We start from the raw sequence: 72,089 nt of genomic DNA on the forward strand, positions 1-72,089 counted from the left end.
AGACTTTATAGTCTAACCTAAACGAAGTTGACTCTAGTATTTAATCAAGTGACTCTAGATGAGTTTTGATACTAAAATATGACAACCAAACTTGACATACCAACGCTTGGTAATTTCAACCGAGTTATGCTCTAATACTGATTTTTAACATTAATTAGGTCTCCCCCTAACTAATTTTAGGATACTAGTATCATATGAAGCTCCCAAATCCCATAGAATTTGCAGCCCCAATAATAGGATTCTTAAAATAACTTTGTGTCTCACATATCCAATTTATTTAGCATGACTCAATTGGACAGTAGTTTCTTTCGAACTTAAATCCTCCCACTCCATAGAATAACGGTGTCATCTAGTAATGTCGCCTTGACATCACCGACGACCTTGAATGTCCATCATACCAGAGCTATGTTAAGAGGAGCTTTGGTAAGCTGCAATGAGTGCTTCAAATATCAAGAGGTGATGTTAAGTAGATATGCCCACTTTACCGTGTTTTTCAATTATTCGGTTTTTACGCATACCACATATTAAAGTAATAAAATAATCAAATTAGTACAGCAATGGTGACTAGAAAATATAACTATAGCGGTAAAAACGTATGAATTAAGTGCCCATCAAATACTCCCAAACCTTTATTTTGCTAGTCCCGAGAAAAACTAACTAAATGATGGCTAAAAATAAAATAAAAATCCTAACTCACTGGCGCAGGCATCATGATCGCACTTAACATGTGCAACAAGTCTATAAGCCCCTAGATGCCCCTAGTGGCTGAGTTATAGTTTAGGGAGGGCTTATCGGAGGTGTACCCGCAAAACCTTTACCCCCGAACTCTAACTAGTCACAAGTATCCAAAGAGTTGTGAGGAAAAAAAGTTTCTCCTTCTATTACCAAGAAATTAGAAGTGCAAGAGAAGTCTACCAGCATCTCTTCTCAACAGCAGGAAAGATCTGTCCAAAAGCAGGAGAGAGAGAGATACCCACTAAACAACGAGAGAGATGTACACTCCACAATGGTATTAACAGCGCAAGAGAGAGAGAGTATGTTTGATGTGTTGAACTAGTGCTAGAAAGGTGTCTTGTGCTAGATGGAAAGCAGACTAACAGATAAACCAAAATGTATTTCTCCTAAACTCTCATACTGCTCAATAGTAACAACTCCGTTTTCGGATTCAACTCTTGATGTAAATCTTTGAAACTTGTAGAACTTCAATAATTTTTCTGAATTCCTTTCCCGGGATCTTCTTAATGAATTTCTTATTCTCCATGGCTTTAACTAAAGAAACAATTACACGATTTTTTTTTTTTTGATTGATTTTTTTTTTTACAAGAATGAAAAACTAAAACAAAATATGAAATTTTACTTGCCCACGGAGAAGGACTTTAGCACTTGATTCTTCAAAAATTTGTATCGTCTTGGTACTAAATTCTTCAAAAATTCTCATCTTCTGGTTTTTGTTGCTTGTAAATCTTGAACATCTTCAACTTCTTTATTAATTTATGTTCCTCCGCTTATTGATGATGATGAATTTCTATTGATAATGAGGTCAGCTTTATTTTTCTAGCATTTCCTTGTCACATAATTATCTCTCCAGCATGGATGTCACGTATCACGATTACTCTCTCGAAGGTTAATTGTCTCTCATGAATGTCAAATTCTCAATTGTCTCTCCAGAATTCTCTATTGCATCTCTAGACTTTCAAATCCTCTAGCAACTCTAATTTTCATATTTTGGGTGAGAAACAGTGTGTGAACTTCAGCTAAAAGAATATTATATGACTCTAAATGTTGGAGATTTTATTTGCATCAATTTTCAGAAACTCTAAAATCCCCCAAAACCTATATTTTTCTAGTCTCGAGCAAAACTAACTAAATTATGCCTAAAAATAAAATACAAATCCCAACTCACTGTCGCAGGCATTGCGATTACACTTAGCATGTGCAACAATCCTTTGAACTCTTATGTGGTCCTAGTAGATAAGTTATAGTCTCGGAAGGGTTTACCAAAGGTGTACCCACAAAAGCTTTACTCCAAACTCTAACTAGTCCCAGGAATCCAAAGAGCTATGAGGACGTAAAGTTTCCCCTCCTATTGCCAAGAAATTAGAAGTGCAAGAGAAAAACGTCGACTAACATATCTGCTCAACAACAGGTTAGAGATATCGAGAGAGAAAGATACTCGCTAAACAACGAGAGAGATGTCCACTCCATAATGATATTAACATCGGGAGAGAGAGTATGTGTGATGTGTTGAACCACTGCCAGAAAGGTCTTGTGCCAGATGGAAAGCGGACTAACAGAGCAACCAAATTGTATTTCTCCTCACTCTCTCATAGTGCTCAATAAGAATAAATATTCAAAACTTGCAGAACTTCAATAATTTTTCTTACGGCCAATCACACAGGCAGTCAAGGACTAGCACCCATCGTAATCCATCATAGACATGAGTTATAAGTTACATCCTTCATAACACATAATAATTAACAGAAAATACACAATGTAATTATTCCCTAACAAAAGTCACATCATTAGGTAACACCAACAACAAGTGAGATGATTTCTCTAATATTATCTAGATATCACATATAAAGGATGATTTACATAGTAGAAGCTTATTCAAGCTAGTACAGATGCAAAACCTAAACATTGCGATACACTAATTCCTAAAAACATTGTGATAAAACTACCCAAAGATATTGTGGAACAAGATTTCAAGATTTAAATACATATGCAATGTTATATACATGTAAATAACATGTCGACCGTCTATATACGTTCACATAAGAAAACAACTACCTCTACCCCCACTGCAACATCCCACTACCAACCCCACTGCTTCAAACACAGACTACTACAGTAACAATAATACATGCCACCACCATTACTGCTGCAAACAAAAACAACCAGAATTAGTAGGAAATAATCGATGTGCTAGGATGAGTACTAACACTAGAATTAATACCTTGTTGTTTCTGTTGTCTCCTTTATGATACAACATGTGTTCTTGATAATATACAGGTCAATCCTAGAGCAATTGCAACCCCAGCAACATAAAAATATAATTATTATCGTCCTCTACATAACAACCCTAAAAATTAATCTTAATAAAAAAATCTTAACAATCCCCAAATCGTAACATCTATTTAGTTCACCACCATGATGAGTGCCAAATAGTGCATATTTCTACACCTTTTTATTGGCATTTAACTCATCTTTTGTGCTTTAAAATCATATATTATCCCAAAGAATAAATACTTTTACTAATTAACTCTATGTTTTTAGGTACTAAATAAAGCTTGAATGAATTGATAAGCCAAAAGAGTAGAAGAATGGTGGCTAGCGACTACGGAAGAGAGACAACACAAAGCTCCCGCGAGAAAGCCGTGAAGCGCGAAGGAATATCGCGTGAAGAACAGCCGCAATCCGCTTGCATACCTTTCGCAATCCGTTTGCACTCGCTCTGCAAGCCGCTTGCAAAACCTAAACCGAGTCGTGGGCTTGGCAGATCCAAAAACCCAAACCCAAGATCCAAACCCAAACCCTCAAGTCAGTTGCATCTTCCTTTCATCCAACAGCTCCTTCGGTACATCAAGTTTTGATACAACTGGCTCACACTCTAGTCTCATATCTATTTTCCCTATTGAGCAGAATCTTCATTTCTCATTACTCCTCTTGCAGAACCGGCATCACCTTCATCTCTTCCATTAAACTCCATCTTCTCTGTACCATCTCTCTGAGCACAACTTTACCATCATTAACGCCACAATTAACTCCTAATTCTATTTCTCTCCCAACCTTGTCTCCTTATGAAGAACAGTAAACCTAGAATCTAGGTTTGAGAGAGATAGAATTAGGGTTGTCTTGATCAACAGCTGGAAGAGTAGGTTTGCAGAGATGAATTGAAGAGGGAAAACGCGTTGTGGTGAGTGGATTTTCATTAATTACCGAATTGAAAAAGAATCGAGGAGTTTTTGTGTATAAATAGAGTCTTCTTCTCTGTAAAAAATTATCCGAATTTAGTTGGATCAATTGCTAGTTTTCAGAATATAAATTGTGTTTTAATCATCTTCAGTATGTTCTAATTTCATTTGATAGGGTTTAGATGAAACCCTTAATCATATGTTAAGTTAATTCATGTTCCTGTTATTATTCTTGTTGTGCTTAATGGATATATGAATGATTTATTAGCTGGTTGATCGAATTAGCCTGTGATTAGTTGTACTGTAAGAAGACAGTTAATACTAGGGGTGAGTTAGTGATATTGGTTGATAAGTCACCCATTTGAGACCTCTCTGGAAGAAGATCAATGCTTAATGGATATAGGAATGATTAGTTAGCTAATTGACCAAATGAGCATGTGATCAGTTGTACTGTAAGAAGACAGCTTATACTAGGGGTAAGTTAGTGAGATTAACTAATAAATCATCCATTATAGTCTTTCCTGAAAGGAACAAGAACATAACTTGAGTAAGTATTACCTTAGCATAGGATTAGGAGGTGGATTCAACCACCCTAGTGCCTCTCATATAATTTTTTACAATATGTTCTTCCATCTTACCTTACATTTGGACTTAATATTTCAGTTACTACCAAACAAATTTGTCGTATCGACACACAAAACAACCCCTTTTGGTTACTTATTAGTTTGAAATCAGTTGTAGTGAGACTTTGGAATCCATTCTACACCCACCATGTCCCTGAGGATCGACCTGTATTTGCACTATACACAATAAGGCACTGTGCACTTGCAGTCATCGTAGGTACTATTTATAGACCTATCAAGTTTTTGGCGCCGCTGTCGGGGATTCGGTAGCGGTGTAGCTGAGTTTTCTTCTTTACTTTACTGATTTTTAGTTTACTGTTTGTATATATATGTGTTAGATTTTCTTTTGTTTTTCTGCAATTATAGCTGTAACTTGTTTTATAGCATATTAGCTGGAGTAGTTAGTATAGTTTTCTTTTAACTTGCACTCCGTTTATTTATTCCAGCATCAATGTCTTAGAAAAATCATCTTAGTACTGCATTTTGTTTAGCATATTAAATCTTCTGCTGTGTTCTTCAGTTTAATAGTTCACTATCATCTGTTGCTACATCATAACTTAGTTAATCCATTTGCATATATACCTTGCATCACTTCTAACTGTAGTTTTTAAACTTCAACCATTTGCATTCAAATCTGCATCTCAGTATAAGTATTAGTTGTAGGTTTGATTTTTCAGTCACCACATCATCATATAACTTACATCCTATCATGTAGCTTAGTTTGTGCATTTGTGTCTGTATTTATAGTTTAAAAAGCATCTATCACCCTGTATATTCATATTGCATCTGTAAGATAAGTAGACAACATCCATTTATTTATAATTTGCAACCATGTGTTAGTTTTAGATTTATAACTGCATCTTTGCATTGTCTTTTCAGTTTCTTCGCATTCTTGCGTCTCATTTGTGTTTGTAACTGTATTACGTGTTCAATGCCCATTCACATAACCCTGTAGTAGTGTAATCATCATATCCCTGTAAATACTAGTTCAATAACTTGTATTGTAATTCGCCTTTATTTTAAAAAAAAAATTGTTGTAATTGTCTTCGTCCTGTTCAGTGCATTCTAGTTTATGAGCCATCTGCACTATGCTTCTGTCATTGTTCTGTGTTTTCATACACATTTTTGAGTACTGACATCCACCTTGAGTATCCAGGTGCTCGTAAAACTGTTGCGCGAGTCAAAGAAAAGGATAAAAATGAGCAGAATCCAGATTTTATTGTGGCTAAAACCGGTTGGTGTCATTCTCGAACCTCATTATACTTATATTTGTGTGAATGATAAATCATGATAGTCTGATACATTATCTGCCTTACTGAGCATCAATTTCACTTACAATTTAAGATATCCATGAGCATGATTCTGTTAAGACTGAACAACATATCTACTTGTTGAATTTGTTATTTCACTAAGCGCTTCTTAATATCGGCAGAACCTGTATCTGTGTGTTTTCATCCCTGAAACTGAATGGAATTCATATAAGATTAACATCCCTGATTTACGCTTTGTTGTTAGTCTGAGCAGTAATACATATCAGTTATGTGTGCATAATCCTGAAACCTAGCTGCAGGTTTATATGAGCTGTGCTTCCCTGTTTTGAGAATAGTTAATTGTATGAGTATTTTAACATGTTTGATGTGTTCTAGGCTATGATTGTGTCTTTTAGAGACCAAGCAAAATCAGTCAAGAGGATATTATTGAGATACTGAAAAAGCGGGGGTATTGCAACCACACCCAATATTTCGCTTAGCAATCTATATGGACAAACTCCAATATACTTTCTAGAGAATCAACTAGACAGTCAGACTCAATCTAGATAAAAATTATATCAAAGAGTTTATATCTCAATCTCTCGATTTGATATATACTCAAGCAAATAGAAATCTGTGAGTCTTTATCAAATACTATAGAGATAACTTGGATGGTACCAAAGACCAATATCCAAGTGTCAATCAATTTAAATCAACAACCAAAAAGGTCAGATATTCTAATTGATTGAACAACGCACAACCTGTGATATTTCAGTTATATAACAAAATATAATACGGAAAAGAAATAACACAGACACCAGAATTTTGTTAACGAGGAAACCGCAAAAGCAGAAAAACCCCGGGACCTAGTCCAGATTGAACACACACTGTATTAAGCCGCTACAGACACTATCCTACTCCAAATTAACTTCGGTCTGGACTGTAGTTGAACCCCAATCAATCTCACACTAAACCAAGGTACAATTATGCCCATACGTCTCTGATCCCAGCAGGATACTACACACTTGATTCCCTTAGCTGATCTCACCCACAACTAAGAGTTGCTACGACCCAAAGTCGAAGACTTTAATAAACAAATTTGTATCACACAGAAAAGTCTACGGTAATAGATAAATCCGTCTCCCACGAATATACCTACAAGTTTTGTTCCGTTTGATAAATCAAGGTGAACAGGAACCAATTGATAAACCAGACTTATATTCCCCAAGAACAGCCTAGTATTATCAATCACCTCTCAATAATCTTAATCGACGCAGCGAAAAAAGATATTATGGAATCACAAACGATGAGACGAAGGTTTTGTGATTACTTTCATATCTTACCTATCAGAGATATCAATCTCAAGACAATTATTACAATTGTACTCGTATGATAGAAACAACAAGATCAGATCATACAACTACGAGAAAGTAGTATCGGTCTGGCTTCACGATCCCAATGAAGTCTTTAAGTCGTTAACCTGGTTTAGAAGAAGAAATCAAAGTAAAGGAGAATCGAATCTAGCTTAGCACAACTAGTATCACACAGAAGGTGTGGGGATTAGGTTTCCCAATTGCCAGAGTTCTCCCTTATATAGTCTTTCAAATCAGGGTTTGCAATCAATGTTAGCTTGGTAACAAAGCATTCAATATTCACCGTTAGATGAAAACCTGATTTAGATTCAAGCTAATATCTTTCAACCGTTAGATCGAAAACTAGCTTGTTACACACAAATGAAATGCCCGTTTCTAGGCTTGTGTAACCGTACCCAAACTTGTATATTTGTTGGTTCAACAATAGTCAACCAAATGGTTAGCCATATGATCACTTTCATATCAACCATATTCTTCTTCACCATAACTAGTTCAAGTGATTCAAATGAACTAGTTAGAGAGTTTTTCAATTGCAAGGAAATCTTTTGTGACTACATAAGACACAAGTGAAGCAAAAACAATTTGATTCACTCGAATCGGTTCATGAACTATATAGCCACGGTTTGAAATTTGCATTCTTTAGTTTATATAAGAACAATTTCACTGATAAGCACATATGTGCTACGTTTTATACCCGTATTTGTATTAGCTAGGACTCGATATTTGGCTAATAACACCGTTTTGAGCTATTTACAGGAAATACGAGCAAATCCGATCACCGGAAGGAAAAACGGCTAAAGTACAAGCCATTTAGAATTTGCCACAAACATACCAAAATGGGAGCGAGCTTAATTATTTGGCTACCTTGTTTGGCAGTCGCACCACTATCACGCCAGCACACATACAAGGGAAGGGAAACAAAGAATTGTGTTTGTTAACTAGTGCAATACGTGGAGTCCCCTAGTGTTAAAGAAAATTAGTGGGACGTGTTTCAGCGAGATGAGGAGATGAAGAATTGAGAAGAGATAAGTGATACGTGGCAGCCCCTCCACCACATTTCTAATATCCTATGTTCGTAAGTTCACAAAGAAACTCGAAAGATTAAAGCCACGCAGACGTAAATAGGGAAGGTGTATATCCTGGTCAATAAAAAATGGAGCTGTTGCCGTCAGTTTTGGTTCGTTTCAGCTCTAGAAGTTGTTCGTGAATTGCAGAGTGCAGAAGACTAGAGGGCAATGTTGAGAGTTTATGGGTAATTTGGGGTGGATAATGAGTCAGTATTGTGAATTCTCTCAAGTCTCGATTGAGAAATGGAGCAGCAACAAGGAGACTCAGGTAAGTATGTCAGCTGGAGTTGGGAAGACTCGACTGACGAGTTTGTTAGCTAGAGGAAGCGACTGCAATGGGTTGCGGCTGGTGGAGATAAACTCTGTGCTGGCTGTGTTGGACTCGCATGGAGCTGATGTTGCGACAGGTTTGAAGACGCAATGGATATGGATTGGCTGAGGTATGGGAAGTCAACAGCGAAGAATGGCTTGGGAATATGGCTGGTTTCACTTTGCTGCAAAGGTGGTTGAACTGGGTGCAATTGATAATCGGTGATGAAGAAGTTGGTGCTGGATGGACAGAATTGGTGTTCTGGTTTACCAAAATTGGTATGAAGTTTGGTCGTATATGAAGATCTGGAGAGGTTGCGGCTACAGAGCCGAAAACCTTAAAGGAGAGGAGGCGAAAAAGTGAAAGAAGGGTTTGCGATTTTTTTGATTTCGTTTTCATTTTGATTTGCTAGTGATTCTCTTTGATTAATCTATGGCTTCTGAGAAAGCCATATCTAGCTAAATCTTGTAACTAGGGTTTATGTTGAAACCACTTAAGAGTATTAGGCTATTTCCAATCGAATAATATTTAGCAAAAGACTATTATGATTTGAATAAATTAATTCCATGATTTTATATATTGATTTAATGATGAAATGAGTTGTTGCTTCACCGGTTTTTAAAACCTATGTGCGTAATTGATAGTTTTACAAATATGTTTGTCTTATTATTTGATGATCCATGCTTGGTTAATTACTTTGATGGGTTATGCTTAGAAAAGCCATATAGAATTTGTGAACCTATATTTAGTTTCGTATAACTTTCTCGCTAATGCAATTTGATGGTGCATGCTTCAGTTTAATCTTTTGATGTGCCATGCTTAGGGCGTCCCAGTGGTATTTGCGACTCTAATACATATAATAGGTGATGTCGATAGAACGAACGATAAATAATTCATGGATTATGTTTCATTTCAGGAATTAAATAGAGATAGTGGTGGATATCATGAAACCTTGGTTACCGACTTTTCCTTTATATTCATTTTATTAGTTTACTTTAATTTTATTATTTCATTTCAAATTCTAAAAATCCAAAAATATTCTTTCTGTTCCTGATTAGATATATTGATTATCAGTATTTTCACCGCTCCATGTGGGTTCGACCCGTACTTGCCTCTATCTACTAGTTAGACACCGTGCGATTCCGGTTATTATAAATAGGTATCTCCGGATCCTATCAATTTTTGGCGCCGCTGCCTGGGAGCGTTTGTGGAATATTGTAATTAGTATTGTTGATTTTGCAAATAGTTAGGCGTTTATTTATTTTAATTTTTTGTACAGTATTTTTATTTTTTAGGATTTCTTTTTCCTTTTGACTTGTTTTGTGCTTCAAAATTTTATTTCAGGAGCCTTTTTGAGAATGATGAGTGCTTTGCGCGAGACATCGTCTATGATGCTTGGGGAATACATGTATGGGTCACGGTATAAGGAAGTTCTTGCTTATAATCGTCTCAGGTATGGAACTTGGAATCCACGTAATTTCGCTATGGGTGGTTATTCAGATGAGTATCAACCCCAATACCATGAGGGTAAAAATGAACTTGACACTAGAAGTGATTTTAGGAATTATGATACCGATATAATATCTGAATCTATTGTATCTTACCCAACTCATGATCATTTAGTTGATTATTTTTCTATTCAAAAGGACGAGAGTTGTGTTAGAGATGCCATTTATTCAGATAATGATGATTTAGAAGAACATATTTATAAAAAAGATATTATTGTTGAGTCTGATGACTTAGAGACAGTAGACGTGCGTAATGAGATATTTTCTAATCATTCAAATAATGAGTTTCCTATCAGTCACTTAGTTGCAGATAGCGATGAGGTGATTATTCATGATATTGTTGCTCCATTGTGCTCTTGTTATTCTGATCCATCTAGTGATTTTCTGAATGCTGATATGAATGTTGAACATGTTGATATTGGTCAGATAACTTGTGTCAATGATTTTGAGACTTTATCTATTTGTTTAGCCCACTTTTCTGATTCCGATGACCCTATGATTATTGATATTATCAATGCATTGCGACCTCCAATAGATAATCAAGGTAACTCAACAACGAAAGTTATTTCCGCGGACTTAGAACCGGATTTAGGAGTTGCAGATTTTGACAAACTTGAACCATTATATACAAGTTTAAACCATTGTGTTGAGTTTGATAATCCGGTACCTTTTTGCATTGTCAATACATTTCTTCCTATGATTTCTAGTGAAGAAAATGTGTCGACCGGATGTATTTCAGCTGATTTAGAACCTGATATAGAGTGTGCTTCCCGAATAGAAAATAAGATACATTCTATGTTTGTTGTCCATGTGAGTGATTTATTTATCTCGACTAAGGATTGTTTTCTATTGGGAATAGATTTACACATCTTTTTGGAGGTTAATAGTGTTTGCAGGTTCATATTCGCAGATGACCTGGTTCGTTGGATTGATCCCCAACTTTTCAGACTTTATATATATGCTTTGCTGCTTACTTTGGTGCAACCTCACCTTGTTTGAGGTTATTTATGTGCGCAAGCAGGGATACAAAGATTTTGCTTCATGGGAGTCAACCCATCAGATTTGTTTTTCTTCTTCCATCTTTTATCTGTTTGCTTGAATTTCTCATCTTAATTTCTACGTTGGATGACTCAATTACATTGAGGACAATGTAATGTTTAAGTGTGGAGGAGTGGCATTTTCGTTAGTTAAAAAAAAAAAAGATGACAAGTTGTGTAGCAGGTCTAAAAAAGCAAAAAACAAATATAATTTGATTGTTTTGGTTATGATCAGCTGTGTAGCGGGTCTTTTCTATGGTATTTTCTATGAACAGCTGTGTAGCGGGTCCTAGTATGGTATTTCAAATTTTCATTTTTTGACCAGTTGTGTAGAGGGTCTAACTCTCTCTTATGCTATGACCAGCTGTGTAGCGGGTCAGTTCTTTGTTTTGCTCGAGGACTAGCAAAATATAAGTGTGGGGGTGTTGACAAGCACATATGTGCTACGTTTTATACCCATATTTATATTAGCTAGGACTCGATACTTGGCTAATAACACCGTTTTGAGCTATTTACAGGAAATACGAGCAAATCCGATCACCGGAAGGAAAAAAAGGCTGAAGTACAAGCCATTTAGCATTTGCCACAAACAGACCAAAATGGGAGCGAGCTTAATTATTTGGCTACCTTGTTTGGCAGTCGTACCACTATCACGCCAGCACACATACAAGGGAAGGGAAACAAAGAATTGTGTTTGTTAACTAGTGTAATACGTGGAGTCCCCTGGTGTTAAAGAAAATTAGTGGGACGTGTTTCAGCGAGATGAGGAGCTGAAGAATTGAGAAGAGATAAGTGATACGTGGCAGCCCCTCCACCACATTTCTAATATCCTATGTTCGTAAGTTCACAAAGAAACTCGAAAGAGTAAAGCCACACAGACGTAAATAGGGAAGGTGTATATCCTGGTCGATAAACAATGGAGCTGTTGCCGTCAGTTTTGGTTCGTTTCATCTCTAGAAGTTGGTCGTGAATTGCAGAGTGCAGAAGACTAGAGGGCAATGTTGAGAGTTTATGGTTAATTTGGGGTGGATAATGAGTCAGTATTGTGAATTCTCTCAAGTCTCGATTGAGAAATGGAGCAGCAACAAGGAGACTCAGGTCAGTATGTCAGCTGGAGTTGGGAAGACTCAACTGACAAGTTTGTTAGCTAGAGGAAGCGACTACAATGGGTTGCGGATGGTGGAGATAACTCTGTGTTGGCTGTGTTGGACTCGCATGGAGCTGCTGTTGCGACAGGTTTGAAGACGCAATGGAGATGGATTGGCTGAGGTATGGGCAGTCAACAACGAAGAATGGCTTGGGAATATGGCTGGTTTCACTTTGCTGCGAAGGTGGTTGAACTGGGTGCAATTGATAATCGGTGATGAAGAAGTTGGTGCTGGATGGACAGAATTGGTGATGTAGTTTACCAAAATTGGTCTGAAGTTTGGTCGTATATGAAGATCTGGAGAGGTTGCGGCTACAGAGCCGAAAACCTTAAAGGAGAGGAGGCGAAAAAGTGAAAGAAGGGTTTGCGATTTTTGTGATTTCGTTTTCATTTTGATTTGCTAGTGATTCTCTTTGATTAATCTATGGCTTTTGAGAAAGCCATATCCAGCTAAATCTTGTAACTAGGGTTTATGTTGAAACTACTTAAGAGTATTAGGCTATTTCCAATCGAATAATATTTAGCGAAAGACTATTATGATTTGAATAAATTAATTCCATGATTTTATATATTGATTTAATGATGAAATGAGTTGTTGCTTCACCGGTTTTTAAAACCTATGTGCGTAATTGATATTTTTACAAATATGTTTGTCTTATTATTTGATGATCCATGCTTGGTTAATTACTTTGATGGGTTATGCTTAGAAAAGCCATATAGAATTTGTTAACCTATATTTAGTTTCGTATAAATTTCTCGCTAATGCAATTTGATGGTGCATGCTTCAGTTTAATCTTTTGATGTGCCATGCTTAGGGCGTCCCAGTGGTATTTGCGACTCTAATACATATAATAGGTGATGTCGATAGAACGAACGATAAATAATTCATGCATTATTTTTCATTTCAGGAATTAAATAAAGATAGTTGTGGATATCATGAAACCCTGGTTACCGACTTTTCCTTTATATTCATTTTATTAGTTTACTTTAATTTTATTATTTCATTTCAAATTCTAAAAATCCAAAAATATTCTTTCTGTTCCTGATTAGATATATTGATTATCAGTATTTCCACCGCTCCCTGTGGGTTCGACCCGTACTTGCCTCTGTCTACTAGTTAGACACCGTGCGATTGCGGTTATTATAAATAGGTATCTCCGGATCCTATCATTCACATACATCATTTTTAGATATAACCTACTCAAGTTCGCGGACTGGGTTCACAGACTTAAGTTCCCGGACGGAGTTCACAAACTCCAGCAGAAATTTTCGGGACGAGAACTTCCGCCAGTTCGCGGACTTGGCTCACGCCACCATGCCGGTTCTCTTGATCAACAAAGTTCGCAAACTTCGATTCAAGGAATAAGGAATTATATATATATATGTGTGTGTGTGTGTGCATGTGTGTGTGTTTCCACAACAATGCTTTTATCCTCCAATGGTTATATAATCTAACCTCTCATTTGAATCATTGAAACATTCTTAGAGGACGTTGATATTCTATAGTTGTTATTCACAAACTATTTTTTGTTAAAGTAAGCAATTTTCAAAGTGATTGAAACTTGTCATGACTTTCGTCACTAGGTAAATATGATTTTGGTTAAAGCGAAAGCTTACCAACACATATTTCGAGAAAGAGATGGGCGAGATAAACTCGTCTCGAAATAGCAAATGTGTATAATCTAAGTCTATATAGCAAAACGACTTTTGTCTCAAGATAGGAGATAAATATACTTTTGAGTGATAGATAAGTTCAAGTCTCCACATACCTTTTAGTCGATGAAGATCCACCGGTTCCTTGAGTAGTCCTTCATCTTGTATGATGATTTCCATAGAGTTCTTGAGCTCAACTACACTTTCTATCCTAGTCTGATACCTTAGCTATAGTAGACTAGAAATCAAGACTTATAGTTTTGATCACTAACATTGACAAACATGCTTGAGATAGCAACGCATGCGAGTTCGACCGAGCAATGCTCTAACAATCTCCCCCTTTGTCAATTTTAGTGACAAAACTATCAATGCATATGGAATACAAAAAATAAATAAATTAACTTTTGTAGCTCCTATTCCATACGCCTAATCTTCAACATTACTCGAAATATTCGTCACTTCCAAGTACTCAATCATCCCAAAGGTTGTAAGTTCAGCATCATCGTTGTTGAAAATCCGTAGCTATAACAATGAGAAAACAATAGTTCTCAATCATTGTTATACAGTGTCATAGTATCATTGCACAACGTCAAAGTTCAATTGTATCACAACTTCAACAACAATACTATGGTGATATGTATCACTCCCCCTTAGTCAATACTCCATCTCACATGGAAACCACTCCCCGTTACATAATGATCCGAAAACCATATGTATTTGTAGTGTGAACTACATATTAATTCTCCCCCTTTTTGTCAATAAAATTGGCAGAGGTACAAGAACGGGATCCTAATGAAATTTCCGAAAGAGACATTTCTTGACCAAAAGAAAGCAAAAATATATCATCTTATTTAGATGCAATCATAAATCCGAAGCTAAATGCATTCATCAAGGAGTTTATAAAGATACAAGATAAACCCTATAATATTCCACAACTGCACTCCCCACAAAGATTTGACAATTAAGCACAAGTTCAATTAAGAACTCTCCCCCATAAAATGACATTCCCGAAAGAACAACAAGAGCGACCTTAATTTCGAGAGAAAAGAAGGATTTCTGTGGATATAAAAAATCACATACAAGTATAAATTTGAATCCAAAAAACTCAATTAAATTAACCACAAGAGAACCCATGATTAATTTAACCGGAAATTCTCAACATAAGTGAACTTATGGAGACTCAATAATACATAATTAGATTAATCACAAGAGAACATATAATTAATCTAATCGGAATACACAACCAAATTAACCACAAAAAGTAATCTATTTAATTGAACATGATCGACATAAGAGAACTTACAGAGCTACGACTATGTTAATCATGAAGGAATGATTAACTCAATCGTTTTATGCTCAACACAAGAAATCCTTATGGAGCACTGCAGTATTCACATAAAATATGGATTAGGGAAAGATCAATACTGCGGAATATACAAAGATTCATTCTATTTTCATCACTATTTGAATAACGACATATAATAGACATAATTTTTGTAAACAAAATATTTTAACCTATCTTCCATCAAAAAATTGACATAATAGGCTTAACTTTTGTTTGTCAAAAGTTCATCGATCTTGTACCAATACATGCATATCGACATATAAAAGATTTAACTTTTGACAAGGTATGGGACAATCATAGTTCACGGACGCAAACACACATATCTCATAACAAATTGCAAATATATAAAACCAATAAAGACTAATAATGCAAAAATAATCTTTGCCCTTTGAACGTAGAATCAATCTTTTTCGCACGGATTTACACCAAGAGTGGTTACCAACGGCGTATAAAAATATTTTCTTAACAAAGAAGAACATACAAAGTTATTAAAGACCATGCATCATAGTTCACATAAGATGATTGTGAACGTTCAAGAATCCCATAGCAATGCGTACTACTGCCTATTCTTTACTTTCTTCTTTGTGATTCACAAACATTATTCTTGTAAAAGCTACAAATGAGCTTATAAGAGAATTACTCCAAGAATCCAAGTGCCCAAGTCCAACAGAAGTAGAACAAGTACGACGAAACGGAGCAAATTACTCAAAAACAAGATACTGGACAAAGACCAACCTCAGATCATTCAAATTTAGAATTTATCATCACCATTCTGAATAGAATTCAAAGACGAAGAGAATGCAAAAATAATGAGGTCATTTAGAGTTCGGACGAGGAAGTTACGACCAAAACAAATTTACCTAATATCGACGTCAAGTATGCATACGGGTTTACGTACTTAAACCCCTGGATTTTGATTTTAAATGATGTTATGCATACCAGGTAGGTGTACCATGAAGTCCAAACATCCTGAACTATTATTTTCAAACCTAAACATTTAAGAACCTTAAACACTGATAAAGTTAGGTAGAAATGATCGATAAGAAAGGTACGTGGATCATTGTAAGTACTCTAGGAAAATAAAAACACAAATATTGCTCAAGTTTACAGAAATACCTTTTTAGAAGAATCCAATTGAATTCTACGTCCTTACCGAACATAATCTGTGTTCCCCAATTCTCGTGCTTTCCTCACCGTATACAAAGAAGCGCATTCCTTGGTGAGGATGCAGTTACAACACAATCAAGTTGTGTTGGGGTGAACAATGTCTTTCTCACCACAAGTGACCTTTGGATTATCATGAAAGAGATCGCTTTTAGCACCTTTCACATCCAAATCCATCTTTCCAAAGAACTCTTTAAGTTCCAACATCATGGATACTGCCTTCTTCATAGTCATGGAATTTTTCTGGGAGATCATTCCTTTTCACACTCAAAGTGTCATTGACTTTCTTTGGAACCCACTTATGAGTGCATTTAGAAACAACCAGAATCTTCTTCCCGTTACTCTCTTCAAGATTTCTCGAAATAGGATTGGATTTACTATTCTTTTGCAAGTTAGTATTTCTCCAACTGGGAACATCGGATCTTGTCTTCGTCTTTACGAAGATATCCTTTTGATAACCATTACGATTGTGAAAAGGATTTGTATGACGTTTATAGGCAAATCTAGATTTATCACAACACTGATTCCTTTGCCTAAAGGTTGGACAGTTACAACCTGTAGTGTTAAGGGGATTAGTCTTAACATATGATCTTTGTTTCACAACTTCTTATGATTCCCAAACAAGAACATCATGAAGTTTCTCATTCCTTATACGGAAACAACATCTCCTTTCCGGGTGACCTTTATTTCCGCAATAGTGACAAACATAAGGAATGTTCTTACCTCGATCCATGTGTGCTGACTTTGGAGGTTGATATACTTTTCTCTTTCGAACCTTAACTGCCGGTGAAGGTATTTCACTTTTTCCATCAGTGGAAACCTTTTGTTGAGAAGCATCACTAGCCTTGACAAATTTTACCTCTTTGCTAGTACTCGGAGCATCTATTTCCTTATAGCCCAATCCTCGTGTATCACGATGATTTTTACTTGCTCCTAACATAGTGGTTAATTTGCTTGAACTAGTATTGAACTTTTTCAAGTCATCTTCCAACATCTTGATTTTATCAAGAGCAACAGTTAAATCATCCTCAAGGCGTTTTTCTCGAGCGAGATAAGCGCTTTCTCTGTCGTCAAAACTTGTTTGCTGGGAGTTAATCCTTGCTTCAGATTCTGCAAGTTTCTCTTCCAACAAAACATACTTTTGATAAAGATTATCACATTCAAGTGACTTCATACGTAGTTTTTCATCAAAATCCTTGAGGATCGATTCGTTAGAACGATTCGAAACATAAACACCTGCGTCACATCTTCTCAATTTATTGTTTTCTCGACAGAGATGAGTCAGAAGAGGAGTGACATGAGAAGTTTCCATCTTCTTCTTCTCTAACGAATTCAAAACCTTCACATACTCAGAGACTTCCTCATCAACATCTCTATCAATATCTGAATCACCTTCATCAGAAAGTTCATCCAACTGTTCTTCTAGGCGTGTTTCCCCGAATTCAACAGGTTTTACATTAAGAGAATGTTTAGATACTGACCTATATGTGACAGTCCTCTCCGGTGAATCCAAGCTTTGAAAAATATCTCGTAATTTATGAACATGTACGTTATTAGAGATAGACTCGTCCATAATCAGATCGCTACAAACACAGACTTATGAGGTCTTAAACGTGTTTGCCTTCTCTGGTACCAATTGAAAAAGCGGGGGTACAACAACCACACCCAATATCTCGCCTAGCAATCTGTATGGAGAAACTCCAATATACTTTCTAGAGAATCAACTAGACAGTCAGACTCAATCTAGATAAAAAGTATATCAAAGAGTTTATATCTCAATCTCTCGATTTGATATATACTCAAGCAAATAGAAATCTGCGAGTCTTTATCAAATACTGGAGAGATAACTTGGATGGTACCAAAGACCAATATCCAAGTGTCAATCAATTTAAATCAACAACCAAAAAGGTCGGATATTCTAATTGATTGAACAACGCACAACCTGTGATATTTCAATTATATAACAAAATATAATGTGGAAAAGAAATAAAACAGACACCAGAATTTTGTTAACGAGGAAACCGCAAATGCAGAAAAACCCCGGACCTAGTCCATATTGAACACACACTGTATTAAGCCGCTACAGACACTAGCCTACTCCAAATTAACTTCGGTTTGGACTGTAGTTGAACCCCAATCAATCTCACACTGATCCAAGGTACAATGATGTTCATACGTCTCTGATCCCAGCAGGATGCTACGTACTTGATTCCCTTAGCTGATCTCATCCACAACTAAGAGTTGCTACGACCCAAAGTCGAAGACTTTAATAAACAAATTTGTATCACACAGAAAAGTATGCGGTAATAGATAAATCCGTCTCCCACAAATATACCTACGAGTTTTCTTCCGTCTTTTGATAAATCAAGGTGAACAAGAACCAATTGATACACCGGACTTATATTCCCGAAGAACATCCTAGTATTATCAATCACCTCACAATAATCTTAATCGACGCAACGAAAACAGATATTGTGGAATCACAAACGATGAGACGAAGTGTTTGTGATTACTTTTATATCTTGCCTATCAGAGATATCAATATCAAGCCAATTATTACAATTGTACTCGTACGATAGAAACAACAAGATCAGATCACACAACTACGAGAAAGTAGTATAGGTCTGGCTTCACAATCCCAATAAAGTCTTTAAGTCCTTAACCTGGTTTAGAAGAAGAAACCAAAGGTTAAAGGAGAATCGACTCTAGCTTAGCACAACTAGTATCACACAGAAGGTGTGGGGATTAGGTTTCCCAGTTGCCAGAGTTCTCCCTTGTACAGTCTTTCAAATCAGGGTTTGCAATCAATGTTAGCTTGGTAACAAAGCATTCAATATTCACCGTTAGATGAAAACCTGATTTAGATTCAAGCTAATATCTTTCAACCGTTAGATCGACAACTAGCTTGTTATACACAAATGAAATGTACGTTTCTAGGCTTGTGTAACCGTACCCAAACTTGTACATTTGTTGGTTCAACAATAGTCAACCAAATGGTTAGCTATAAGATCACTTTCATATCAACCATATTCTTCTAAACCATAACTAGTTCAAGTGACTCAAATGAACTAGTTAGAGAGTTGTTCAATTGCAAGGAAATCTTATGTAACTACACAAGACACAATCGAAGCAAAAACGATCTGATTCACTCGAATAGGTTCATGAACTATATAGCCACGGTTTGCAATTTGCATTCCTTAGTTTATATAAGAATAAGTTCACAAACATCGTTTTTAGATATAACCTACTCAAGTTCGTGGACTGGGTTCGCGGACTTAAGTTCCCGGACCGAGTTCACAAACTCCAGCAGAAATTATCGGGACGAGAACTTCCGCCAGTTCGCGGACTTGGCTCACGCCACCATGTCGGTTCTCTTGATCAACAAAGTTCGCAAACTTCGGTTCAAGGAATAAGGACTTATACATGTATGTGTTTCCACAACAATGCTTACATCCTCCAATGGTTATATAATCTAAACTCTCATTTCAATCACTGTAACATTCTTAGAGGACGTTGATATTCTATAGTTGTTATTCACAAACTATTTTTCGTCAAAGTAAGCAATTTTCAAAGTGATTGAAACTTGTCATGACTTTCGTCACTAGGTAAAGATGAACTTGGTTAATTCGAAAGCTTACCAACACATATTTCGAGAAATAGATAGGCGAGATAAACTCGTCTCGAAATAGCAAATGTGTATAATCTAAGTCTATATAGCAAAACGACTTTTGTCTCAAGAAAGGAGATAAACAGACTTTTGAGTGATAGATAAGTTCAAGTCTCCACATACCTTTTAGTCGATGAAGATCCACCGGTTCCTTGAGTAGTCCTTCGTCTTGTATGATGATTTCCATGGAGTTCTTGAGCTCAACTACACTTTCAATCCTAGTCTGAGACCTTACCTATCGTAGACTAGAAATCAAGACTTATAGTTTTGATCACTAAAATTGACAAACATGCTTGAGATAGCAACGCATGCGAGTTCGACCGAGAAATGCTCTAATGGATACCCACTTTTGAAGAGAACATCCCTGACCAATTTGAAACAATGGGTGAAGAATTAAACCAGGACCGTAGTATGAAGGAGCACATGTACCCAACTCGGGCAAGCCAGCCCTCGTTTATTGTTTTACCAGCTAATGTTGGTCAATTTGAGCTAAAAGATAGCACAATTCATATGTTTCCTATGTTTAGAGGGGTTGATGCTTAAAACCCTTACAACCATGTAAGAAACTTTGAAGATATCTGTGAGACTCTGCGTTTTAACCAAATGTTGGAAGAGTCCCCCAAACTGAGGCTGTTTCCTTTCTCTTTGAAAGAAAAAGCCAAGTCTTGGTTGCATGCCCTACAACCACAGTCCATTAGAACATGGGAAGATCTTACAAAAGAATTTTTTAAAAAGTTTTTCCCCAACCATAACACTGCGAGAATTCGTCAAAGTCTGAACGGTTTTGTGCAATTAGAAGGTGAGAACTTGGCCAAATATTTGGAGAGATTCAATGAATTATTGATCCAATGTCCTCACCATGGTTTTGCAAAATGGAGACTTGTGCAAATTTTATATGAAGGCTTAGATGTCAGAACCCGAACCACAGTAGAGTCAATGTGCAATGCATTTATTGACAAAAGTGCTAATGAGGCTTGGACTTTCTTAATCGAATTCGCTGAAAAGAATCAGCAGTGGGAGTCCATTTGTGAACCTAGCAAGACCACCCTTGTAGTTAATATCCATAGAATTGAGTCTGACTTTGAGAGAAATGCAAAGATTGCATCCTTGGCTAGGAGAATAGAAGCGATAAAGCTGCAGCAGAATGTGAAAACTATTGCCCTTACTCTCCATGACCAAATTGAGACAACCCATTGTGAAGCATGTCACAGTTCAGACCACCTAGTGGATAGTTGTCCAGACCTACAAGCATTTCAGGAGTCTATACTAGAACAGACCAATGCTTTCTATCATATGTAAGATAACAATCCTTGTTCTCAGACCTACAACCTAGGGTGGAGGAATCACCCTAATTTCTCATGGTCTAAAGGGCCCGTACAAGGGGGTACAACGAGTAATAACCAAGGATATTCATATCCTATAAACCCTCAAGTACAAACATACACACAGTACCATGTAGAGAAAAGGCCTAGTTTTGATGATGGTATAAACCAAATGAATCAAAATCTTTTGCAATATTAGAAGTTAAATGACCAGAGGCTTGCAAGTTTAGAACTCAAATTGGGTCAAATCGGTGATGCATTAAATGAGAGAGAAAGGGGTAAACCCCCTAGTCAACCTCAACAAATTAAAAAAAAAAATATATTTCAGGCAAGCACGTCAGTTTGCAATGAGTCATCGTATAATCAAGTGAATGATGTCACCACTCTTGGTAGTGGTAAGGTTGTTGAGAACAATGTAGGTATACCACAGTCAAATGAGTCTAAATCAGACTCACAATTGCACACAACACCACAGAAAACATCTAGTGTACAAAAATAATCTGAGCAAGATAGTGACTTTAAGAATTCTACTGATGTTAATGTTCCTATGCCATGTTGTGTACCTGTTACTCCATTCCCACAAAGGTTGGTGCATCAAAAAGGGGGTAACCAGTACAACGAGATATTGGAAACGTTCAAATGAGTAAACATAAACATTCCATTTCTCGAAGCAATCATGCAGATACCCACATATGCTAAGTTTTTGAAAGACCTTTGCACACAAAAGAGAAAGATCCATGTGCACAAACGTGCTTTCCCCACTGAGCAGGTAAGGTCCATAATTCAAAACAAGATTCCAACTAAGTTTAGGGACCCAGGATGTCCAAAAATCTCATGCACCATAGGTGACCATGAGGTCGAAAAGGCTTTACTAGACTTAGGAGAAAGCGTGAATCTGTTTCCATACTCTGTGTATGTGCAATTAGGACTTGGGGAGCTGAAACCCACCCCTGTTACGCTACAATTTGTGGACAGATCTGTCAAAATCCCTCGTGGTATTGTTGAAGATGTGTTAATCAAGGTTGATAATTTTTTCTTTCCTGTGGACTTCATTGTGTTAGATACTCAACCTGTGCAAAACCCAGATAATCACATTCTTGTCATTTTAGGACGTCCTTTCCTGGCGACGTCCAATGCCATCATAAATTGTCGTAATGGAGTGTTGAAACTATGTTTTGGTAACATGATTGTAGAACTGAATATTTTTAACATTAGTCAACATCCCATATATTGTGATGATAATGAATTGCATGAGATTAACATGATTGAGAGTCCGATTCAAGACTCATTGCCTGATATCTTATCTGTGGACCCTTTGCAAGCATGTCTAGATAACTTTGACTTAGATCTTTTTGATTCTGAGTATATTAGTGAAGTACAGTCTTTGCTTGAATCTGTACCACTCATGGATATTGCTAAATGGCAAACTGCAGTGGAGCCACTTCCACTTTCTGATTCCAAATCTGCCCCATCTCTTATTGAACCACCTAAGCTTGATTTGAAACCATTGCCCGACACTTTGAAATATGCATTCTTAGGTTCTTCCGATAATTTTCATGTTATTATTGCATCATGTTTAGACATAGAACAGGAGAGTAAACTTTTAGAAGTGCTTAAAGAACATAAAGAGGCCTTAGGTTGGAACATCTCAGACCTTAAAGGTATAAGTCCCACAATTTGCATGCATCATATAAATCTTGAAGAAAATACTAAACCGTCTAAGGAAATGCTAAGGAGACTTAACCCCAACATGAGAGATGTTGTTAAAGGTGAGATTCTGAAACTTCTTGATGCGGGTATCATATACCCAATTCCAGATAGCCAGTGGGTCAGTCCTATTCAAGTTGTACCCAAAAAGTCTGGCATTACTGTAGTTCAAAATTAAATGAATGAGCTAGTCTCTACTCGTGTAACCACAGGGTGGCGAGTCTGCATTGACTATAGGAAGTTGAACACAGTAACAAAGAAAGACCATTTTCCTCTTCCTTTCGTTGACCAAATGCTAGAAAGGTTGTCAAGACACAGTTGTTATTGTTTCTTAGATGACTATTCGGGTTATAACCAGATTCATATAGCACCCGAAGATCAACCAAAGACCACATTTACCTGTCCTTATGGTACATTTGCGTATCGTCGCATGCCTTTTGGGTTGTATAATGCACCTACTACTTTTCAACGTTGCATGATGAGTATTTTTTCTGACATGGTAGAAAAATTTCTTGAAATTTTCATGGATGATTTTCCTGTCTTTGGGTCTTCTTTTGATGTTTCATTCCCTAACGTATATTTCAAGTCGTGCATATTGAAAACATAACTGCGAAGATGTGAATGATTATACTCTAGTTAGACATAGTATTAAGGAATACAATACGAAGTATAACGCTTATCTTTTGAACTTCGTATATAAGACATCACATAATCCTATGAATGTTATTGTGATTATGTATGAGTATGAGGTGAAGATTTTATCCTAGGAAACAATGTTTTACATTCGTTTGAAGGAAGTAAATTCATAAACTTGTTTTCTGTATCGAAAGGGAAATCACTAGGCTTATTGGTATTGTTATTCATTGCAAATCTTTTGAATTACCAATATGTGTGTTTAGTATAACCGCTCATGAGTTGGTTATGCTCTTGGTAAAACTATTCACAAGGCCTGACTTTTGTTTTGGTATAACTTTTATTAGTGAAACCGATCTTAAGTAATCACCTGAGATGGTATGATCGATTTGTTGTAATTGGTATGACCAACTCTAGGCAAAGGGGAACCGATCCTAGTAAGAGGTGCAACCGATCACAAAAGGGGAATCGATCCTTGTAAGAGGTGCAACAAGTTTCTAATTATTGGGAACCGATCCTATGAACATGTGCAACATGTTTTTAGACATTGGGAATCGATCCTATGGACATATGCACCAAATACAAGTTAGATACCATATATATGTGGGAACCGATCCTAGTACCCAGTCGACCAAGTTTTGGTAACTAGTGTGACTAATTCTAGCACCCACATGGAGGTAGAACCGAAACTTGTTTTGGTAGAACCGTGAAACCTATGTTTGGTGATTTGATAGGATAATCAATCACGTAGTTCTTGGAAGTCAAATGAACAAATTCTAAACTTGTTTGGAAGTGTGGAAAATCGGTTCCAAGATTGTAAGTATGAAAAAGGACTTACAAAGTAAAGATGTTGACATACTTTGAACATGTGCATTAACGCTTATCTTTTATTGTTCAAAGATATTCCTTAATAGCTTAAGGAGAATCCCGGATCGAAAATAAAATGAGAATCTTTTAATTAAGGTTTTTAATTTTATATTTGGAAAATAAAAATTAGTAATGTGAATTTACTAGTTGGAGATTTTCTAAGATATTTCGGTCAATATTCGGACAGTGCATTTCCAGGAATTATGGAAACTGAATTTGGGAATATATTGCATATCTTGAGAATATTTTCGGTTTTGGAAATTCCTTGGTGTCCAAACTTCCTTGGTCTATAAATATTGAAGTTTTCATTTCGAGCAAACTAATCCTCAGAGCCAGCAAAACTACCTAGTTGTGTTGTTACTGGTGGATCCTCCTATTCGGAGAGGAAGGTAACCTAATTAGGAGAAATCTCTTACGGTCGCTTGGTTAAAGACTTCTTTGGGATTGAGAAGCTCTATTAGTACCGTTGGTGGGAAACTAGATAATTGTAGTTTATCTTTTGTTTTCGATTGATTTGATTGACTAACGGTTGTTGAACTTTGATGGCACCTAGTTTGTTTATGCTTGAGAATCTTCTTTTCTGATATAAGATTCACTCAAACTAGACTGAAGTTTCGACGGGGATCTTTAGACTGTTTGTAGATCTAAAGACGTCTTGTGATAATCCATCGTTAACAGACTCCGCTCTGTGAGTGATTGATCACAAGAGATTCAAGTTGATTGTGTGCAGGTGTTTATTGAAGATCTAAGAAGATTTGAAGACGAAGAAGATTTCTGATTTGGGTTCATAATCTTTGGTGTGCACGATACTTGTTTCGGGTAAAGAGGATCCAACTATAATCGGTTTATCTTTGAGATAGATTGGATAGATTAGTTGAGTAGATCGGCATCAATGCAATTTCTTTGTGATTAAAAGTATTGATTGCAAAATCTTGACAATTACTTTGGTAGTTGTTATTGGATATATCTAAGGACCTGACAAAGGAGTTTATTGGGATAAACGGAAGAGCCTTTTTTCGAACTCATATCACTTGGTTGAAAAGAGTTGTTACCGAACAGATTTGTTGCTCCTTTACTGTTTGGAATACGAACCAAAGGAATTGTTCCAAGTGCGTGACTTACTGCAATTTGGAGGCACAGGGATACAGACGGAACTAAGTGAACTATAGGTTTAGTTGCTTGGTCTCAACTATACGAAGTTGGTTTTGGTTTGGTATAGCGGCTTAATCCTGAGAGTATTCAATTCTGCACAAGGTCCCGAGGTTTTTCTGCATTTGCGGTTTCCTTGTTAACAAAATCTTGTTGTGTCATTTACTTTTACTTTTCGCAATTATAATTGTTGTTATTATAATTTAAAGTAAATTACACAAACGTTAAATCCTATTTACTTAATAGCAATCCTATTATGTTTGGTTAAGTCTGAACCTTTTATCAAGTAAACATACTTCGTTGTTGTATTGTCTCGATCTCGTATCCATAGACGATCATATGAAGTGTGAACCGATTAGTTGTATTATCTCGACTCGGTACATAGACAATCACTTTCGGAAAGAGGACTTATATGTGGAAAAGTTTTAGATTGAGGTATATTTGGGTACCCTCGTCTTTTCACAAAGTATCGACGGAATCTTTACAATTGTTGGTAGATCTAAAGGCATCTTGTGATAATCCATTGTTAACAGACTCTGTTATGTGCGTGATTGATCACAAGAGATTCAAGTGGTATTGTGCGGATTATTGAAGGTTAAAGAATATTTCTTATTAGTTTTCGTATCTTGTGAATTGTGTACACAAACCTTGATCGGTTGGAACTTTCAACTAGAATCAGATTTATTCGATTGATTAGTTGTTTGAATCGGCATTCTCAATATATCTCTTTGAGATATATTTTGATTGAGTGTGAATATATACTTGACTATTTCGGTAGTTAAAGTTAGATTGTTCTAACCAGACAAAGGAGTTTATTAATTTAGTCATAAGAGGCTTTGTCAACAACTCATCTATTCTCGCAACGAAGATTTATTAGAGTGGTTACCAAACAGATTCTTCCTTTGCTCTTTGGAATACGATCCAAAGGACTTGATATTCACGTGCGTGACTCTAAAAGTCGAAGGCGCAGGGATACTGAGGGAACTAAGTAGCTAGGGGTAGTCTGTTTGGTCTCAACTATACAAATTTGGTTTAGATTTTAGCGGCTTAATTCTGAGAGTATTCAAAATTGGACTAGGTCCCGGGGTTTTCCTACATTTTCGGTTTCCTCGTTAACAAAATCTTGTTGTGTCTTTTACTTTGATTTCCGCATTATAATTGATATTACAATAAGTAAAATACACATACTGTAGTTGCAGGAAATCCCACAACACACCCCTTGTATTATCATGACTATAATTTCTAGATCTAAACTTATTTGATATGAAAATAAAGATAAAAATAATGAAAATAGAAAATAAGACACAAGATTTACGTGGTTCGATCAATTTGATCTACATCCACGGGGTTAGGTTTCACTATAATCATTGAATTACATATGAATTACATTGAGACTCCAATAATGAGTATTTGAAGCTCTCTCTGGTTTTTGGGGAAGAATAAGAAGATAATAATAATACAAGTTACTTTTCTCTCTCCTACCTTTCTCTTTATATAGGATGCTACCTAGTGGATGGCAGCTCATATACAACTAAGATTTCCCCTAATTTCGGATCTGGCTTGCGATGATATCGCAAGCTTACAAATGTTAATTTCGCAGATCTTCTAATCTTCGCAAAGTTATTACATTTTTATTATGTTTAAGCTAATATCACCTATTGTGTCGTTTTTCAAAGTGCTCTGCGACATTTTTGTAATGCGTTGTTATGAATTTCGCGAGCGTATCGTTGTCGCGAAATTCTGATCCTACATCTTGCCTCTTTTTTCTTAAATATTGCTTGAAGAGCGATCTTCAGGAAAAAAATCCATTGTTGTAGTTGTTGGAGAGAGATTACGTGTTGTTGGAGTAGTCTTTGATCTTTGTTGATGAAGGAACGAGCGAAAGAATACTAGACTTGAAAAGTACGTACTTGCCTTTATTCTTTTGTGAAGTTCCGGAGCGTTGCGGAGTAAATAAGAAGTATCATCTCTTGAAGTATGCAAAGTATGAAGTATCCTTGAAGAAGTATAAGAAGTACTCAATCCTCGAAATATATAAGAAGTATGAAGTATAAAGTATCCTTTGAGAAGTATAAGAAGTACTTAATCCTCGAAATATATAAGAAGTATGAAGTATCCTTTGAGAAGTATAAGAAGTATTCAATCCTCGAAATATAAGAAGTATCCGTCCTTGAATGAGAATAATAAGTATTGCCTCTATTCATGCGAAATTATTACTCCATTTTTGGTGATTCTTGCCGAGAAGATAAAGAACATAAAATGTTTTCTTGGTAATCCATAGTTGCCTCTGTTCTTTATCTATGAGGGTAGAATCCTTGAGAAAATGTTGAATGTGCGAATTGTTTCTTCATTCTTATCTTGCCTCTGTCTCATGTTTTGTGCTCATGCGATGGTATAATCTCTTCAAGTTGCTTATAATTGTGCGAAATAATTGAGCGAGATAATCACATCATTGGAAATAATCACATTCTGCGAAATTCTGACACATTCTACGAAATTTCGAATCATTATGTGAAGTTCTGAATCATTCTACGAAGTTCTGAATAATCTTGCGAAATTCTGAATAATCCTGTGAAATTCTGAGTAATCCTGAATAATTCTGCTAAATTCTGCGATATTATTGCGAAATTCTGCAATATTATTCCGTACAGTTTTGTAAAGTACTTGTGTGAATATAATGCTTATGTGATGATTACGTTATGAAATGTGTATGCGTGAAATGTTTATGCAATGCTTTTATGATGCGAGTATGATGCTTGTATGATGAGAATGCTTATCTATTGCAATGTATATATAATGTTTGTGTTACTTAGCTCATTTTGCACGCTAAAATTGATGTAGCTTTAAATTGCCTCCATTCTCCATTTCTCTGGCTTTTTCTTTAGTGTATGCATTCCTCTTCGTGTAGTTATTGTTCCTCACAAGTTCTTACTTGTGTTTAGTCTTTCCTTTTTCCTGCACTATTAGTATCTCATAACAGTATGATCATGGTATCAAGTCTGCGACATTTTCACTGCCTCAGTATCATTTCCATATACATATTCGCAAGCTTATTTGCTTACATATAATCATTTTCGCAAGCTTACTTGCTTACTCATCTTCTTATGTGGTCTTATTTTGCCTTCCTAGTTAAAGGTCTTATTTTGCCACCTCTTGTCATTGCGACAAAATCGCAGGACATCTTTGCACTTTCATGCAAAAACCAATTGATCGTTGTCGCGAAATTCTGATCCTACACATACGTTAACTCTGTTATACTTGATAGTGATCCTTTGAAGTTTGGTTATTACCGAAACTATTATCAAGTAGCACACTTTGGTTTTCGTATCGTCTCGATCTTGTATCCGTAGTCGATCACAAAAGTTATCTTGTTGTCGTATTGCCTCGATCTTGTATCCATAGACGATCACACAAAGTGTGAATACCGAAGTTATTGTATTGTCTCGACTTTGTCCATAGACGATCACACTTGGTAAGAGGACTTATAGGTTGAAACAAAAATATTGTGGTGTATTTGGGTACCCCTCATCTTTTCAATTGGTATCAGAGCAGGCAAACACGAAAATATCTAACAATCCGTGTTTGGTGTGATCCAACCTATAAGAATTGAATCTGATGGATGATTTAGTTAACATAGAGCAAGAAGATGATATACTTCAGAAAGTCAATTTGTTTTCAGATCCTGATAAACAACTCAACACTGTTAGTTCACTGGTTGAACACAACTCAGGGAATATTAACCATGATGTGTTAATAAGAAAACAAACACCTGTGAGGCACAAGTCAGATTCAGATGACAGTGATTAGATTAAATTTTTCATAAAGTTTGCTGAAAAATATAATCTAAAAGATAATATTTATTATCCACTTGTCTAAAGGATTGTCAAAGATTCTTTGATAAAAACCAGGTCTCATGAAGAAGATGTGTCTCAAGAAAATATTGAAATTCATGAACCTCCTGACATGATGATAATCACATCTAGTCTATGTCAAGATGAAAATACATTTATGTTTTCTCTTGAAACTGAATCTGAAAATTCTGACAATGATCTTAAAGTCAAAAAATATTTATTATTTAAGACAAGGATATGTGATTCTATCTTTCAGAATTTCTTAACTAATAAACAACATCTGGATTCTGATAGTTTAACCACTTGCAAGAATCAAAAGATATGTGTTTCAAAGCATAATCATGTGACTAATATCCGGTCAAGAAAATTTGTTATTTATTGTGACAAGGATTATCTCTCTGAAAGTGACAAAGATCAGCTTACATGCACATAAACAAATGATTTCAGATCATGCAGCTTTGTTAGTGATCTTTTGTCCAAATCAGAATCAAGGAAACAATCTCATTAAGAGATGTTGTCATATTTCAGGGAATATCTGGGTCGATATAAGAGTTCTGCTCAACTCATGACTCAAAAGGTTTCTAGTCACACTTACAATCCTGTTTACACTCGAATAGATCTATCTGTTGAATCAGGTAATTCAGGTTGTGACTCAAGATGTGTGAAACCTATTCTTGGAATTGTTCCAGAAAAGAAGATGTCCGAGAACATCAAGATAGATCTTGTTTCCTTGAGTCATTGGGAGCTCAAATCAACAACTAAGCTTGTTGATCGGAACTTCCTAAAATTTTTTGCTCATTATTAATAAATGGGAAGTTCTTAAAAGAGCACCGGGAACATATGAAAAGTATAAAAACTATACTTGATCTATATGTTTCATGAACCGCTTGAGTATTTTTCTAAATTTGGAACTCTTTTTCTATTTATAAGAATACTTTCGATTTTAGGAAAGTTCATAATAAAATTATACAAGACATATTCAGACTCTCTTGGCAATAATATTTCGGAAAATCCTTCTTGATTTTATTTCCGAATTTGTATATTTTCACGACTATTTTAATCAAATAAAATACCTTGTTAGGTGCTTTAAAACTTGGAAACCAAGTTTTATTTGAAATATAAAATCTTAAGAACCGATTCTTTCCTCCACAATCGAATGCGGTTCAAGATAGGTGAAAATACTTTTGACATTGGTTCCCAATTACATAAGCTTGAAACTCTTCTTCCAACTGAGATTAAGTGCTATTTCTCAAAGGAACATAAGAGGAATCAAATATTTTTAAGCTCATGCTTATGCTAATGCGAGATTTTGAAATTGCTCGTGAATAATTGGAAGCTTATATAAAGAATGAGGAGTGGCTCGAGTCAAATATTTTGAAGTTGATTGTGGAGGTGAATCTTTTGAAGAGGAGACTCAATCATCTGAAAGAAAAGAGAAGATTCAAGAACTTGAACACTGAAGAAACCTCAGTGAATAATCAGAGCACTTCTAAGGATTAAGTTATATGTTGTAATACTTAATCCAAAAAATAGACATCAATGTCTTGATTTACTTCAGTTATTGTATAAGGTCTATTTTTGAATAAAACGATCAATTATTTTTGAATAAAATTATTATTTTATAACTTTTTTGTGATAGTTACCGATTACATAGCATGTGAATGAATATTTATATTTTGCTATTGTACTAGTTTTTCACTCGTGCGATGCATGGGCATGTTTCTAATTTGAAACTTTAGATCCATATCTTACAATAGATTTCGTTAACAATCAATAAACGATATGTATTCCCGAGCCGAATTCATAATTAAGATAATAAATGAAGCCAAGTTGGAGTGCTTACAACAATTGTGAGCAGAGAACCAAAACCCAGACCTTCTTCAACTTCTTCAACAAATGTTATTGCGCCACCATCCAACCACCGCCCACTGGTTAGCATAACAACAAAAATGTCAAAAACGGTAAAATGTAGAAATAAGAACTGTCCTCCATTCTAGTATCGTCTGTTTTAAAATTGTGTCCAACTTCTGTTTATAGTCATATTTCCCGATGAACCCTCTGATATACTCTTAAATTTTGTATTCATAATTTTTTTAACGCGACCCGTTCTAAGATATTAAAGAAATTTATATAATTAAGGAAACAAATATATCCTTCATTTCTTTTAAGAGAATGTATATTTGACCCCAACAGATAAATTTCATATAATATCTTTTAATTTTCCTTTTATATTTCGTATTTATAATCCTCCTCACAATTTTAGATAGTTTTTATTGATAGTATTTTTATTAAAATAAAATAGATAAATAACTGGAGTAGTCAGCTAAACTACTCTGATCTTCTTAACATTTTGATAAAGTCAAAGCTGACAATAACAAGTCAAACTTGAACGGAAAACATCATACTTGTCCATGGCTTTAGCATTGATGCTCAAGTTACTCTTGTTCGATGGTGTAGTAAGATTAGAAACCCATTCAAATTCGTGTTCCAGAAAGACAAACAAATTTTTTGTCTTTGATGGTATTGCACTGCTCCCCCAATGTTTTTTCCCCTTTAGCTCATTGTTTTGCTTGTTTTGCATGATTACGCACCTTTCTCATAAGACATAAGAAAAAGAAATGATTAACTTGGTCATGGGTCAATGCATTTGGAGGATATTATCACCACAGTGTAGATATGGATTCCAAAAACTTGCACATCACTATCGCGATAAGCTTAGGTCAGTGCAATTCCTTTACCAAGTTAAATGGTGCATGCATTTCTTGTTACCATCTTTAATATATTTTAGTCCGTTGTAAGTACACTTCCAAAATACTTCTTGTAATTACGTATGTAACCCAGGAACGTATATCTGTATTAATTATTTAAAAAATTAACGGAATATTTGCAAAGAAATGTAACACAAAAAAGGGCTTCAGTGTCAAATGCAGTTGCCATACAGTGTTGCTTTTTAAACGACTCTCGTTCATTGGCCTCATGTACAAAGTTTCTTTATTTTCCCCTGCCAAGGTTTCATCACATTTTTGGTAAAATTAAATCCACCACGTAGACATTCATAAACCTCCCTACCATGTGTTACAGTTTAACTCTATTTTTTTGGACTCGGTAATTCGACCAGGCGCTGGATGCATGTGTACACCATGAAAAAATGGAGTTAGATATGAGAAACCAAAACACAAACCTTCAACAAACATTACAGCGCCACCACCTGCTAACACTGCCAAAAAGGAGTGTTAAATAAAAATAGTGTGGAGGTTAATCTCTACACGGCCATTATGTGTATAAGCTGCAATTTGGGAGCAAAATAGTTTTTAAGAACACATATTTAGAAGAGAATAAAGAAAGAACTATCAGGCTGAACCGAACTCAACCGAACAGTTGTTTGCATTTGGATCATTGAATTTACAACTGGGATCAGCTTTTCGTCCTTTTTGTTTTCGTTTACTCTTCTTTTCCCTTTCTTTCTGTGGCTCTCCTCCTTTAAATTTTATCCATGTACTCGCTTTTTACCTCTTGTAAATGAACATGAATAAAGTTCTTCCTTTTTCAGGGAAAAAAAAAGAGACCAATTTTTATCCACAGAAATGTTATTAAGCCTATTGGGGCAGCAAAGATTAAAATACTTATTAAATTCAGCCACGCATGCTTTCCTCTCCTCAATATCGCAGTTAGGGATGCACACTAACCGCACCGAGACCGCAAACCGCACCGAGACCGCACTAACCGCACTGAAACCGCACCGAACCGATGATCCAACGATCGGTCACGGTTTTCATTTTAATAACCGTTGAATCTACGGTTCGGTGAACGGTTCCACCCATAACCGCACACTAATCGCACCGAACAACTGATTAATAGGGACCGTCGATTAGTTTTTATCCTGATTAATCCTAGCCGTCTAGATTAAAGCCTCCACCATATATTTTTGAAACCCTAATCTCTTCGGCATTTTCTCTTCTTCGTTTCTCTTCCTCTCACTCTTCATTTTCTCTTCAGCCTTCACCTCAGTCGCCTCCACCACCAGTAGACACCAGACCCTGATCTTTTAAACCACCTCCATCAAGAGCACCACCACCTCTATGGCTCTATCTAGTAAGTAAATAGATCTCATGTTCTATTTCTCATTCTCGTTTCGATTGATTTGTTTGTTTTTCAATTTATAGGTTTTTTTTTAATTATTCTTCTGTTAGGACTTAGGGTTTCTTTTATCGAAATCGTTTGCTTGTTGTTTTGTGTTTATCAATCAATTTCTTTTGTCAAATATTATTTTTCTGATTACAGTCATGGGTTTTTTATTTTAGGTTTTGGTTGAGTTAAGGGGAGGAACTCAAGGAAGGAGTCTGAAAGCTATTATCATTCAGTTTCAGTTAAGGGAAGGAAGGAGTCTGATTACAGGTAACTACTAACTAGTTCAATCTTCATTTTGACTTGTTCTGGTTTTGAACTTAGGGTTTGTTGATGTAAAATGTTTTGAAAAAGGTTTGTTGATTAATGAAGTGATTTATGATCTGTGACTGTGTGAAAAAGGGTTTTAATGGGTGTTGAATTAGTCAGGTTTACTCTGAAATTGAAAGAGCAGTTTGGATTTTGCTTGTGTAATTGAGATATTAATGGTATGTGCCTGAAATTGAATGAATAGTTTGGATTTTGGTGGATATTTATCATGTTTGATGTGATGAAAATCATATCCAAATTATTTTTTCAAATTTTGTTGTATTAATAACTTTGTAGGTGCTAGCCATTTCCAACTTTTGTTGTTTGCTTTTAATTAAAATTGAGTTAGATGGCAGGCAATGTCACTCACATGAAGTGAAGTTTCGTTATCAAGTTCAGAATCAGAACTAACTTGATTGTTTTAAGAAATATGTGTGCTTGAATTAAGAAGTAAGAACTAACTTGTTTACCTTTGGCAGGGCAATGATTAGATCAAGTTCAGCTTCATTATCAAGCTGCAAGATGGCAAATGCATCTCCCTTTCCATCCACTGCAGCTGGTTCTACTGATGTGACACTATCTATAACACCTCAAGTTGATGCTACTCAAGAAAAACAAGCTACACAGCAGGCTACAGGACCCTGCACCTGAAGTTGTACCGAAGAAGAAGGGGAAAACTAGATCAAAAGTTTGGAATGACTTTATAAGGATTAGCGAAGAAAAGGCACAGTGTAAGCATTGTCATAAGAAATTGCAAGCACATAGTAGATAAAATGGAAGTTCCAGCATGAAGATACATTTAGGCACATGTCCAGAGAATCCCAACAAGAAGCTCAAGGGACAAAAGAGTTTGGTGTTTCCACCACCAAGGCCTGGACAGTCATCACAGCTGGTTGTTGTAAGTTATGACAAGGATATGTGTAGAAGAAGATTGACTGAGTTTGTCGTCATAGATGAACTGCCATTTAGAATTGTAGAAGGATAAGGGTTTAGAAGATATAGTGAAGAGCTTGAACCTAGATTCAAGGTGCCAAGCAGGATGACCATTTACAAAGATCTTTTAATTATGTACAAAGATGAGAAAGAGAAGTTGAAGAAATACTTCAAGGAAAGCAAACAAAGAGTCTCTCTTACAACTGATACATGGACCTCTCCAAATAACTTCAATTATATGTGTGTGACAGTGCACTTTATTGATATCCATTGGAAACTTCAAAAGAGGATCATCCTGTTTTGCTTGATAAAGGGTCATACTGGAGAGGAGATTGGGAAAATGCTTGAGAAATGTTTGCTGGATTGGGGTCTAGAAGATCTTTTTGGTGTGACTTTGGACAATGTCAGTGCAAATAGTGTCGCAATTGAGTATCTTCAAACCAGTGTCATCAATTGGACTGGTGCAGTAGTGAGAGCTCAATACATGAAGGTATAATTACTTTTCTTAGCTCTATTGCTATGTTTATTCTATACTTCTAGTAGGTTGATAGCATATATATTCAATATGAAACTTGAAACTGACTCAATATGAAAACTGATTCTAGTAGGTTGATAGCAGGTTGTTTAAGTTACATTTTAGTGTAGGTTCATCAAGGTACATGAAATGACATGTTTTATGATATTTCTTTGTGCTTGTTACTGATTTTTTTGATGATATTTCCTTGTTCCATTCTTATCAGATAAGGTGTGTTGCGCATGTTCTTGCGCTTGTTGTCAAAGATGTTGTGTTGTTGTATCACAAGTCAGTTGGAAGGATCAGATCAGTTATCAAGTTTGTTACCGGTTCTCCCTCTAGGTTGGACAAATTCAAAGAATGTGCTGCTCTCGAGAAGATTGATTGTAAGAAAATAGTTTTCCTTGATGTGAAGACCAGGTGGAGTGCTACGTATCTGATGCTTGAAGCTGCCATTCCATATGAAAAGGTATTTAAGAGGTTAGAAAGGGAGGACAAGAGCTTTCGTTCTAAGTATATTTTCAAAGAATCTGAAAGTGAAGCTTTACCTAATACCGATGATGATACTGTTGTAATTGATAATGAAGATTATTATCTTAGTTCATCTAGTGAATCTGAATGTGAGGGAAATGTATCTAGAAAGAAGAATACTAAGAAAAAGAACCAGCCCCGTCATCATGCTCCCTATGCTGCAGACTGGTCATATGCTAGGTGTCTTTTTAAGTGTTTAAAAATCTTCTTTGATGTTACTGTTAAGTTCTCGGCTTCAGTTCAGGTTACTTCGCATGAATTTCTATGGAAGTTGGCATTGATCCATGAACAATTGGTTCGTCTTAGAGCTATAGGAAACCGAGATCCTCATATTTCTAGGATGGCAGAAATAATGTTTCGGAAGTATAACGCATATTGGGGGGATTATGAAGATATGAACTCTGTTATGTATTTTTCTAAGTTGCTTGATCCTCGGGAGAAAGAATCTGGTTTGAAATTTGATCTGGAATGTTTGTATGAGCAAGATGATTTCAGGGTTACAACTGTTTTGAAGGCTGTGAAACAAGATATGGGAAGACTTTATGATGAGTACACCAGCATGTATTCAAATGCCAATGCAGAGGAAGGTGGCATCATTACTTACTATTGATCATCATTAGTTCATTACTTAATATTGCTTATCTGCTTTTTATCATAAAGATTGTTGTCATCATTACTTATTATTGATTGTTCTGATGTCTTAGGTACTGGGTCAACAGCTGTTGCTGGTGTTGATGACATGGTTGTTTCTGTGCAAGAAGAGAACATTGAGGATGTGCTTGAATCAAGGAAGAAATGGCGAAGAATGAATGTTCATAGTACTCATCCAAAGTCAGAACTTGAAAGGTATTTGCTTGATGATTGTGAAGCGTCTACCAGGGAGTTTGATATTCTGGTATGGTGGCAGGCTAATAGTACCAAGTACAAGGTGCTATCACTTATGGCGAAGGATATTTTGGCAATACCAGTGTCTTCTGCTGCATCAGAATCTGCATTCAGTACCGGAAAGCGCATTCTTACCCCATGGAGAAGCTCGCTATCTGCCAGGACAGTTGAAGCACTTCTCTGTACGCAAAGCTGGTTGCAGAAACCTATCTCTCTTGATTTTCTGTGTGACTATGTACCAGATGACAATTCCAACATTGAAGATGGTAATAGAATCTCTTCTCTTTTGACTTGAAATTTGAATGAATGTTATCTTCTTTTATCTGTTAGTTTTTATACCTTTTATCATTAGACTTCACTGAATATATTTGAATATTTCTTCTTTGCATTCTTGTTGCAGACATTTTGGGAAAGGATGAAGATTAAGGGGATGATTGGCTTGAGAGATGGATGGACTGCAATCTTTTACTGGTCTGCTACTTGAGAAATGAAGATCAAATGGATGACTCTTTTTCTTTTACTGACAACTCTTTATGCTACTTGCTTTTTAACTTTGGTTTCATCAGACTTTTTGGTTAATCTTTAGACTTAAGACTTTGGTCAACTTGTTTGTGAACTTCAACTCTGTTTTTAATCTGTAGACTATGGTTATCTTGTCAAGGCTTAAGTATGGATTGTAGTATCAGTTTATTAGAAATTCAGAAATTCAGAATGTATTTATGTACAGGTGCAGGGTATAGGTGAAAATCGAACCGAACCGTAACCGAATAGTATCGGTGCGGTTAAAAACCGAACCGAATACTAAACAGTTCGGCTGCAGTTTTAATTGTGATAACCGCACCGAACACAGTTAGGTGAACGGTTTTAACTATAACCGAACCGAACCGAACCGTGTGCAGGCCTAATCGCAACTGCAACGCGATAAGAAATAACAATAGTTACGTGTATTAGATACAACAACGTTTATGAAGCCACTTCTCCATCAACGTCTTTGCCATGGATATGAAAATGATACACAAAGTGACCGCACTTTTAGAATTCAAGTATTTTATCCTCCTAGTACCATTAGGAGGAGGGGTTAGAGAAATGAAAAACAACTCACCTCTGAGTCGTCAATCTCAGTAAGCACATATAAGAAATTTCCATGACTCAATAAAAGAAACGAAAAATGGGTCATTTGTCCAAATATTTTTAAAACATGGTTCAAATGGACGAGTAAAAATTATTATGGGTGAAATGGACACCAAGAAAATAGCAAGAATGAAACTGGATTCATCCTGACTTAAACTTAAAAAATAGCAAGGATGAAACTGAATGCATCCTGATGTAAATTTAAAATAAGAAAAAGTATTTGAAAATGAGTAGGATGAAACTGTTTACATCCTGACTATTTTTACATTTTTGTCCATTTAAACAGTCTCAAAATCTAAATGTCCTTTTCATCCAGAAATTGTTGATTTTGGTCTTTTTAACCAGTTTTGTGTAAAAGAAAAAGGAAAACATAATGTGGAGTCTAAAAAGTTTAAATGGAAAAAAAACCAACAAAAGAATGTACAAAAATAAATCATGCCAAAATGCATTAGTTCACCTTTTTCACACTCTAGGCAACTCCCAGTTGAAACCTTCATAACGATCTTTGTTTGGTGTTTGCTTATGCTCCTTTGATAAATAATTCATTTATTTTCCGTATGCACCAATTTTTACTTGCCGCATGCCGGAAGAAACTTCTGCTATGAGATATATCTCACAGGTGGTCTCTACGGATTAGCTAAATGTACTATGTAGGTGGTCTCTACGGATGATAATATTAAGAAAAGGTGAATTTTCCTTCGCAGTAATCAGTGAAAGATTGATAATTAAGCTTCACACAGGTAGGTGCTTAATCAACTGAACATCCATTTTACCATGATAATATTAGTAGCTCATACTTACTTTATCCTGCAGCAAAACACATTAGCAAAGATTTAGAATAAAACTTAAGAAAAATGAATTTAAATTAGATCGAGTTGAAAAGTTCATCAACTCCAAACTTTTGAACAGCTTTATCACCCCTATTAATAAATTATTAATTAGCCAAATTAATAAGTAAAAACACTACAACTGTGACTATAAAGATTACTAAACATACGTATTTACTGCGGCCAGTAAAAGGGCTGATCTCATATAACGGTTATTAACACTGCATTTGTTTGGGAATGAGGCAGCATTGCCAATCCCAATAATACTGAAGGAGGCTCTCTTCAATCAATTGCAAGCAGCTTGACTCAGGAGTGGTCTGAGCAGCTGCGAGGAAAGGAAAGACTTGACTCATGTACAACACCTAGGTTAAAAAACAGCACCTGTCAAGTAGCCAAAGCATTGTGCCATCTTGGTAGTCACTGTACCACATATGATAGCACCTTCAGCGGCATAAGATGCCATCTCTGTTCCATTAAGAAATAAGGATGTAGAATAACGACTTCTATAAAAGAAAAAGAAAAGAAAACAACAAATTAACTTTTGTTGTTTGATTGCAGTTACGATTTTTTGTTGTAGTTTGATTAGTGATAAATTAACGAAAAAGCATAGTCTGCGCAGCAAAAACTAACAAATTAACGCGTAAAAATGAAACTTCATGGTTCTTCTGGTAAAACATCAGGTAAAAAGAACATACAACAACGACTGCTCTAACTCATCAATAATAAGACCCGCAATTTAGGATTAGCGAAGCTACCAATAAAACCCCAGAGAAATTTAACCAATAACCAATAATATTCGTAAAACAAACAATATCCACAGATCAAAATCAGACAACAAAACCGTCTGCAAAAGAAAAAAAAAAAAGTCACGACTCACGAACAGAATAGAGAAGCAGCGCAAAATAATGGATCAAGTTTCTGCTCGAACGCCTTATAATGGATTAAGCTTCTGCTCAAATGCCTTAGATAAAGAGACAGGCAACAATCCTAAAAAGGCTATTTTTAGAAATAATATTAATATCTAGAATTTTACGTAGTTTAATATCTAGAATTTTACTTACAAAGTCAAAATTGCACGACATTATTGTTTTAATCGTGAAAAGGAAATCACTGTGCTGTGGTATTTATATTTAAAAGGAAAAATATATCACTCTTCAAAGATACCTTAATCGATATTATTGTGACTCGTTTTTTTAGATAGACATAGATTTTGGTTAAAACAGGTCAGACAACAAAATTTCATGCGACAATCCCATTGAAATAGCATCTGCAAAAAAAAATAATCATGATTTACCTATTTAAATCACCGGAAAATACCAAGAATAGAAAAATAAAAAAAATAAAAAAAAAACAATCAAATCTCACTGTGTGATTATATCGCATTGTCACATAGCTCCAAAAGAACCGATATCACTACTAACAACATTTTTCTTTGCCGCACACATTAAAACCCTAAATTACAACAGGAAAAGGGGGAAAACAAACAAACCCAATAACAGAAGAAATCAGCAACGTCAAAAGAATGAGATTTGGAACTTGCTCGAGTGTTTTATATAGCGAGCCATCAAGACCACCATTCCATTAGAAAATAACTTTATTTAGGAAAATAATATCAGTCAATATCTTAACATTTACACCCTTGTTATAATTTTGGAATAGCTACTGTATTTTTGAATAATATGCTTCAAAATAGAATTAAATTATATCTTACGCATCTAGGAATAGAATCCTACCTTTTTTTTGATGTTTTTTTATGGAATGAATAATATTACAAAAATAATTATTGAAACTCATTCATTGTTTTTTGATGCATCTTTTTACTTTGGGCTCTTTCCCTCTATATTTTACTTCAATTCATGTTCAATCACCCCATGATTTTAACGATTTTGAATTTTGAATTTTGGACAGGGTTCATTTTTCGCGAAACAAAAAGCACACTTCGATTATTTGGGTAAGCATCCACAATCCATGTATTTTGATTTTAATCTCAATTGCTCATCTAAATTTGAGTGTTTTTTTTTGTTTTTGTTTAATATTTTTGTTTAATTGTAATTATAATTCTAAATAGTTTAATATTAGTCTTTTGGAAATGTAATTAGGATTAGTATAATTGAAAGAAGTGTAATCGGACATTGAACATTTTATTTATGATTGATTTAATACTGTGATGAAATCATGATGAACTGTGGCGAATCTAAATATAGATTTAATTTTAATTTATTAGATATGTGTATTTTTTTAATGTATTTTTTTAATATATTTTTTTGGGAGATTTTGTTAGATTTAGCTGTTTTAGGTAAAATTTTCTCAAAAATATGATTGGTCGAAGAATATTTTGTGGGCCCAAAAGTTTCTCTTGAAATTTTATTGGCTGAAATTTAGAATGGTGGGGGCCAGAATCAACCAGAAGCTCCGGTTAACCACGTCGCTCGAAAAAACTCTGTTTTTATATAGAGAATTCGGTTTATGGGATGTCTGATTTTGGTTTTCATTAACCTTTGTTAGAGCATTGCTCGGTCGAACTCGCAAGCGTTGCTATCTGATGAGGTGTAAAACTCACAAAAAATGTATTCCTTACTCTTCTTATACTAACAAGTAGCACAAGGTAAGCAGGTTCGTTCCTAACGGAGAGTTGAGCTAAAGTTGTCGATTTAATTTATGAAAATATGAATAATGCAAAAACTACAAAACAAATATGAATGTGAACAATGAGGATGAGAATTATTAGGGGTCTTTCTCCACTAGTGAACATGAATCTTCTTCAAAATACGTTTATTAACAATCCTAGACAAGTTAAGTTCAACAAGTCCATTAAACTCAAAAGTCACTTCATAGAGTAAGTTCTCTACTCGTGTCTAGTCAATCAAGCCACTTTGAATAATCTCTCTAATGTAACTTAACTAACCGGTATGTTCTATGAGTCGGATTGATCCTAACCACATGTTCGTAAGTTCGACATGTTAACTTAAGGTTGTCAAATACACATCAAAATCCACAACATCCCCATTGCAACGTTGATGCTTTGCTACTTATGATTAAATCACCATAAAAATTACGGATTACGGCTCAATAATATAGCATTAGTATCGCAAACAAGTTATCTAATTGGCCACTCAAATTCCCTGCAAACAATTCATGGTCATAAGAACCGTATAACACAAACAATAAACGATATTCAAAAGAAATATCAAACTTGATAGATTATCAAAGACAAGTCATATATTTTTGAAATAACCCTAACCAAACAAGGATTTAGCTACCCCAGTTCATGGAAAACAAACAAAACCAAACAGGAATACACAACATCAAAGCAACAAAAAAAACGGCAGGGGATGGTTGTGGTGGAATGATGTGAACTGGTAGTGGTGAACTCCGTGGTCTGGCGGAATGGTGGCCACGAAGTAAAACTGCTGCTGATATAGTTGCCTGTAGCCTGCGGCCTTGTTGTTACGGCGTGGTGAGATGCAGGTGATCGATGGAACTGCGAACTGGTGGTATGCAGTGAACTGGTGGAGATGAAAACTGGATGTATGTGCTGATGGTGTTGTATGTATGGAGGTGGAGTGATTAAGTGCAGGTCTGGTGGATGTGGATATGCAGGTGGTAATGGAATGGTATGCAGTGGATGGATATGCAGAACTGGTAATGATGGAGGTGGTGGTGATGATTGGAGAGGAGCAGAGAGGTCCTCTCTGTTGGTTGTGAACACAGTCGTGAAGGGGGTATTGGATCATCGTTTCTGTAGCCTTCAATCACTTTTTATAGCTTAACCTTCCTGCAATTTCGTATTGGGCAAGGTCCCAACTTTCCTTATCGAACACAATCTCCAAAACAATCCAAATATAGCGCATACAACCACAAATCCAACGGCAAGGCATCATTGTAATAACTTCTTTAACTGTTTTTCTGGCCAAGATTCTCAAAATCAAACTCGATAAACACAGGGGTCTTCAACACTCACTTCTACCCTGACTTCTCGGCCAAACTTTGCTCAAAACTCTAAAACAGTCCGTACACAATTCCCTTCTCTACTCGGCTTCAAAGCATGTACTGACCCTCGGCAATCACTCCTTGGACCCATGTTCTTCTAAGATTCTAAACCACTTTTCAATGAGACCCACAATCTGGTCCAGCTAATCATCGGCAGCAGACTCTTGTTACACCTTTCCTCCCTGTTTTCTCGATTCAAAAGCAAAGCCAAAACCACTATAATCTTGAGCACAAACTCTGTGTCTTGCTCGACTTCTAAAATAAGTTCTAGCCTTTGTCAGGAAGATCTCGTGCACACCAGCGAACCATGGCTAGCAGCTACTCTATACTTGGGAAAAACTATAAGCTTCCTCACTGATTCACTTGACTGCAGCTTACCCGAATCTTCCCTGAAGTAAATAAAATCGAATTTGCTTGCTGTCAGACTAACCCATTTCTCTCACAGACCCAGAACAACATAAATTTAAACTGCTCTATTTTCTTTTCCTGCCAACCTCTTATTCAGCTGAAACCCATCTTCAATTCATGCTTGTAAACACCCTTAAATTATCAGAGGGTAATGAGGAGACTAATCCCAATACACAATACAATTATCTGGAGAACTCTATCTCTCTCCGGAAGGAATCTCTCCTTTTATAGGCAGAGCCTGACATCTAAATGTCGTACACGTGTACTCGACTACCTTTCTTAGTAAGTCTTCTATTACCAACCGTACACATGTATTATTACAGCTAGGTTACTTGGGCACCCACTAGTTATTTCGTTCGAGGCACCCCGGTCCTTGAGACAGCTCGCTTATGTCGTTCCATAGGAAATAGTGACCCTGGCATTGTTAATGGTAACCTCGGTTAACACTCGGGTTCCTATTACTGTTCTCGGGTTCGGTCAAATTCCCATGTTTACATTAACCCCCTGACTGTTTTGTCGACGCTTACAGACTCGGCAATCAGTCATAACTTGTATTGAGAATGCGTCTTCTGGTTGTCCCTTCCTCCTTGGAGCCCCCTGTTAGTCATGACTCCGGGTCTGTCCTTTTGTCTTCTCTTCTCTTCGGAGCTCCCTGTTAGTCACAACCCCGGGTCTCTCATCTTGCCTTCCTCGGAGCCCCATGTTGGTCATAACTTCAAATTTGAATGTATATCGGTCGAAGCCAAGCCTTTGAGAAGACTTGGGGCACAATTGGACTCGCTTATGTTGCTCCATTAAAACCGTGTCAAAGAAAACCCAGTGGGACAAAACCTCAACGAAGGGAAAAGAGTACAACGTGACAAGTCCATGTAGAATTACTTTATTGAAGTTTGCTTCTCTTTGAGTCTTTGATTTCCTTGATCTTCTCGGACATAGATTCTTCGTTGTTCAGTCACTTGGCTATACAGTTTTGGCTCTTCGTATTTCCGGTGGATGCTCTGTCTCGGGAAGTAGTCATGTCTCATGCAGGAATGTTGGAGGGGAGCGCCTAACACCTTTGATCACTTGGTCTCTTCGTCTTCTCGGAGCTCTCTATATGAACTCTTGACCTGATTGCTTAGTTTGAAAGTCACTTCGGGTGATGCATCTGCTACAAAGATAAGTATATGAATTAACTCTCTCGTTTTCCATATCGGGCGTGTTTCATTTATGTCTATGCCGAATCATATTTTGTTTGCTCGATTCCGTCGTATGACTTGTTTCGTCCATTTGATAGGTACCCCGATAGTGGGAAGTATTCTTGGATGTTCTCTATTGAACTGAGGGCTTTCTGCGCCTCTTAAATGGAAAGTATTCCATGTGGGGTACCGTCTCGTTTGAAGCAAAGCAACCACATTGGGAAGATTTAATCATTGCAATCACAGTTGGTTTTGGAAGATTTTTGAAAATCGTAATGAAAAGAGCATTTAAGATAGGCGATACTTATCTTACATTTCCAATGGTCCATTGGGAGTTTAGTGATTGAACATTCATTCTTTGTGGGATTCTTGCAAACATTTATTGTGCAAGCACTATCGGTTCCTTCAGTACTCCGGATATTCACCACTGGGACATGACCAAATGCTAGATATCCGAAAATGAAAGATTAAAATTAGTCAGATGACATCGAGGTTACGTAAGTATCAATATTGCACACACTTATCTGATTTTATGATGCATCTTCGGCTGTAATATGCGATTTGCTTAAGTTTGTTAGAGCTATAATTAAAATTTGAAAATGTCGGACAAAGAATTTGTGAAGTAAGCAAACAAATACTTAGCTTAGTTTGAAGATTTTTCTCTGTAAGACGAGCTTGTTTTGCTGGGATGCCCTTTGTCTGCGTTCTTGCCTTCAACTGACTTATTGAAATGTATATACTAAGCTAAGCAGTCATCTTGAGTTGCAGCTTACACCTCGGTGTCTTTCCACGACAAACTCATGCATATGTTTCACGCTAGTTGCTCTCCATATACTTCGATGACGCTTTCTTGAGGTGCTGTTATGGACTGAATTGCGGTCTTGCTGATGCTTGCTTCGACAAGGCTGGTGCCGCTGTTGACATCTTAGCTATGCCGTTGAAGTTTTTTGTTTTCTTAGCCCCCAGCATGGCTTGCTCTGTAGACTTTGAGACTATTATGGCAATTAGTTGTGTCATCATCTCGGCTTCACGTTCTTAAGTCTATGCCGAAAATATGAACTTTCTCATCATTTGTTGATGATTGAATCTTCGGATTTAATTTTGGTGACGCCTCGTATTAACGCTGGCAGTTGATGATTTAAGGTCGTGGTGTCCTCGGGTGACGATGGGGTGATTGTTTTGATGGTGGATGTGGACGTTTGGTAATGAAGTGTTAATAGTTGTAATCGGGATTTTGCAAGCCACAAATCTTCACTTCTTCGGTTCTTCTTTTCCCGCAGGTTTAGCCATGGAAACTCCACTTCGGCAGTTGAGTTCGCAACTACAATGTCGGTAAAGATGTTGGAAAATTCTTCCTTTTAAGTACACAAGTCCTTCGCCATTAACAGAGCTTCTACCGGTGCCATGAACTGAAGCTTTATCATAATTGTTGATGATTGAGTCTTCGGATTTAGTGATACTTCTCTCGACGTGGGGGATCGATGAACGGAGGTGGTAGCGTCCTCTTGACTTCGATTGTCCGATCCAAGCTCTGTTGAATCAACATCGTGCTGGCTGACTCTTGCTCCGATGTTGCTCTGGTCCGATATAGACTGAGGTTTGTCATTGTTTGTTCGAGACTGGTTCTCTGAATTGAGCTGCACGAGATAACTTTGGAACTCTCTTCGCCATATGGTTGGACTCCATGTTGTCCCTTAATCATCGCTTCAACAACAAGTTGACCTGATGTGTGGTTAGAATATCTCTAAGCCAAATTTTATTGCAGGCAGGACGAAGAGTACCAATAATATTCACATGAGAAAACCCAAATTAGGCTAAAATAACTATTTTCTTGTTTCTCATTGAAAATCCCTTAAAGGGTTTGTAAAACAAAATTTGGTAATCAGAGATCTACTGTTAAATCTTGTTTTCAATAAAGATTTTGAAAGTAATTTCAGATTTTTTTGAAAATCAGATTGAAATTTTTTTCTCAAAACTTGTAGATATGAAGCAATAAGAACAATATAAGAGAGAGATGAAGAAGAAATTTGTTTCTAAGTTGATTGTTGATGAGAAATCTGCTGATTTCAGTATGTGATGAAGTTTTCTTCAAATTCTCCGCTGTAGAAATTTCGTCTCTTTTCTCTCTTTGTATCTGGGTTTTGTTGATGATAATTTTATTGACCCCGGCAGTTGACGGTCGAGGTGCCTTCGAGAGTGAGGATTTTCTGAAGGTAATGAAATGATTCATTGATTAAGGTTTGGTTTGATTCGAATTGACAAGGACATTTTGGGGATCGAAAAGTTGTTTGTGTAAGAAAATAAGAACAGGTTGCTGATGGAGGAATTACTAAAAAGGTTCATGGAGATCTAGAGTCCGTCTTGTTTCTTTTAATGGTGATATTGAAAAACAACAGCAATTGGTTGTATCGGTGGAGATTAAGCTATTGATCTCCGTTGTGGTGTAGTGGTTCAGGGAGATTCATTGGTGCTTCGAATTCCATGTTGGTGGTGTCCGATATGACGAAGACAGTGGTGGAGATAACATATTAGTAGTGTCTAGTAGAGTGAGGACGGTGGTGGAGATAACTTGTGTTGTTTTTGCGGACGAGATATTTTCCGGGGTAGTGATGAGTCCGATATTGATATTGAAGATTACTCCCCAGTGAAGTCGCCAAATGTAAACACCCTTAAATTATGAGAGGGTAATGAGGAGACTAATACCAATACACAATACAATTATCTGGAGAATTTTATCTCTCTCTTGAAGGAATCCCTTCTTTTATAGGCAGAGCCTTACATCTAAATGCCGTACACGTGTACTCGACTACCTTTCCTAGTAAGTCTTCTATTACCAACCGTACGTACTATTACAGCTGGGTTACTTGGACACCCACTAGTTATTTCCTTCGAGGCATCCCGGTCCTTGAGACAACTCGTCTATGTCGTGCCATCGGCAATAGTGACGTTGGCATTGTTAATGGTAACCTCGGTTAACACTCGGGGTTCCTATTACCGTCCTCGGGTTCGGTCAAATTCCCATGTTTACAATGCTCAAACTCTAAGTAAAACTCTTTAAAGCTTGTTTATCTTCTCAATTCAGTACCATGATCAACAGCGGCACAATTTCTTCATCTGTTTTCTCATAGAATAAGAGAGCCATACTCTTGTGACTCGCTCTTGCTTGTCTGACTTGATTGAAGTCTTCCGTGAGCATTATAAGAAACAAAGTAGATTTTGTGTCCGTGTTACGCACCGGGAGGACCCAAAAACTATCCACCTATAATTTGGTCCATGTCTGCTACGCATTGGGCATCTTTTTCTTTTAACCATATTTTTGGTTTGGTAAAGCTCGGCTTCGCCTCTCCTCGTCCCGATTTGATTTGGTGTGGCTCGGCTTCGCCTCGCCTCAGTTTGAGAAGAACAAATGAATATCACTCCCAGATTTGTAAGAAATCTGACATTTGGAAATTCTTGTTATATGACTCTGCATGTAATTCCGTGAGAAATCAAGTTTATGAAATGTAACTCAAATTTTGTTTACCATTTTGCTACTCTAGAAGATTCTATTCAACCCATTATATAGGCATTTAGAGGTTGAAGAGAGTCATAAAACTGTATATATATATTTTCATCGAATCAGTGATATCTCCATAGTATTGTTAGATGGCTTTAACAGTATTATACATGATTTAGTTAATATTTGAATTTGAAAGAGATCACTGAGAAACATATACTGATCATAATACCTCATCTAGAACAATTTACAAATTCTTTTTATTACTAAAAACATAACACTTGCCTTGATTACCATACAACCATCCTGGCTAAGGTTTGCCTGCATTACACCCTTTGCTCCAAGTATAGCATGTCTCTTATCATACAGGATCACTCTTGAATGGTGGGTTATTAATTTACCTGCTGTAAGATACAATAAGATGCCACAATATCACAGTGACAACAGGTTTGAACTCTTCAGCTGGTAATTACCCCAGCTCCACCGCTCCATCATCGTTCTGGTGATCTCCGACCACAGCTCAGTCAACCATCGCTGCTCATCATTCATTTATTGTTTCAGTGTGTGGAAACATAATCCTGACTACGGTGATAACAACAACATCTCCTCCTTATCAATCAATAACCAATAGTGACTGGCCTGGTTCCCACTCTTTTAACACACACTTGTTCCCCACTGATACAACAACCACGCTTAACGGTTCCCTGTAGATTAAATTATAAAGGCTTTTTAGATGGATCTTGTAAAGGATTTTACTTATTTTTTGCTAAAATTGATGTTTTTGGTTTTTAAATATACCCTTGAAAAGGTGCTAGTAGCAGCGGACGCAATGAGGGTTCCAAGATCAATCGTGTCTCATGGTCATCATAAGTAATATCAATGTAGTATCTTATTTGTTACTAAATCATGCAGAAATTATGGTGAATGAATAAAGGAAATGAAAGCCTGTTTTCAATTTGTGGAAGCAATAATATCTAGTAGAACAATGATGGTATCCGCTTCCAATTATCATTTGCAGTGGGATTCAGTGATGAATCATGATGAATGTTGTGTTCACCAACAACAACATTAGACTGCTGATAATGGTGGAGCTGAAAGACAGGGTTTACATACATAGTTACAACTGCTTGATGACATTTTTTCTCGAGCAGCCTCCTCTTCTCTACTTCAGTTGATCCATCGTGTATTGCCTGCTTTATCTTCCTGCATGTATCATGACGTTAACACTTTTGTTGCTATATACAATAAAACATGTAGGCAAATTAGTGATGATTAACTAATTATTAGCTAAGATATTTCAACCATACAAAAACATAAAGTTGCTACCCTTAATTTCTTGGCTAAGGCTCGTTATGTAAATCAGAATAATAGAACGCTTGATACACTACGTGACTGCCAGATCATTACGTGACAAAAAGTGATATATATGACGCCCCTTTTAATTAAGAGTTAGTATTGTCTCCGGAATCATGTAACATTTTAGCCTACTCAAATAAGAATACCATCTGTGGGAGTCGAACCGCACATCTACATGGTTGAAAACCATGTGCTCTTCCATTTGAGCTAAGATAGCAAGTAATCAATATACTGTAGAAGAAAAAGAATTTAAAGAAAAGATTGTTACCTGAGCTAGTATTTGATATGTAATGTTCAAAATGGAAAGCTACGACAGTTATAGACAAATGCCTAAGCAATTCCTAAGCAGGTACATACTAACTCAAAATTGTACCTCAAGAATAGACTTCTCACTCTCACGTAGTTACAAAATTGATGAACGGAAATACTAAACTATGCATCTGCCTCAACATCCACGTCGTATGAGCCCATGATGAGTTCCAAATTCCTGTAGCAGGTTTTGCCATTATTCTTGAGTCAGATGTTGCACTCTAGAGAAAGTGACTGAATTCCTAAAATTCATTTACTTCCTCCTTAACAGATGTAATCTTTCTACCCTCTCAAAACAGCAAGAGGAGGCCTTGGAACCATTTCCAAATGATTTTGGCTTAACAAATACAGAACTTAGCTGCACATGAAGAAACAAATACGATGGATTGAAACTCGTTCCATTGAAGGCAAACAAAACACGAAAATGCAAGTTAGAATAAATGGCATAACCATCTAACAGAAGAAATCCAGCCACGGATACTTACGCCACACGGACGATGAGAAATGTACATTTCTTTGGATCATCATGTGCATTTCAGATGCAATCCAGCTACGTATACTTACGCCATGCGGAAATGCAAGTTAGGTCAGATGCTACCTTCACTAAGCAACTTTCAAAACAGACTGGGACCCCAACTTCTGATCGTAGTTAAATAGATCATGTTAGACAAAAGATATACAAACGTGGCTTACAAAGGAGAAAAATTTCCTAAGCCTGAAATTATACCTGATAAGTTGTTTTCACAAAAAGATGTTGATAACAACTAACAATCAGTTCCCTGAGTGGTACATCCTATGGGCTAAAAACATACTATTGGCTAATTTTTAAATTTCTAGGGGGTCTAATAAAAAAAATTGATTTTGAGTGTTTCTTGTAGATTTGGGGGTGGCTGGAGCACCCCCAAGCCACCCCCTGTTTCGGTCACTGTACCACAGATGACTGTTGTACGACTACATTCGATAAAAATGATTACCCAACAAAAAGACACAAATGAAGTCCTACAGATTTCTCAAAAAAGCATATCTCACCTGGAATTGCCCCTCGAATTTCACCTAGCATTCTATCAGGTGTCGCGGCATTACTTGCTTTGTCATCCAACAAAGACTGAAGCACCTGAACACTGCAAAAATGAAAGTTAATTAATCCTGAGACATATACCTTAAAACTAATGTGATGAGCAAAGAAAACCATTGAGAGACTCTAGTAGGTGCAACATGCACTTTGTTGTAGTGGCCCTACAGGTGCATCTGACATATTGCATAAAAGAAGCTTCTGAAATAAATAAAGTATATGAAATCAGCTAAGGAATGATAGTGGCGCAAACGGCACAAATTGCCGTTTGTTGTTACTTTTAGAAGCATAGTTTATTTTAGTGTTGCCGGCCTAATAATATGAATAAGCTGAAGTACCCATTCCGTAAGATAGATCAAGCAATTAAGTTTAACTGAAGAGGTGAAATACAAAAGTGAAATACAAATGTATGTCAAGAGTTCCTAAAGTTTCACCAATGGTAGTAACTAAAAGCGGACACCAACATAAAATCAATTCCAGAATTTCTGAAAATTGTTCTAAAAGGATACCTCCAGAGCAAAGATAGTTAATCCTTTAGTCAGGAACTGACACTGAAAGCTCATTAAAAACTCCACATCACGCAGGATTCGAATGATCGTTGCAGTAACTCCCGTTAGAGGCAATGAACTGACACTGAAAGCTCATTAAAAAAAATAAAGGTACCACATTGCGTATTCACGGAACAGATTGGTGATGTTTTGTGATTAAGCACATATTTCTAACATTTTCTTTGTCCAAACTATTTTTTATTTCTCTCTGACCCGGATCTGTTATAAGAAAAAATCATTTAAACACGTAAAAGAATTTGCAGAGCACAGTGGGGCCATCAAAACAAAGAGGTGCAACCAACTTGGATCTGTCAGTGATGAAAACCTGACTGACTAAGCTGTTGGAATACATATGGGTTTGACGACGGTCCAAATTCAAGGATAAGTCTCACCTTACTAATTTATATCAAAAAAAAAAAGGTCTGATATTGCATATTTACGGAATAAATTGGTGACATTTTGTGATTAAGCACATATTTCTAACATTTTCTTTGTCCAAACTGTTTTCTATTTCTCTCTGACCCTGATCTGTTATAAGAAAAAATAATTTAAACACGTAAAAGAATTTGCAGAGCACAGTGGGGCCATCAAAACAAAGAGGTGCAACCAATTTGGATCTGTCAGTGATGATACCTGACTTACTAAGCTGTTGGAATACATATGGGTTTGACGACAGTCCAATCAAGGATAAGTCTCACCTTACTTCTCGTTTTCAATGCAGAGTCTTCATGTTCTTCTTATTATTGTTCTCAAGTGGATAGATGAACCAAAAAAGGAGAGAATATAAAGATTATGCAGCATCCTATTGTTTCACGAATAGCTTCTACCTTATCAAACCCCACAATGACTAACCAATCAAACTACAAATCAATTCCTGAGGTTAACTGTTTAATGGCTCGCCATTAGCTCTGAATGAGAAACACCACATGTCTTATAGATACTTTGATATTGTGCACTACAAAATAGTCAAAAATTAAGATGATGGCGACTTCGCAACATGGCAATCAGCAATGAGTGCGCATAAACACCAAAAGCATGCTTTTATCAAGTGCTTACAACTGTAAAATTATCACCAGGTAAAAACTTTTGAAAATGAACAAATGCGGTAATTGAAAAAAATATGAGAAAGAGAAGATTTACATACTTGAGGAGCTACTCAGATATATGCTTCTGAACCCATACAGCAAAGATGCCAGATATACTTGTCATCCACATATAGGAGCGCTAAACTCAGTTGAATAACAAATGACAGGTGTCTTTAGCATGTTCGGACTGCTGCTTCATTGAGAAATACTCGCAGTACAATGTATATATCCAAACCTTAGCAACTACAAAAGTCATCAAAATCAATTTAAATAATTTTCATGGACATACATGAGTACATTCACCAAAATTATAAACATGAGTTGCAGGACTAATAATTTCGCCTATGAATATTATTCAACAATTGCATGAAACGTACTTACAATCTTAAGTTTGTAGAAATGTCTGTGTTCTCATAACTTCTCAAGGTCAAAAATCAAAAGAAGATTTGATCAAGCATAATTAAATTTATCAAGATAATACCATGAGATAAGCATAATTAATTTCGCCTATGAATATTATTCAACAATTGCATGAAACGTACTTACAATCTTAAGTTTGTAGAAATGTCTGTGCTCTCATAACTTCTCAAGGTCAAAAATCAAAAGAAGATTTGATCAAGCATAATTAAATTTATCAAGATAATACCATGAGATAAGCATAATTAAAATTATCAAATTACATGAACAAAAAATGACTCATGTAGCTCCACTAACAGTGGCCATTGTAAGTTGCATATTTTGGTGACCTAGCATTGCATAATCCTGAAGTGTTGTATAACTATGAATACCTGGAAAAGGTTGACTCAGCTAATAGAGCTGTAAAGATCCAGTCAATCCCATTATAACAATGATCCAGTCAAACAAAACTTAAATCCAGCACGAATGTGCGATTCAGATTCTTAGCCTCCCAAGAACACACAAAATAGAAAATAGGGAAGAACCCGAAGATCCATACCTATGCCACGAAGACACTGCAAACACCTGCAGCAGCGACAGAAATTAAGTTTTCTTTTCCTTCAAAGATTAGGTTAATAACAGTAATTATGAATACATGTCTATCTATTTCTTTAGCATTGCGAAAATCATGGACTAAAAATTCTACAAAATCAATTAGGGTTTCTTTAAAACTTACCTCAAAATTTACCTCAATCCTGAAATTGAATATATGTTTTTTTTTTTGGTCGGCATTGAATATATTTTTATAGAAACCTTAATACTGCTAAAAATCCATGGGAAAAAATGCAAAGAAGAAATTGATTAATGTTAAAGTCTGCGGGCATCCAACTCAAAATCAATTGGGAATGAGTGGAGCGGCCCTTCCATATTATATTTTATTAAGTTCATTATGAGGAAACTAGGGATGTGGGACTATTTTTCCTTTCACACCCTCCCTCACGTGTAAGGCCAGTCACTCGGCCTAACACGTGGACCTACGCACGTGTGGGTCTTGGGAGTGCAGGTGACATCGGTCACGGTCCACCCCACGTACAGGTCATACGAGTGACCAGTCATTCGGTCACGGGTATACATGTGCCCACTCGGGTCACGATGGCTACAAATTCGGACTACACCCCGCGTATGGGACCTAGCTCTGATACCATGTTAAAGTCTGCGGGCATCCAACTCAAAACCAATTGGCAATGAGTGGAGCGGCCCTTCCATATTATATTTTAAGTTCATTATGCGGAAACTAGGGATGTGGGACTATTTATCCTTTTACAATTAATGAACAATATGGTTACATCCAGCACGAATGTGCGATTTAGATTCTTAGCCTCCCAAGAAAACACAAAATAGAAAATAGGGAAGAATCCAAAGATCCCATACCTATACCACTTAGACAGTGCAAACACATGCAGCAGCGACATGAATTAAGTTTTCTTTTCCTTCAAAGATTAGGTTAATAACAGTAATTAGGAATACATGTCATCTATTTCTTTAGCATTGCGAAAATCATGGACTAAAGATTCTACAAAATCAATTAGGGTTTACCTCAATCCTGAAATCGAATATATGTTTGTTTTTTGGTCGGCATTGCATATATTTTTATAAAAACCTTAATACTGCTAAAAATCCCTGGGAAAAAACGCAAAGAAGAAATTGATTAATGAACAATATGGTTAGGATTTACCAACAGATGATATGATTTTTTAGTTTATCAAGAAGAAAACCTTCAATAAAGTGTTAATCCTTCTGGTATCTTAGTGCAAATCTTCAAAACAAAAAAAGAACTGTCAGAACTGTTCTAACCATATCTTAGTGCAAATCTTCAAAACAAAGAACAGAACTGTCAGACAGATCCATTAGGTTAAAGAATGGTTTCTCCTACGCTCGGTAAGCTCCGCAAACTTGTTTGGCCAATTTAATCTACAACTGCAAATAGAATGACATAGTTGTGCCCTTGCTACGCACCGTCCCGATTTGATTTGATAAAGCTCGACTTCGGCTTCGGCTTCGCCTCGCCTCGCCCCGAACAGGACACATCCATTAATTAGTAGATTGTTATATACTTGTTCTGCACATGATGATGATTGATTTTTTTTTAGCTCACTGATCTTTTTCGCCCAAAACCTAAGAAACCATATACTAGCCAAAAAGCAGAACAAATACATAAGAGTTAGAAAATTTCCTACTTAGAAAATACCTTTAAAATCTCTATTAGATATTCATAAACCTAATTAGCTATACAAATCTCATGTACGGAATAAGATCTACTCGTTTGTAACTGTTTTACATCAAAACAATGCATATCAAGCACAACAACAAATATTGACTTAAAAAAATCAAAATACCTAAAAATGGGTAGAGTACTAACATAAGAATCAGGAAATTAAAGCCACGATTTTTTTAAACTGGTGGAGTAAAGATAAGCGGTATAACATAAATGAGGAAGTCTAGTAGCACGCTAGAAATATGGCATCCTACTTTGGTCCACTTCCGTTCAATTAAGATTAAGAAATGCCACTGGAAAAACACACACAATTAAAAAATATCCTTTCTTGTACCCAACACCATCCTTTCATGTACCCAACACCTCTACTATTTAGGAAGATACAGCACGGGCTTCGCCCCATCGTGATGCGTTAAACCTTGATTGCAGTCTCCATAATCAATCAATAATCTTGTAATCTTGTGTGTAAAATGAAAGGATCAAATAATTGCATTAGAGTTATTTTTAGCTTACAGTCCAAAATTTGGCTTTTCTTGCTTTTCTTCCTATGCAGGTTACCGACTTAGGTGGCGAAATGACAATACTGCCTCCGACATATATATAATTTGATCCAAACAAAAAAGACTCAGATGGCCAAATGATAATACTACCTCCAACACATATACATACAACAAAATTAGGTGATTGAACTCATTCAACGATGTAATATAATCTGGTGAATATAATTGTTTCCCATGAAAAAACACCAGCATCTAGAGCAACTATACCACTCTCAAAACTCTGGAGAGCAACAAAAGGCGTACATGTCAACAACAACAAAAATATAACGAAAACATTGCATTGGAGACAATGCAATGTGAATCAAAGTGAACCAACATGTTTGTTCACCACGGAAAAATTCTAACCATTCTTATTAGATAAACCCAGACCATTTTGTTATGGTTCCGATGATTCGAACACACCTCCTGCAATGTCTGCATCTAGCCACAAAATTTTTTCCTATTAGTTAAACTGAGGCCAGCTTTTCATCGCATCCACCAGCGCCACCACCTTTTTTTGTGAATGGTTCTTGTTCTTTCCACTTCCACTGCCACCGTCAGGGTCACCAACACAGTGAATCCAAAAATGAGAAGGAATTCAAACATTACTTCAACCAATGGGATATTTCGCCTGCCGTATATGCACCGGTACACTGGTCAAGCTTCCTTTGTTCGCGACTACCTACTACCATAGTGCCTCTTCCACTGCCACCGCCAGGGTCACTAACACAGTGAATCCAAAAATGAGGAGGAATTCAAACATTGCTTTAACCAATGGGATATTTCGTCTGCCGTATCTGCACCGGTACACTGGTCAAGCTGCCTTTGTTCGCGACTAGATACTACCTAAATCAGTGACAAAGCCAGATAATGATCCGTTTCTAGACCCTAATATGATAGATGAAGAATAGCCAAACAAAGTAGAATAAGACACAAACAGATTTGCAATAGAATGTTTTGACTTTATTGCTTAATAGAAGAACTTACAATGTTTACCTTTAGGTTTAGTTTCTGCCCTAGGTATTGCTTCTTCCTCTTGGTTTTTTTTCTGTTCGTATTCCTCTAGATTTCTGTCGTGTCCTCTACAAGCACTCAAGGTACCTATTTATAGGTTTAATACTAAGCTAAAACTAGTAATACACAGAACGAGTAATTTTCTCTATTTTTGTAACCTTCTAGGAATAGAACTATATTGTTCCTTCTAGGAATAAAACTCCACTTCTAAAATTACTTGGAGAGTAATTCAGGGGTATTTTAACCTAGGAATAGGGTATTCTAATATGCCCTAAACCCTAAAACGGATCAGACCTCCCCTATTAGGAGGCTTTTGGTCCCTCGAAAGCATTGAACCAAGAGGTGGGGATATTTAGCTTGTAGTTGCTCCCTTGAGTACCACTTTTCATGCTTAAAAATTTTCCCCTTAAAGCAGACTTGGAATAACTCTTGTTCTTCCACTCTAGACATCCGTGTCTTCTTGCTAAGAACCATGTCTTCTGCTACTATTTCACTAGGAATTAAGTCTTGCACAACTGGTAATAGTGGCGACTCATTTTGCTCGTCAAGTAACGAAGGTTCAAAAATCTTAAGATTCTCGGCATTTGCTGTAGAATATATCTGCATATAACTCGGGAGATCTAGTTTAAAAGCATTAGTTCCATATTGTTCCAGAATTCGGAATGGACTATAGCGTATAGGTTTAAACTTCTTGTTCGGTCCTTGTAATCGGCCTTTCCCAATATCCAACCAAACTAGATCTCCAATCTTGAAAGTGTGTTGAGTCCGATGTTCATCGTGTCGCTCCTTGTATCGTACTTGTGCTTTCTCAAGATTGTCACGAACCTTTTCATGAATCTGTTGAATACGCTGGATAAACTTCATTGTATCAATGTCTTCTATTTTCTCACTATCCTTAGTACGAATCCATATCACACTTCGAATGGTGTTTTTCCAGTTGAACCATGCAGGGATCTGTTATAACAGTACTGAATGTATGGCAGATTTTCATCCCAACTTCGTGGTCTTTGTTGATTAAACCCTTGCAATAGTTGAAAAATAGTCCGGTTTACAACCTATGTTTGCCCATCTATTTACGGGTGAAACGATGTAGATCTTTTCAAGGTAGTATCCAGCAATCTCCACAGTTTTTTCCAAAAATGGCTCAGAAACCTGGTATCTCTATCACTAATGATACTTAGTGGTAAACCAAAATGAACAAACACCTTTTGGAAAAACTCTTGTGCTGCCCTTTCCGCTGTAATTGTCTTCTTGCATGGAATCATAACTGCCATTTTGCTAAAACGATCCACTATAACAAAAATATAGTCATTTCCCTTCTTTGTTGTTGATAAGCCACCAATGAAATCCATAGATATGCTCTCCCATGGTCTGGTCGGAACCGGTAAAGGGGTATACAGTCCGAGTTTCCTATTACTGGGCTTGCTTGTACAACATATGACGCACCCTTTGATAAACCTCTCAATTTCAGCAGTCATACGGGGTCTGTGTACATGACGGCGTAGGTTTGCAAGGGTCTTTTGAACACCAAAATGGCCTGCTACGAATGACGTGTGTGCTTCACGTATTAGTGAGAGTCGGTATTGTTTTGGAATACATAATTTGTCTTCCTTGTACAATAATGCATCTTAAAAATGTTATCCAAAGTTGTTAACTCCACTGCCAGCCTTAGTTACAAGGTATTCTTGAAATTCTGCTTCCTCCATGTAATTTTCCTTGTATAGGTCTATTCCAGAGGGTTGAATCTGCATGACGACAGCAGTCATCTTGGATGCAGGTCTTGAGAGGAAGTCATCTAGTTTGTTTGTCACCCCTTTCTTATACTTGATCAACAACCTATATTGTTGCAGGTAACCCATCCACTTAAAGTGCCTTGTTTGTTGGAGCTTGCTTTGTGTGTGGAGATACTTCAAAGGTTCATGATCAGTATGAATTACTGTTTCTTTTCCCCATAAATAGTGTCGCCACTTTTTGATAGCTTGAACTATTGCATACAACTCCTTGTCATAAGTCAGATAGTTTAGAACGGTTTCGGAAAATAATTCATAATGATAGCATACAGGTTTACCTCCTTGTAGTAGAACAACCCCCATTGCATAACATGATGCATCGGTTTCCACTTCAAATGGCAAGCGCATGTCAGGGAGGGTGAGAACTGGTGCTTCACATACCTTCTCTTTCAACTCTTTGAATGCTTCTTTCTCTTTTAATCCCCATGTGATAGCCTTGTCCTTAGACAATAATCGTAATAACAGTTCTGTTATACCTGAGTAATTCTTGTTAAATTTTCTCAAGTATTGTGTTGCTCCGATAAAACTACGCATCTCTGTTTGTGTTGTTGGTGGTGACCATTCTCTTATCGCAGACACTTTACTTGGGTCAATTCGAATCTCTCCATTGCCTACTATGTGTCCTAGATAGTGCACTGATTTCTTAGCAAACTCACACTTCTTCATATTCAACTTCAACTGTGAAGACTGAAGCAGTTGTAAAACTGTTTTCATATGTGAGAGGTGTTCTTCCCATGTTTGACCGTATATCAATATGTCATCTAGGAATACCATTTCAAACTTATCTAGCACTGTTTTTAGAGCTTCATTCATGAGCCGCATAAAGGTTTCTGGAGCATTTGTTAAGCCGAAAGGCATAACTAACCACTCGAAAAGCCCTTGTTTAGTTTTAAACGCAGTCTTCCAAACATCTTCTTCTCTCATGCGAACTTGGTGATATCCCGATTTCAAGTCTATCTTGCTGTAGTATTTAGCATTTTTTAGTTGATCGAACAAGCCATCAATACGTGGCAGAGGGTATCTATTCTTAATAGCGATCTTATTGAGTGCACAATAATCAATACACATGCGCCATTCTCCATCTTTCTTTGGCACCAGAATAATTGGAGACCCTGATGGCGATGAACTCGGCCGAATCAATCCTTTATCTAAGAGTTCTTGCACATGTCTCTTAACTTCATCTGACTCCATAATAGACTGTCGATAAAGTCCAACATTTGGTACAGGAGCATCTGGTTGTAACTGGATTTCATGTTCCACCTGGCGTTTTGGTGGTAACTTCGTGGGTTCTTGAATTATGTCTGCAAAACCTTCCAGCAAGTGTTGTAACTCTTTCTTTTTTACTTCAGTGCACTCCCAATTGCCTGCATGCTTATGTTCATCTGGTTTTTCTTCAACTGGTCGAACCATAAGTAATGCAAACTTCTGACATGCATTTACCAAATGTTTGGTTTGTTGTGCAGTTAAGAGTTGGAGTTTCTTATTTTCTTTAGAAGCTAGAATGCGGAAACCTTTTCCATCATTGTCCAGCCTCCAAATATTTTCATGTCGAAAGAACCTTGCATCCCTGTCCCATAGGTAAGGACTACCAAATATAACATGACAGACATCTAATGGAACTATGTCACATGTTACCTGATCTATGAATTTACCGTCGATGGAGAACTCAAAGGTGCATTCGGTATTCACTTGCAATTCTACATCCTTTTTTAACCATCCTAACGGGTATGGTTTAGGGTGTGGCTTGGTCTTCAACTTTAACTTCTTCACAAGCTGTTCGGAAATTAAATTACGCTGAGACCCACTGTCGAATAAGGTGAGGACTGATGTCTTTTCAATTTTTGCATACACCCAAAATAACTTTTCCTTGGTTGATTCCATCTGTGTTGAAATTGGATCAGCTGCTTCTTCTTGTAATGCAGTTGTTACTCCCTTTCTTGCCATCATTGCCACCTTGCCATCAGTTTGTGAAGATCCGTCGATTATCTCATCTTCCTCTTTTTCATTGCACATGGTTGTGGTAGCTTGTTTGCGTTCTTTACACCATGCTGGTTTCAACTCGGATGCAATTTCCAGCACCCCTCCTTAGAGTGTCGATCCGTCTTGCAGTTCTCACAATATTGGTTGTTTTTGCTTGCAACTACATGATTCTTGCTCCCCTATCTTTGGAAAGTCTTCTGAACATATCCTTCTCCAGTTCTTGGTTGCTTTGCTCCGAAAGGTTGGTTTTTCATCTCGATGTACATAGCTTTCTTGCAGGCATCATCAATATTAACTACTGAAAATAGTGCAAGCTCTGTCCTTATAGCAAAAGTTAATCCTCCTTTATACTTCTCAATGGTTTCTAGATCTCTCATGTTCACATTCAATGCTATAGCTTGCTTGCGAAATTCAGTAGTGTATTCTTGCACATTCTTCCCTTTAACTTGGCTCAAAAACTGCCATCGTTCACGTAACCGCTCTCTATAACCAATAGGATAGAACTGATTTTGGATAGCCGTTGTAAGCTACTTCCATGTTGTCACTGGAGTATCCAAACCTGACGTATATGCTTCCCACTAAATAAGCGCATGGCCATCGAGTCTAAGTCTAGCGAAACTTATCCTTTGCTCCTCACCGATTCCCTTAGTGTTGAAATAAACTTCTAAGGATTTGATCCAGCCATCTAACTTTTTCAGGGTTTAAATCTCCATTGTATGTGGGGATTTCGATTCTTGCCTCCACTTCGAATGGTGTATTGTTGGCGAGACTTGATTGTTTATGTCCTGAAGTAGAACCATCTGTTGACATGGACTGTATAGGTTGTAATTTTTTAAACATCTCTGTTAAAGTAGCTAGATCATCTTTCATTGATTTCATATCTTCCTCTAACTTTTACATGATCCTGTCTTGTGGATTTGAAACTGAAACTCTTCTTCTTTTGTCAATATCACGATCTAATGGTAATATTGTGTTACCCTTGGATCGAAGCCTTTCCATTCATTGCCGGAAACATTGCTTAACTACTTTCTAGCTCTAGACACCACTGATCCGTTTCTAGACCCTAATATGATAGATGAAGAATAGCTGAACAAAGTAGAGTAAGAGACAAACAGATTTGCAATAGAATGTTTTGATTTTATTGCTTAATAGAAGAACTTACAATGTTTACCTTTAGGTTTAGTTTCTGCCCTAGGTATTGCTTCTTCCTCTTGGTTTGTTTTCTGTTCGTATTCCTCTAGCTTTCTGCCGTGTCCTCTACAAGCACTCAAGGTACCTATTTATAGGTTTAAGACTAAGCTAAAACTAGTAATACACATAACGAGTAATTTTCTCTATTTTTGTAACCTTCTAGGAACAAAACTCTATTGTTCCTTCTAGGAATAAAACTCTACTTTTAGAATTACTTGGAGAGTAATTCGGGGATGTTTTAACCTAGGAATAGGATATTCTAATGGGCCCTAAACCCTAAAACGGATCAGATAATAACCCATTAATGTATTGGTTAAAAGATACCAATTAGGCGATACAGTTCACAAACTACTAAGCAAAAACTTATACAAAATGTTGCCAGTAGTGCGTTGCGATCGATGAACTATACAGATCAGTACATTATAATTTAAAAACGAATTATACAGATCAGTACATTAATATTTAACAAAACAAATCATACAGATTGGTACACTCTAATTTAACCAACTCAACCTTTATCAATATTTGGTCAGTTCCACCACTATTCAATAGTTTAGAATTATTTTATTGCATGATAAGGTGGATGGGAGTAAGAGACACTTCTAGTACGAAATAGCTTACAGGGCTATGGCTGATAGACTGATAGGGACCCATGAAGACTTAATATGTTAATGAGGGTACATAAGATGCTGAAACTGGCTAGGATTGAAGTTGTGCTACCTTGGTGGTACTTGTGCATCCGACTAATCCTTTAGTTTTTTTATCATCAGAAAGAAAAACCTATTTAATTAGGAGTACAGTTAGTCTCAAATATATGCAAAGACATACTGCAATATTTGAGTAACAAACGCATACCTTAGAAGCCCAATAGACAGAATATGCTCGCAGCAAGCTCCAAGTTATCCTTGATTGTCGACTTTGCCCAATCCTCCAGCCTTAGTAAAAAAAATTATACCCGTTTCAGTTGTAAGGAAGATAGCTGGTTGTTGTCGTAAATACATATTAGTTGAGAATTCAATTTTAAAATGCAAATAACAATAAGAGGAAGATCACCATCTCTCAAAAAATTAAGTAAATAGAATACATTAGAGCATGCGCAAGGATTAGAAAATCATAAAGAGATTAACATATTTTGAACGCCAGACTCACTGCCACAACACTACAGACTCGTATGTAAATCCAAAAACAGTGTACTGGTATCTTCTTTCCCCATTGTATTCAGTTGTTGCCGTTATAAACTGTACACAGTCAATGGTTTAATTAGATCAAACGAAATAAGATAAAGTGTTTTTATTAGGTTTCCTTCCATTTGCTCCAAGATTATAATATCGTAAACCTAATTTCAAAATTTAAGATTGAATAGTTGAAGAGGATTAGGCAACCCAAACGAATACAAAATCACTGCGTAGTTTAATCATCCAATAGAGGGTGATGGCTGCAAAACAATAATCAAAACTACTGGTAAAATAAACTCAATTTAATCAAAACACATACTAATAAAGATCAAAATACTAACCATGGTAATATGTCTAATGGATTATCATCATCCTGGACTGCGTCACCAGGAGTTTGTAAACATTAAAAGAAAAACATTCAGAAAAGAGATTAGAGCAGGTTATGAGATCAAAAAACCAATATAAAATCAAAAACAGGCATTCAAGATCATCATAGAGGTAAGGAGTTGAGAAAAAAAAAGGTACCCCTGGAAGTTGGCCAGTAATGATAGCAAGAACAAGAAAAAAAAAGTACCACCATGACTAAGAAAGCTGCCTGCATCACTAATTGCAATCAACTTAATAAAGAATAGACAGAAACCCAAACCATGGAAACACAATTGTGACAATTCTATAAGAGATACAAAGACATGGCCAAGTTAATCATAAAATGTCTCAGGCTACCGTTTATACATGGATTTCCTGAGAGCAAAAACTAAGCGAGGAACCAATTCCGATAAAATGTAAACAATTTCTCTAATTTATATAAGTCCATTTTGCCATATTCAAGTATTGAGTTTCTACTGCAGCTAGGGTCACGAATGTCGGTAAGGTGTTCTATTAATTCACACAATGAAATATAGTATTACATCATTTCTTACACTCAGAACTGCAAGCTTCTCTACGTTCTTAATTCCAAGAGTTGTCACCTCACGAAGTGATGTCTGCACAGAGATGTACAATGCATTTTCTGATTAACTAACTAATTCAAAATTTACAATGTATGATGCATTTTTTCCGGTGCATTAGCGAATTTTGTAGATGTGGGAGGACTGATTGACCATACGTCGTGAAACAATTGAAAATAATGCATGGAGAGCTCAACTTAAAATCAAATTCTGAGAGATATATCTCTTTACAAACAGAGGCATAATAAGCTAATCTTTCATCTGAAAAAACACAATTAGAACACAAATACACAAAAGATTACGGTTCATTGATTAAGATAAACACAGACGTAGTCACATAAAAAAGGAGAACAGGGAGAAAAGAAATTAGGGTTAGGGTTTACCAACAAACTATGAATCATATTTGATTATATATCATTTTGAGAAAATAACGTACCTGGAGAATAAAATCAAACACAATAGGGTTACGGTTTACCAACAAATTGTGAATCGTATTTGATTATATATTATTTTGAGAAAATAACGTATCTGGAAAATAAAATCAAACACATTAGGGTTAGGGTTTACCAACAAATTATGTATCGTATCTGATCCTTTTCAGAATTGCATGGAAAAAGAATTACTCCCCTTTTCTTTTCATAATTGCATGGAAAAAGAATTACTCCCCTTTTCAGATTCCCTATCAAAGTATATCACCTGCGACAGAAAAACAAAAACAAATCAATAGTAAACAGAGAGAATCGAGCAGAAGAAAGGACGAAGAAGAAAAGAAACGCGGTGAATGAAAGAGAAAATAAGGATGGTTTTAGGTTTAGTTGTTGTTTTTCCGGACAATTAAATTTATTAATTTTGTGAATATGAACTATAACATTTAGGATTCGTACAAAACCTTGGTTGGTAGCCTACCAACAAGCTGAGCTCCAACACCTTTTTGAATAGCTACACCCAATCTATGAAAAATAAAACTACCTACGCCACTACTAGCATCTGTGAATATGAACTATAACATTTTGTGAACGAAAGCCTTTTTTTTCTCTTCTTTCAGGAAAATTGGAATGTAGCAATTCTAAGATTGGGTGAGGATTTTCATCAGAATTGTGATTCCTTCACAAACTTAAGATCAAACATCTTCTTCAACAATTTTCTGATCTTCCTGCAACTTTGGTTGCTCAAATCTTTCACAAATTTCAACTTCTTGATCTTCTTTGAATCTTGATTCTTTCTTCATTGTTCAACGCCGAATACCAAAAGTTCAATGAATATTCATCAACAACAACAAGGAGTTCCAGATCCACAAAGTGTTTGGAATCAATCACAACAACAATTTGAAATCCCAGTTTCCGCTGCTCATGGTAATGATACAAGTCAGGGTAATTCGAGTTACTTTGACATTAGTAATTTTGTTTCTTTAAAGTTGGATCATACAAATTTCTTGTTATGGCATGATCAACTCGAATCCGTGTTGATTTCTACTGATCTATATGGTCATGTTAGTGGTGAAATTAATGAACCTCCATCACAAATTTTAATCAATGGTGTTTCTAGTGTTGATCCAAGATGGGTTTATTGGAGGAAGGCAGGTAAGGTTTGTTGTTAGTTGTTTAAAAGCTACATGTACTGAAACTGTATCTGGTGATGTTCTTGGGATGTCTACTGCTTGTGAAATTTGGAAATATCTTGAATATAGTTTTAGATCTCAGTTTGGAGCAAGACGTAATATTCTAAGACAACAGTTATTTGGTATTAGAAGGGGTTCTAGGTCTATCTGTGTTTACTTGCATAATTTGAAGAAAATTACAGATTCCTTAGCTGTTATCAATGATCGAGTCTCAGATGCAGATTTAATGATGTATGTGCTTAATGGTTTAGGTAGAGAATATGATACTTTTGTTATCTCTGCACAAAATCGTGAAACTCCATATACCCCTTGGTGAGTTGAAAGCTAGATTGTTAACACATGAACAATGGCTAAGTGCTCAAAATCAGGAATCAAGTGGTTTTCTTGATAATACTTACAGCTTTTTATGGAAGACATGTTTCTACTGGTAACAAGAATGGGAAGAATAAGAGTAAAAACAGGAATAATTAAGGGAAATTTTCAAAATCTGGCAATAGTAATTTTCAATTTAAGAGTGTTGCTGATGTACTTCATCTGGTTTGAAGTAAACAACCCGGTTCAAGATAAATTCATGGGGAAGTGGATCTTCTTAGGATCTACTCCAGCGTTTAGAAATTGGTTAATTGGTAAAGAGACATGTATTTGGTGTCCCTCCCAAGAAATAGATCCAAGTCCTTGTAACCCCGCTAAATGGTGATTTAAAATGGATTCTACATCTTGGAACCAAGCCAACTTTGGAGCAGCTTTGTGATAATGGAACCAACCAGCAAAAAGCATTAACGACGCAAAAGACCAATGCACCAATTGCAGTACAATAGAGTTGTTTGTAATTCACTACTTATTCCAGACGCTCTCCAAATCTGAAAAACTCAGAGGTTATTTGAATAAAAACCGTCTTTTTCTCTCCTATGAGGAAAAGTGGAATTGAGCAATTCTAAGAATTGGTGAGGGTCACCATTGAAGGAGGAGGGGGTATTCCCACCGTGCGACGTGGGGCTCATATGACTGGATTTTAAAAGAATTAGATGGACCCACGAGACCCATGACAACTGCAAAGGCACGGAGAAGAGTCGTGAACTGATGCTGCAAGACAAGACTTGCGGTTCAGGCATTTCATCGAGCAGGTTGTGTGCGTCTTGCTCACTGGTTAAGGTTGTATGTTGTTTGTATATTAGAGATCCCACACAACTCCTTCCCTTCTCAAAATTCACATTAAAAAACAAACCCATATCTTATATTTCTTCCAGGACTCTAATTTCATTTCGGTTCACATCCAATGAGCCATACTTTTTATGGCAGCAGCTTAGGTTCTTGGTGTTTTCTCGGCTTACTTCGGTGCCAGACATAATTCCAACAAAAGCCCATCTTATAATTTTTACAAACCCTCGTTATAACTTTAAATCATCTCCTCTGAATATGATCATTACATGACTAACGGAAATACACAACTTTCTTCCCAGTATTTCCTCGGTCAAACCTGAACTCCAAAACCAGAGAGATTCAACCTAAACTCAATTACTTGCCTACTAGTCCTTCGCAACAACATCCATCAGACCAAGGCTAACCGTTGGCAAGACTTTGGCAGTGGCTCTTGTTCTTTATTTAGTGGAAGGGAAAGTGTACTTGGGTGTTTAGTTTACTCAACCTTGTTTTAAATGAGGCGGTGCCCCTTAAACGAACTTAGTCTGTCGTTAGCAATTCAAAAGAGGCAATCCATTGGCAGCCCCGAGTACGTACTGGTTCCTTGGTGCTCCAATAATTCTTGTTTGCAATGAAAAAGAACCTTACACTTTAAGTCCTTCAATTCCAAAGTCGCCAAGATACAAAGCTCTTATTTCCTTTGTTTCTTGTCGCATGATTCCAAAACACAAATACAAATGAAGCATAATACCCGAAAGTACAAGAGAAAATAGTAAATAAAAGTATATGATATTGATATTCAAAATGATGTATTTTAAGCTCCTATCACTATCCAGTCTTGTTTGTCATGTTTAGTTGATCAAAACTATAGTCTTGATTTCTAGTTTACATATAGGAGTTTCAGACTAGGATAGATTGTATAATTGAGATTTAGACTTCACGACTCTTACAACTGAAAACGAAGATCTACTGAAGAACTCGGAGGAACTTCATCAACAAAAGGCATGTGGAGACTAAAACTTATCTATCCTCAGAAGTCTATTATATTCTTACTTATCTCCTATTGAGATAAAAGTCGTATACGATATAGTCTTTCGTATCATACACATTTGATATTTCGAGCTGGGTATAACTCGCTTATCTATTTCGCGAAACACATGTTGGTAGATTTCGGTTTTAGATATTCCTTGGTGTCCAAACATCCTTGGTCTATAAAAACCCAAGTTTGCATTTCGATCAAACTATCTTAAGAGCCAGCAGAACTACCTTGTTGTGTTGTTAATGGTGGAGCCGTCTATTCGGAGAGGAAAGTACCCTAATTAGGAGAAATCTCTTATGACCGCTCGTTTAAAGAGTTTTGTGGGATCAAGAAGCTTTACGAGTATCGTTGGTGGGAAATTAGATAATTGCAGTATTATTAGTTTTCGATTTGATTTGATTGACTAACAGTTGTTGAACTTTGATCACACCTAGTTTGTTTATTCTTGAGAATCTTCTCTTCTGATATAAGATTCACTCAAATTAGATCGAAGTGTCGACGGGATCTTTAGAACTGTTTGTAGATCTAAAGACGTCTTGTGATAATCCATTGCTAACAGACTCCATTATGTGCGTGATTGATCACAAGAGATTCAAGTTGTGGTGTGCAGGTGTTTATTGAAGATTAAAGAAGATTTGAAGACAAAGAAGATTTCTTATTGGTTTCATATCTTTGGTGTGCACAAAACTTGATCGGCTGGGATCCAACTATAATCGGTTTATCCTTGATAGATTTGATTGATTAGTTACGTAGATCGGCATCACTATATAGTATTGAAAAAGCGGGGGTACAACAACCACACCCAATATTTCGATTAGAAATCTGTATGGACAAACTCCAATATACTTTCAAGAGAATCAACTAGACTCAATCTTAATAAAGTATATCAAAGAGTTATATCTCTCTTTCTTGATTCAGTTCTTTCTCAAGCAAATAGAAATTTGCGAGTCTAATTGAATACAAGAGAAATCACTTGAATGGTACCAAAGACCAATGTTCAAGGATCAATCAATTTCAATCAACAACCCAAGGTCGGATTTCCAATTGATTGATTCAAACGCACAACCTGTAATATTTCAATTATATAACAAAATATAATGCAGAATAGAAATAACACAGACACCAAAATTTTGTTAACGAGGAAACCGCAAATGCAGAAAAACCCCGGGACCTAGTCCAGATTGAACATCACACTGTATTAAGCCGCTACAGATACTAGCCTACTACAAACTAACTTCGGTATGGAATGTAGTTAAACCCCAATCAATCTCACATTGATTCAAGGTACAGTTGCGCTCCTTACGTCTCTGATCCCAGCAGGATACTACACACTTGATTCCCTTAGAAGATCTCACCCACAACTAAGAGTTGCTACGACCCAAAGTCGAAGACTTTAATAAACAAATCTATATCACACAGAAAAGTCTACAGGAATAGATAAATATGTCCCACAGAAATACCTACAAGTTTTGTTCCGTCTTTTGATAAATCAAGGTGAACATGAACCAATTGATAAACCGGACATATATTCCCGAAGAACAACCTAGTATTATCAATCATCTCACAATAATCTTAATCGACGCGGCGAAAGAAGATATTGTGGAATCACAAACGATGAGACGAAGATGTTTGTGACTACTTTTCTATCTTGCCTATCGGAGATATAAATCTCAAGCTAATCGTTACGATTGTACTCAAAACGATAGAATAAGCAAGATCAGATCACACAACTACAAGAAAGTAGTATCGATCTGGCTTCACAATCCCAATGAAGTCTTTAAGTCGTTAACCTGGTTTACAAGAAGAAACCTAAGGTTAAAGGAGAATCGACTCTAGATAATACAACTAGTATCACACAGGAGGTGTGGGATTAGGTTTCCCAGTTGCTAGAGTTCTACCTTATATAGTCTTTCAAATCAGGGTTTGCAATCAATGTTAGCTTGGTAACAAAGCATTCAATATTCACTGTTAGATGAAAACCTGATTAGATTCAAGCTAATATATTTCAACCGCTGGATCGAAAACTTAGCTTGTTACACACAAATGAAATGCACGATTTTAGGTTTGTGTAACCGTACCCAAACATGTACATTTGTTGGTTCAACAATAGTTAACCAAATGGTTAGCCATATGAGCACTTTCATATCAACCATATTCTTCTTCACCATAACTAGTTTAAATGAATCAAATGAACTAGTTAGAGAGTTGTTCAATTTCAAGGAAATCTTATGTAACTACACAAGACACGATCGAAGCAAAGATGATTTGATTCACTTGAATCGGTTCATGAACTTTATAGCCACAATTTGCATTTTTCATTTCTTAGTTAGTATAAATAAGTTCACAAACAATCGTCTTTAGATATAACCAACTTAAGTTCGCAGACTTAGTTCGCGGACTTAAGTTCCCGGAAGGAGTTCTCAAACTCCAGCAGATTTTCTCGGGTCGAGAACTTCCACCAGTTCGCGGGACTGGGTTCGCGGACTTAGTTCACGACTCTTCTTCCGGTTCTCTTGATCAACAAAGTTCGCAAACTTCGGTTCAAGGAAAAAGGACTTATACATATATGTGTTGCCACATAATGCTTATATCCATCATTGGTTATTTAATCTAAACTCTCATTTCAATCATTGAAACATTCTTAAAGGACGTTATTATATAGTTGTTATTCACAAACCATTTTTCGTCAAAGTAAGCAATTTTCAAAGTGATTGAAACGTATCATGACTTTCGTCACTAGGTAAAGATGAACTTGGCCAAAGTAAAAGCTTACCAACACATATTTCGAAAAATAGATAGGCGAGATAAATTCGGCTCGAAATAGCAAATGTGTATAATCAAAGTCTATATAGAAAAACGACTTTTGTCTCAAAATAGGAGATAGAGTAGATATAATTTTGAGTGATAGATAAGTTCAAGTCTCCACATACCTTTTAGTCGATGAAGTTCCACCAGTTCCTTGAGTAGTCCTTCGTCTTGTATGATGATTGCCATGGAGTTCTTGAGCTCAACTACACTTTCTATCTTAGTCCGAGACTTTATAGTAGACTAGAAATCAAGACTTATAGTTTTGATTACTAACATTGACAAACATGCTTGAGATAACAACGCATGCGAGTTCGACCGAGCAATGCTCTAACAATCTCCCCCATTGTCAATTTTAGTGACAAAACTATCAATACATATGGAATACAAAAATAAATGAATTAACTTTTGTAGCTCCTATTCCACATGCCTAATCTTCAACATTACTCGAAATCTTCGTCACTTCTAAGTACTCCAATGATCCCAAAGGTTGTAAGTTCAGCATCATCGTTGTTGAAAATCCGTAGCTATAACAACGAGAAAACAAGAGTTCTCAATCATTGTTATACAGTGTCATAGTATCATTATATAGTATCAAAGTTTAATTGCATCACAACTTCGACAACAATACTATGGTGATATGTATCACTCCTCCTTAGTCAATACTCCGTCTCAAATGGAAACCAGTCCCCCTTACATAATCATCCGAAAACCATATGTATTTGTAGTGTGAACTACATATTAATTCTCCCCCTTTTTGTCAATAAAATTGGCAAAGGTACGAAAACGAGATCCTAATGAAATTTCCAAAAGAGACATTTCATGACCAAAAGAAAGTGTATATCATCTTATTTAGATGCAATCATATATCCGAAGCTAAATGCATTCATCAAGTATTTTATAAAGATACAAGATAACCCCTATAATATTCCACAGCCGCACTCCCCACAAAGTTTTGGCAATTAAGCACAAGTTCAATTAAGAACTCTCCCCCATGATATGTCACTCCCGAAAGAATAACAAGAGCGACCTAAATTTCAAAAGAAAATAAGGATTTCTTTGGATAAAACACACTAAAATAGAACCTGAAAGAAAATCAAATTACGGAAGCAAATGCAGAATTGAAGTAAACACTTACTGGAGTTCCAAACTCAATTGCCCAAAAGATCGAGATAAGCACAGGGGAAAGAGTTATGGAAGCAACTAATGAACCAAAACAACACCAATAGACTGCCGTAAGTGTTGAAATATAGCAGTATCTAATGGTTTGGTGAGAATGTCAGCCAACTGTTGTTCGGAAGGCACAAATTCCATATTGAATGGTACCTTATATCAATATGCTTTGTTCTTGAGTGCTCAACAAGATTCTCAGTAATTCGAATCGCGCTAGAGTTATCACAAAAAATCTTCATTATTACAGTATCAATTCCATAATAAGCCAGCATTTGTTTCATCCATAGAAGTTGAGTACAACATGACCCAGCAGCAATATACTCTGCTTTGCATGTAGACAGGGATTGTGAATATTATTTTTTGCTATGCCAAGCCACAAGATTCAGTCCTACATAGTAGAATCCCCCTGATGTACTTTTTTTGTCTTCTACACATCCTGCCCAATCAGCATCTGAATAAGCAGAAAGGTCAGTGTTAGTATCAAAAGTGTAAGATGGACCATACCCGCCAGTGTGATTGACACATCGTATGATCCTTTTTGCATCTGCAAGATGAGATTCCTTTGGATTAACCTGAAATCTAGCATAACAACCAACACTAAAATAAATATAAGGTCTAGTGGTTGTAAGAGATAAAAGGCTACCAATAATAGATCGATATAATTTTTGATCCACTTTTACTCCTTTCTCATCCATGTGCAGTTTACCAGTAGTGGGCATAGGT

At 36.4% G+C, this 72,089-nt stretch overlaps 2 long non-coding RNA genes across 2 annotated transcripts; one reads left to right on the forward strand and one right to left on the reverse strand.

Moving 5' to 3' along the window:
* Positions 1–36,974: 36,974 nt before the first annotated feature.
* On the forward strand, positions 36,975–37,404 carry LOC113309293. The gene is made up of 2 exons (XR_003340503.1): positions 36,975–37,150; positions 37,285–37,404. It is a non-coding gene; the product is annotated as an uncharacterized LOC113309293 (long non-coding RNA).
* Positions 37,405–42,009: 4,605 nt separating this feature from the next.
* LOC113310506 lies at positions 42,010–47,135 on the reverse strand. The gene is made up of 2 exons (XR_003341178.1): positions 44,732–47,135; positions 42,010–44,387 (listed from the first exon to the last, which is right to left on the reverse strand). It is a non-coding gene; the product is annotated as an uncharacterized LOC113310506 (long non-coding RNA).
* Between the last annotated feature and the right edge of the window lie 24,954 nt (positions 47,136–72,089).

The sequence above is a fragment of the Papaver somniferum genome, chromosome 9, assembly GCF_003573695.1.
Source record: "Papaver somniferum cultivar HN1 chromosome 9, ASM357369v1, whole genome shotgun sequence".
Taxonomy (NCBI): domain Eukaryota; kingdom Viridiplantae; phylum Streptophyta; class Magnoliopsida; order Ranunculales; family Papaveraceae; genus Papaver; species Papaver somniferum.